The sequence below is a fragment of the Arvicanthis niloticus genome, chromosome 22 (assembly GCF_011762505.2).
Source record: "Arvicanthis niloticus isolate mArvNil1 chromosome 22, mArvNil1.pat.X, whole genome shotgun sequence".
Lineage (NCBI taxonomy): Eukaryota > Metazoa > Chordata > Mammalia > Rodentia > Muridae > Arvicanthis > Arvicanthis niloticus.
The window spans coordinates 4,889,620-4,942,933 of record NC_133429.1 but is presented as its reverse complement, the minus strand read 5'-3'; the positions used below and the strand labels follow the sequence as shown (position 1 = coordinate 4,942,933).

The following is a 53,314-nucleotide window of genomic DNA, read 5'->3' as shown; positions in this document are numbered from 1 at the left end:
TTGAAAAGATTCAGATGAAAGCCTATATTCACAAGTGCAAACATTCCCAAGACTCAGGATCACACCAGCTCCTGTCAGAGACCACCAGAGTGATCATTCACTATTGATGAGTCGGAGACACTGTTCCAACAGTTTAACTCTTGGAGGTCATTAGGACATCTCTCATTTCCTCTACGATGAAAATGTTTCTTTCAACATCTTAACATTCATAAGAGGAACAGTGTAATCCCCATTCATATTAATGTTTTACCTGAAAAAAAGCTACCACATACTTTCACGAATTTGTGGAAAGCACAATTTGGAAACAAAAAAAGACAAAACAAAAGCAGTAGATGGACCATTAAAGAAGAACATGAGGGTGTCAAAGACTACAAGAGTGAGAGGAAAGAATAAAAACAGTTGTTGGGAGGTCAGATATGAACAATTCATAATATGTCACAAGGAAAGCCATGAATAGGTTTAAAATATGGATTAATAATTTTGCTAATTAGATTTGGAGTGTTTTTAAATCTCTCTCTTTCTGTGTGTGTGTGTGTGTGTGTGTGTGTGTGTGTGTGTGTGTGTGAGAGAGAGAGAGAGAGAGAGAGAGAGAGAGAGAGAGAGAGAGAGAGAGATCCTACTGTGTGTGTACCCTGCCTGGACTGAAACTTTGGATGATGACCAGACTGTCTTCCAACTTGTGAAGATGCACTTGTTTCAAATCCCAAGGGATTGGACTCCAGGCACCATATCTAGCCTGCAGTACACAGCTCACCAGAAACAGAGCAGAGAACTGGGTCCTGAACATTGTTCTGATATCCAAACACTCAAGGTGGCACACATGTAAACACACACACACACACACACACACACACACACACACACACACACACAAAAGTACAGCAATCTTAAAATACACTGCTTATAGTCTACACCAAGAAAAATATAGACTATCAAATCCTGAAAGAAAGCTTGATAAATGACTACATCCAGAAAACCAAAGAAAAGAAGAAACTACAATGTGTAACACCTGTTGTGGATGCTTAAGGGAACAAATTTAGAAGTGTTTGGCACCTAAGTAGTTGCTGACACACTACTTACAGAAGGAATAAAAATGCTGAGTATCAAGGTCTGTAGTGTGCATGCATGAAAACCTCACAGTGTAATGCATTGTTCTAGAGGGTTTTGGAGATGATAATGAAAAGGAAAGCTAACATTTTAAAGGTTTATTAAGACTAACAATATAAGTTTGCTCACACATCTTATCAGAACAAATAATTAGTAGTACTAGGTCTGATTTTTCATGCCTGTGATAACAGTGATGAGAAATGAAGATCTTAAGCTCGATCATTCCAAATTGGAGGATGTCAGTGCTGTGATGTACTAATACTGTTAAAATGTGGCGAAACGTTGAGCTATGTAAGACCTTTTACAGTGATTCATTATGCAAAAACTTTCCCTCATGCAAAAGTTATTTAAAACATCTTTTTTTAAAAAAATATTTTCATATAATATATTCTGACCATCTTATCAAGTCATCTTTTGGCTTTTTATGTAAGTTGTATGCCAAGCAAATACTACTTTTCTATTTATATTGAAATCAATTCTCAACAAATTCCATTAAGGATATTCAACTATTTCAAATTCTACAAGGTCTGATGTTCAATTTTGTTCACTGTTGCACAGAAACTTGTCAAAATGTCTACAAATAGGAATGCTGTACAACCTTATGTGATTCTATGTTGTCCTTAAGACCTCCTGATGAATAGTCACTCCTTTTAGGTTTACAAATTTTTGAAGAACAAAGGTCAACACTATTTTTCTTTGGGACTGTGTCTTTCTAAGTAGTCAAGCTGGCTTTAAACATGACAGCCTCCTGGCTCTGCTTCTGAAATACTGTAACATTCATGAGTCATAACAGTGACCTGCAATTCTCTCAGCTAATCATAAAAATGCAGTAAATGCTCTTCTCATTTTTGGCAGAACTTAGGTGGTTGAGAGAGACTGTGAATATGTTGTTAGTATGGAGGATCTAGTAACATTCTAGAACCCATTGTTTTTGAAGACACATCTCCTACAATAGCAGTACATGAAAACAATTTGTACATAAGAATCACCATCGACCATTAAATGGTTGATACGTACTTCAAAGGTAAAAATTAACGGAAACCAAATGGGTATCAGGAAGATGTGGGAAAGGTTTTGGAATTTTTCTCTCATTCAGAGTCTGTCTTCTTCGAATCCTCTGCTAGTTCATGGTTGCTTTATCCTCAGTGACTCCGATATGAACTGTTTCTTGATAAACACTTGTGGCCAAATTTACCCAAGAGAAGTCTACCCATGGGACCTCACTTTATTGAATGAAATCACTGTGACTGGAGAAGAAAATATGCAAATATATTCTGTAGGATTTATTTTGTAGATCCCATAAACGTTACAGCTCTGAGGGGAAAGGTTTCCCCAGTTGGGAGTATTGAAGCTCTGAAGGGAAAGTTATCCTGGCAGTCAAGAGTCAAGGGATCGTACAAAGTCACACTGCACAACAAACCTCACACAAGAGACTTACTGGGGCTGCCTCTGTTCAGGAGTGAGAAGCAGCAGGGAACTGAGCAGGAGACAGGGTTTCTTAGAGGAGTTTTTCAGGGTGGAAATTTCCAGGGTGAAGACTGGTGGGGCTTAAGTCTTGAACTTGGAACCAGGCCAGAGACTGGTGGGTTGGGGGTGGGGAGCTCAGGGATTGGTGGGTTTTCAAGCTCACCAACTGGTGAGTTTTGGAGTTCAAGTATTGGTGGTATTTTGGGCTCAGGGAATGCTTGGTTTTCAAACGCAGGATTGGTGGAGACTGGTGGGTCTGTCCAGGAAACTGTCCAGGCCAGCTGGACAATCAAGTGGGACCCTTGGACCCTGTGGAGAGGACTGAGATGCATAAGAAAATAAAATGGCACAGCACGTCAAGAAGTCTGATCAAGCTGGCAAAATTTTTATTGTTCACACCGGTTATATACTCTAAAAACAGGATATGGGGAGGGCTAGGAAAGGAAAGAGGACTTTGCAGGTGGAGGAAGCTAGCTGCAGCTGTGGGGTCTAACTAAGTTATTCTCACAAAGCCTTTCCATTACCAGGGGTTCTAAAAAACATCTATCTAGCAGGGTGTTGTCTAAATCTAGAGATCAGGAGGAAGGGTTACTAAGGTGGGTTGCTATGAGGCCTTGTTTGAAGTTCTGAGAACTGACAAGTGAATCATGGAAGGTAAGCAGAAAGAAGAATAGTAGATAGGAGAGCCAAGGGTGAGTGTTTGCCAAGAGTAAGGCCTTGCCATGGCTTCCCACAGGAAACAAGCTTGGACCTTTTACTCTACAAAGGCTAAAGGAAGAAAATTCTCCAGGGAAGTGTAGGGCCTCATTAGAAAGATCTCCTCACCTCCAGAGACTTGAGGCCCCAGGGAGTGGAGAGCCTGGGGTGGGGGATGGGGAGTAGGATGCAGACATCTTTTTGGAGACATGGGGGAGGAGGAATGGGTTGAGCAACTGTGGGAGGGCAGACCTGGAGGTGGGTAACAGCTGGACTGTAAAAAATAAAAGTAGTAATAATTTTTTTTTTAAAAAAGAATAACTTCAACCATTAACAACATTATAAACAGACATGCACAGAAATACATGAGTTGTTTATATATACCAGCAGGCATGTAACACTGTGAGTTCCACCTTCCTAAAGCTTATTGCATGGCAGATGCTTGTTAATATGCTGTCCTCTGGGATTTTCATATCCTGGTTTCTGCATAGTCCAACTCTTGTCTGCCCCTCTGACAGTTGTTTCTGCTTAGCTGGAAAGAGTACCATTCACACTGTAATGACAATGCAGGGATTTCTCTCTGTTCAAGTAAAACAGTGGATTTGAGAATGCCACCCTGCAATATAAAACCTCAGCTCAAGTAAGAGACTTTTTATATTTATGTCTTTTCAGAATTCAGGAGTTGTATATTCTAGGGTAAGCACAGATTCAACCATATTTGTCCCCTTCGTTTTCTACTAGGAATTCCCTTTCTTCCTCTCCCAGATTTCTTCTTTAATTCTGTCTTCTGGTTGATCTGGTTGACTCCTTTTTACTTCTCAAATAGAAACAAAAAATTTTGGTTTTAGTCTTTTTAATTTCCGTATTCGATATTCACAGTTCATCTCCCTTTCTCTGCTGAGTCTGTTACTCCTCAACATGAATACATTCCATGTTAGCTCTAGAAGGCTGGCATAGCATTTCATGGAATTCTCCAAGCCCAGTGACTGGCTTTTCCTGCTTCCAGTGCATCCAGATGTGGAACTCTCAGGTTACTTCTCCAGCACCACATCTGCCTGCATGCCACCATGGCCCCATACCATGATGAAAGTGAAATAAAGCTTGGAAACTATAAGTGAGCCCCAATTAAATATTTTGTTTTATAGGTGTCAAAGCCAGCTCCGGCAATGTGTTCAGCGATCTAAGGAGGGGATGTGGGGTCAGCAATGATATAAAGCAGGCACACAATTACACACTGTTGGTGGATGAAACAAGCTCCAATGAGCAGGTTCCAACAACTTTACATACATACATACATACTTGATAGATGGAGCTAAGCTCCAACAACTTCACACATAGACAGATGGATGGATGGATGGACAGATGGGTGGACAGATAGGTGGACAGACATATACACAAAGCTCCAACCACTTGATACACATTTGGTGGATAGAGGAAAATTCCAACAAGTGCACTCTAATGAGATGGCTTCAACCACTTTATTTTTTCCCCCACAGTTTAGTTATCCTAGCAAAATCTTTCAAGCAGTGTAGAATAATATAGAATCATCATAAAACATGTTATAATCATAAAAGAAAGCAAATAAATGTCAATAGTATTGTCTAATTGTATTTTCTTTTCAATCCTCACTCCCTTTCTGGAGACCCTGTTGACTGACTGAGCTAGCTTAGTCAATTATGTTTTTAAAATAAAGAAACAAAAGAAACACATCCAAATACCCTCTATAAAGATAGAACTAGTCTAATATTAAAACACAATAAAGACAAAAAGGAAAAATAAAATTTCAGGCCAGTATCCCCATTGAACACACAGTGAAATATCTTCAATAAGTTATTTGCAAACTCAATGTGTGTATATGTGGAGAAGACTGTCCATCATGATGAAGTTGGCTTTATGGCCAAGATGCAGGGGTGATTCAATACATACAAGTTAATAAATGAAATCAACTATACAAATGAACTTAAGGTAAAAAAAATCTCATGATCACCTCAATAGGTGGAGATACCTTCATGATAAAAGATATAACTGGAAAAAGACAAGAAAAAACATCTCAACACAATGAAATCTTCCTACAAGAATCCTACAGCCAACACCATTCAAAACAGGGAAAACTCAGAAGCAGTCCCATTAGAGTCAGGAACATGACAGGGTTGCTCACTGTACCCACTCTTTTCCAGTACAGTGCTTCCTGGAGGAATAAGGCAAGAAATGGAAATTAAAGGGACACCAGAAGGAGAAGAATCGAACTATTCCTACATTCAGATGGTGATATTACTCATAAGAAAAACCCTAAAAAGTTCATGAGAAAGCTTCTAGAACTGATAAACAAACTCACGTGCCAGGATATTAAAACAACTTACAAAAAACCCTTTATATACAGTAAACAAGCTGAGAAAGAGATCACAGATACACTCTTATTCATAATCGCCTCAAAAATAGCTAAGACTAAACCTAATGAGGGAAGTGAAAGACCTCTACAATGAAAATTTTAGTATCTCAAGAAAAAAATTAAGAAAGATCGTAGGAAGTGGAAAGACCCATTCTCGTGGATTATTACTACTAATATTGTGAAAATGATCATTCTTCCAAATACCATTCACAGATTCAATGCAATTCCAATCAAAATACACGTAATATTTTTTTACAGAAATAGGAAAAAAATCTTAAAATTTATATGGAACTAGTCACAAATGTCTCCATATAGACAAAACTGTCCTGAGGGGGAAATGAAGCTGGGGATTGGCTGGAGATTACCATTCCAGATTTCAAGGGAAATCACAGAACCATAGTAATAAAAACATGTTAATGACTGGCACAAAAAGAGACATGTAGACCAATAAAGGAAAACAGAAGACACACACCATCATGTATTTGACAATGAGACACCAAAATAAAAGCCATATACAGGTGAAAGCATAGCATGTTCAAGAAATGGTAATGGGAAAATTGGATATTTACATGTAAAAGAATGAAATTAGACCAGTGTCTATCACTCTGCAAGAAAATTATCTCCAAATGGATAAATGACCTCAATCTGCAACCTGAAATGTTAAAAGTGTTAGAAGAAGATATAGGCAGTACTCTACTGGATATAGGTGTAGGAAAGTATTTTCTAAACAGGACTCCATTTCACCGGGGATTAAAACCAACAATTGACAAGTGGACACTCATAAAACTAAGTACACAGAAGGAAGCAATCAGGTGATGAGAAATTGTAGGAAGCCGTGGTTAGCGGTGATACATTCCGCCATTGCAAGATGGCGCTGACATCCCGTGTCTCCACAAGTAAACAACTGACTGCGCAGGTGCAAAAGGCAAAAAGCGCGCCAAAGTCACTGCCCATCCCGGGGCGTATTATGGGTAATGAGTGAACAGCCAATCAGAAGTGAACACGTCACTCTAGGGTGTATATAAGCAGTGCCTTTTCCAGTCTTTCTGTCTTCCCACTTCTGCTTATACAAGAAGTAAAGCCTCGTTGTAGTAACCACCTGAACACTGCCTCACGTGTCTTTTTTCGAGGGCGAAGGGGACACGGAGGGGCTCAGAACAAGAAATGCCACATAGTGGTAGAGAATCTTTGCTAGCCATATTTGACAGAGGATTAATATCCACAATATATGAGTCATTAGGAAATGAGTCACAGAACTAAGGACCCACTTAAAAATAGTCTTTGGAGATTTGAACAGGACATTCTTAAAATAAGAAATAAAAATTAAACATCTAAATATACCCATCATCTTTCATGATTAAGGCATTGTAATTTTTTTAAGTTGAGATTTTATCTTACTCCAGTCAGAGAGGCTAAGGTCAACAAAACAACTGACAACAAACGCTGGAGAGGACTGGGGAAAGGAAAACTTGCATTAACTGTAGGTGGGATTGCAAACTGGTGCAGACACCACAGATACAAGTATGGAGAATTCTCGAAAAGTTAAAAATGAATCTACCACCAGAGCCAGCCATACTACTACTTGGCATATGCCCAAAAGAGTTGACATGCTACTCCACAGATACTTGCTCAGATGTGTTTACTGATGCTGTACTCACAACACCTAGAAAATTACAACAACCTAAATGACTTTCAGCTAATGAATAGGTAATAAAAATGTGGTGCTTAAAACAAAACAAAACATGGGCTATTATTCAGTTGAAAAGAAAAATAAAATAATGAACTTTGCAGTTAAATGGATAGAACTAAAAAATATTGTATTGCAGAGATGAAGCAGACCCAGAAAGACAAATGTAGAGTTTTCTCTTTCATCTGTGGTTCCTATGTCGAATCTTCTCATATGAGTATATAAACTTTAGTAACCACAGAAACCAAGAATATAAAAACTGACCAAGAGGATGGAAATTAGTGCTTCAAACTTGAATAGCAGGATACAAGTGAAATGAAGTGTGAAATGAGAAAATGGGGGACTCTTGCTAAGGAGAGGGAGTGAGGTCAATGCAAAGGAGAGAAGAAGGAAAGATAAATAATTCTGGGGATGATTGAAAAGGCTATAGGAAATCATTGTCTGTTTACTTAGAATTATAAAACACATATAAGTTAAATACCCTATATAAAGCTCAAGGAGAGCCTCTGAGGAAGGGTGGAAAGAATGTAACAGAAGTTCAGGAAGTTTGCTGTAAGATTGTATCTACTAGAAAAGACAAAGAAGCTACACCTATGATACCTCAACAATATGGCTACCTAAACAAGACCTGAACAATGGCAATGTCAACAGACAAGCTAACAGGGAAAGGGTGAAATCTCAAGGGATCCCACGCCTATGCAAAGAATTACAGGCAACTTAATTCTGAGAGAGGGAGAATACCAAGTGGTCATTCTTGAGGTCACATACATACAAGCGACACTAAAAGGACTCAGAAGGTTTTATTTATATATTTATGCAACAATAATTACAGGCCATAAATTTGAGAGGGACCAAGATGGGGATATGATAGTGTTTGAATGGGGGAATGAGGGAATGATGTAATTATATTTTAATTTTTAAAATGCAAAAAAAAATTCACAATAAACAAGTTAAAATCATTAAATAAGAAGATGAGTGATATGATATATTGAGACTAAGATCATGTTCACAAGGCTGTTACTATAATACTATCTTGGTAAACTGCTGTGGTTTTAAAAAATTAAGTATTGTAACTCTTACTGTGCTAACTTTATAAATTAAAATTTGTCAGAATATAGTATACATGAATTACTTCAAACATCCGCTCAGGATTGTGGAAGATATTCAACCAATGTGGCAACTCTTCCACTTATTTTAGTTTTTTCACTATATCATAGAGGCTCATCACTTGTGTTAGACTGACTTTCATCACTAGGAAAATGGAGTTGAAAGTGAGAGAGGTTGGGCTGTGACCAAAAACGGCTGAGGGCATACAATGTCCAAGAAAAGCATGCTTCTACATAATGCTTCAAACTGCCTTGATATTTGGAAACCTTTAAACTGCCTTTACCACAGAATACAGCCCTGGTTTTCCACTCTGGTCTCCACCAGCTCCTGTCTTCCCTGTGACACTATCCTGACCTGAAAGAACAGAAGTCAGCTGTCTCAAAAGATTCTCTCTAAAGGTTGGACTTGCTTCATTCTTTGCAGATGCTGAAGACTCTGAGGAGAGAGAGGTGGCAGAAAAGTCTTTGTTAGTGTTGGAAGGAGTCAAGACCTCTGGTCCCTGAAGGCCCATTGAGGTCCTTTTATATTCCCAGATGCTGGGTGAAACTTTTCTGGGCTGGGTTTCTGAAGAGTCCTGTGGGAATAGCTTGTAGGAAGGCATAACATAGATAAAGGACAGAAAATTACTTCAAAATACTGCATGTTCTTGGAACTAAATCTTCCTGTGGGGTTCACATTCAAGTTCCTGGCAAGAGAAACTCCTTTGCTGTCAAACTCTAGGCACCTCACAGAGGCACTGGCCCAGGTAACTAGGAACCAGATGGCAGAGGATAAAAAGGCTCAACAGGACTAATTTCTGTAGACTTCTTAGGCTGATGTTAGAGTGTAGAACTAGAAACAAGGAAGTCATCCTGCTCCAAGGCTGCCTAGAGTGTTTGCCCAGAATGCCTTATCACCCAGCCTCTCAGGTGCTCACTTCAAGTCCTGTGCTAAAGGCCTTCAATAAGTGGTGATATTGCTCCAGAGGGAAAATGTGAATGTGTCTGGAAAGAGAGACAGACAGAAAGGGAGACAGAGACAGAGGGACAGACCGAGATTTACTGGCATATTGTGGGTAGAAGTCAAGAATGCTGTCATACCTCATACAATGCACAAGACGTCAGCCACAGAAGAAAGTACTCCCAATGCTAAGGTTGCGAAACCCTGCAGTATGTATCTGGCTGCCATAGCTGTGTCCTGATTAAACACTGGACCACACAGAATAGTTCCAGACACATATGATCCCAGCATTCCCAAATACTGTGACGTTCCAGAGTTCACCATGGTTTTTGCTTTGTTTCTTCATTGCACTGTTGTGTGTATTTCTAAGTCCTAGCGGTGACTCCACTGTTTACTTCTCTCCCATCTCCACTGCCTTCTCTACAGTTAGGAACAAGCAGACACTAAAGCAAGCCCCTCACTAAAATGAATACCACAGAAAATACCCTGCTGCATGCTCACTCACAAACAGGTTTGAAAACTCTTATAGACACCTGGGAGATGTGTGAAAAAATTTAAATTTTATTTAGCTTTTCACTGATTGCTGTTTTGTGTGTGTGTGTGCGCACACACACACACAGGTAGGACCACAGGGCATGCCACAGAGATGTATCTGGAGGTCAAAGGACTCTCACTCTACCGGTGGTTCCCAGAGATCAAGCTCCAGTTATTAGGCCTGGCTGTAAGCGCCTTTGCCTTTGAGCCATCCTATGGGCCTGAGCCTATAATGTCCACTTTCTCCACTCCTGAGCACTTCTGAGGATGTCCTGTATCTCCAAACCCAGCCAGCATAGGACACTTTCTGCTTTAGGGGATTGTACTCTAGACAGTTAATTCAATGCCTGGCTTCATGTCCTCTCATTCTTGATTTCTACCTTTATTTATTTCTTCTGGTTATTCCTCTGGTGCTGTGGAAGTCCTTTCTGTTTCTATTCCTGCTTAATTTTGCATCAAAATTACTACTTACTGCTTTCATTGTTTTTTAAAACTTTTTTCTAGATATGTTTATCTTGTTGGTTTTAGACAATGTAATTGCCTTCCACAACTTTTCAGTCTGTTTGATGATAATGTGATGGTTGCCTGAGGTTGGAGTTTCCCACATTTTAGTCTTTCACAGTCTAAGACAGCAAACTCATTCTCGTAAACTTTGTACTTTATAGCTTGATGGTTATTTTTCATACCTTCAGTCTCTTTGGATTCCAATTTATCATGGAATTAGATCATTAAAGGCATTTTCCTAAAACAAATAGGTAAACACTCCACATCTTTCTCTTGATTTATGTATTGCCAAGTTTTGTTTTTAAGTCTTATGTTTAGTTTTGAATAATTCAGTATTTTTAAATCTTCTAATAAGTTGAATCTGTCTCCATGCTGTTTCAACATTGCACTTTTAAAATTGACGATGGCACAGTGTGGGGAAGGACTCAGGAACCCCCACCCCTAGCTGACGAGCAGGTGAGAGCTGGTGGCTGCTGGGAAGACTCTGTTTTATTTAAGGGTGTGAGGTCCCTGGTTGATGAACAACATAGTGATCAGTATGTGGGGAGCACAACCTGGAATCGGGAGATTAGTTTTAAAGCACGAGGACATGAAGTTGGGAGAAAAGGAGGTGAGGAGTGGATCTAGGATGAGTTAGGGGAGGAGACGGGAGTGGAATATTATCAAAATATACTATGAATGTATGTGTGTATGTATGCATGAAATTATCAACGTATACAAATATTATATTTTAAAATTACTATGCAAAATATATTGTATAAGAAAATAATATATTTTCAATACAATTGAAAAAAAAAAATTACTTTGACTGTATAATTGTCCCTGAAACTGGGAGAGGACAGCTCTGTTCATGTTCTTTTTTTAGAAAATTAGTTTAGTACCACATTTTTTTTTCCTGGAGCAATTTGGTGAGATTTTTTAAAAAATCGTATTTACATCTAAATCACTGGGGTTTCGAATAAAATTCCACTGTGGAGGTGATTTGCAGAGCTGATATCAAATAAGATCATTCACTCCTGACTGTAAACTTTGGATATTTAAATTACCTTTTATAGCCTTATTAACACAAAATTTTCTTCTTGGTAAATATTACAGTACTTTGGTAAGCCAATGTACATTGTATAGAAGATGTTTTAAAATATCGTGAATATCTACTGGATATTTTAAAACCATATCATTATCTTCATGAGTTCTTTCTAATGACACAATAGGAGGTTAGTTTTCAATTAATCAATATATTTCTACAGACAGAATAAAAAGACAGAAGTGTGTGTGTATGTGTGTGTGTGTGTGTGTGTGTGTGTGTGTGTGATGTGTATGAGTGCAGGTACCCACCACCTCTAGAGAGGGTATCAGACCCCTGGAGTTGTATGCAGTTGTGAGCTGCCCAATGTAGGTGCTGAGAATTAAACTCTGGTCCTCTGAGAAAGCAGTATGTGATCTTAACCACTAGTGCATCTCTGCAGCTCCAACCCATGGATATTCTTTTTTGTTGGTTGGTTGATTGGTTGGTTCGTTGTTTTTTTTTTTTTTTTTTTTTTTTTTGTTGTTGTTGTTGTTTTTGAGACAGGGTTCTCCTGTGTAGCCCTGGCTGTTCTTGAACTCACTTTATAGACTGAGGTGTCCTCTAATTCAGAGGTCCACTTGCCTCTGTCTCCCAAGTGCTGGGATTCAAGGAATGTGCCAGCACAAGTGGCAGCCCATGAGCATTCTCACGTGGATTTCAAAGGCTGAATTAACATGATGAAGTGTTCTTATCTTTTCTATACTTTTGAATAAAACCAAGTGACTGACTTTTCAAATATTACTAGGACTCACTTGTAGGCTCCCTGGAGTCACAATCTTAGGGAGAATGAGAAATGTCCACTAAATTTTTCAAACACAAAGCTTTTAAAATTGCTGTTGCTCTGTTCCAGAGCTATGTCTTCATCCGTGTATTTCTGATCTCATCAGCCTCCAAAGCCATGCCTGGCCAGAACTACAGCACTGTGTCAGAATTTATCCTCTTTGGCTTCTCAGCCTTCCCACACCAGATGCTCCCGGCTCTCTTCCTGCTGTACTTGCTGATGTATTTGTTCACACTCCTGGGGAACCTGTTCATCATGGCTGCTATCTGGACAGAACACAGACTCCACACGCCCATGTACCTCTTCCTCTGTGCCCTCTCCGTCTCTGAGATTCTGTTCACTGTCGTCATCACACCCCGCATGCTGTCTGACCTGCTGTCCACCCGTCCATCCATCACATTTGTAGCTTGTGCTAACCAATTGTTTTTCTCCTTCACATTCGGCTACACTCACTCCTTCCTGCTTGTTGTCATGGGTTATGACCGCTATGTGGCCATCTGCCGCCCCCTGCATTACCATGTACTTATGAGCCTCCAAGCCTGTGCTCGTCTGGTGGCCTGGTCTTGGGCTGGTGGCTCACTTATTGGGATGACATTGACAATAATAATTTTCCACCTTAACTTCTGTGAATCTAATGTGATCCATCACTTTCTCTGTCATGTGTTTTCCCTCTTAAAGTTAGCCTGTGGGGAAAGGACAGCCTCTATCACTATTGCTGTGATCTTGGTGTGTGTCACACCCCTCATAGGATGCCTGGTCTTCATTGTCCTCTCCTATGTCTTTATTGTGGCTGCCATCTTGAGAATCCCGTCTACTGAGGGCCGGCACAAGACATTCTCCACGTGTGCATCCCATCTCACTGTGGTGATTGTACACTATGGCTTTGCCTCCATAATTTACCTCAAGTCCAGGGGACTCTACTCACTATACACTGATACCCTCATGTCTACCACCTATACAGTCTTCACCCCCTTTCTTAGTCCAATTATTTTCAGCCTCAGGAATAAGGAGCTGAAGAATGCTATAAGTAAAAGCTTCCACAGGAATTTCTGTCAACAGAGTATCTAAGTGTCAATTCTCTTGTTCTGGATTGAGATAGAAATGTTGAAGTGATCCACTCATGTCTGTGTTTGATCCATGCTAGTGATTTTTTCCACACTTCTTCCTTAGTGTCGGGAAGCTGTGCTCTTGTATTTGTGATCTCGTGTTATCATATCCCTCCAACTATCATCATCTGTAATCGTGTCATGCACGCATGGTATTTGTTATATTTTATGACCACTTAAAGTTAGTTCCCTAATTTTTAGCAGATACTCTCAAAGTGTAATATATCTACCCCTCTGCATCAGTTGCCCCTGTTCACAGGCCCTAAGTTCTTAACTCTTCAATTACAAGTAAAGATATATATTTTATATTATGCTTCAGATAAACAAATTGACAAAAACTGATAAAAAGCAGTTCTTGTGTGGAAACTTCTGTCTGATTCTTAAGCCAGTAATGTATAAATGTATGAAGACAAGGAACTATGACATACATACATTTGGTGATGTACATGATTCAGATTAAATGAATGAATGCAAATATAACCAATGGCTACCTCACTGCTAACGCAGAAACAGAAAAAAAAAATCAGAACAATCCAAAGCAGTGTTTAAAGCTCTTATCAGTTCTTCAGAGCTCTCATAATAGAAGTATAATTAAGTAGGTGGCTTATAAGCAGCCTTTCATCTTTACAGTTCAGGTTAGGAAAGGCCGGGCTGTGGAGATGATGTGCAGAGAAAGGTACCTTCTTGGTTTATACGTAGTGCCTTTAGTTGTGTCTTCACTTGAAACGATGGGTAAGCAGTCAGACTTTAGTTTCTTTTATTTATTAGAATTTATTTGTGTATGTGCATGATGTTTGGCGGAATCTATATGCCAGAGCATCCTTGTGAAGGTAATAACTGTATACAGCCAGCTTTTCCTTCCGCCTTCGCATGGGACCCAGGCAACTGATTAAAATCATCAGGCTTGTTCAGCAGGCACTTTTACCTGCTACTCTTAATCACCAGGCCAGTTGTCTTAATTAATTAATTAATAGTTAATTAATTGTATTAGTTTAATTTGTTCTTTAACCTTTTCATAAATGTGTTTTAATTACTCTTAACTCAAACCTATGTAAATTCCACCTCCTCTCTAGAAATCCTTTTCCCACATTTATGTCTTTGTTTTATGACCCACTGGGTTTAATCAAAGTCATCTATCTGTGTTATCACAGGTTTGGAAATATTAACCCGAGCTTGGTGGGTTACTAGTGATTACACAACTGAAAATAAAAAGTGATTCCTCTTCTCCAAGAATCATTCAGTTCCTGATAACTCATCAGGAAAGACGAGGGTCCTATGAGCTCCTCCCCAGTTCCTAATGGACTGTTCACCAAGCCGACCTCGGGCAGGCCCAGTGTCGCTGCAGTGCTGTGTTATGCCATTGACATTTTCCAGGAAATATTCACAAAATATGAGCCTTAGAAAGGTTATATGTTTGACAAAATCAACTATTGTAATTTTTTTTTTTCAGATTTATCAGTCAAATTCACATTCAGGAGGCTGAGGCAGAAGACTGCATTTAAACCCATTGTCTGGATTACTGTAGCGGTGAATTAGTTAACCACTTTGGTTCCCGGTAGGTCTGCACCTGCCCAAGAGCTCTCTGGATTCTCAAATAAAATACACACGCACACGCACGGTAATTTTGATATGCCTTGACAGCGCACCTTTAAGACTTCCCGCGGTTAGCCTACATTTCCCTCCGGTACTACTGGCTTAACACCTTCTAAAGTCTATATTTTACCTTTGCTGCCCTGTTGCCTTCCGGGCAGCTTCCCCCATAGGGCCGCTTTCCTCATCCACCTACATTTTGGATGATTTTTCTTCTGTAACTCTAAATGGCGATTCTTCCGCTCCTTTCTCCCCTTCCACCCCAACCTAGAAGTCCCGCCTACATCTACCTGCCCAGCCACCAGCTGTAGGGCAATTCTTTATCAACAATCAAAGCCAGCTAGGGGCAGGAACCCTCAGCGTTTGGACAGCAGATTCCCAACTTGGGAAGCCGAATTAAGACAAAGCATTAGAACCAATTCCTAACAGATTACATAATGAGACACTTTCTTAAGAAAAAGAAATACCTTGATTTTTAACACTACCCAAAGACTGTATGTTTTAAAATACCACATTAGGGCTGGTAAGCTACCTCAGGAGATGAAAGTGATTGCCACCAAACCAAATATCCTGAGTTCTGTCCCTGATAGCACACGAGGTGGAAACAAAGGATCCCTAATCCTTAAAGGTTCTATAGACACATGCTCACACAAACACACATACATATACACAAAAAAAATGTAAGAAAAAATCTAAACATTATAAAACATCACACTGTGCTCCATAAAAATGGACAGTTACAATGTAGCAAATAAGATTCATGAGAAAAATTGTATAGAAGAGAAATCACAAAACATCCAATGGGCAGTTTCTTCCCCAACTACCCATGAAACTTGTGTGTTGTCAAGAACTTGCTAAGCCGCTAGAGAGATTGCTCAATGGTTAAGAACATTTGCTGTTCTTGCAGAGGAACCAGGTTAGATTCCAGCGCTCACACTGGTCTTAAAACTACATGTAACTCTCGCTCCAGATTATCTGATACCATCTGCTAACTTCCTTGTACACCCTCACACATGTGATATATACTCACAGAGACTCACTAGCAAACACACACACACATACACATACAAATAAGAAATGAAAATAAATCTTAAAGAAATTCCATAATGTTGTCAGCAGAATATAAATATATAACTCAATTTTCTAAAACTGTTTACAGGGGGAGAAGCCTAGCCCAAGCTGGATAGCCAGTATGGATGGAATGGGGAAGGAAGTGCTGATAGGAGCTTTCATCTTCTTTCTTTCTATGTATGTGCCTGAGTGAGTGAATGTGTATATACATGTATGCATGTGTGTGTGTGTGTGTGCACGCACTGTAGATGTGTTTGTGTAAATGAACTAGAGGAGGGCTTTCAGTATACTATCTAATTCTTTATTTAACGAACCATGTTTAGTTAAACACCCTGACTCAAATGTATAACTGAGCCTGGTGTTATGCCTGTGGCGATTATGCCCCCCTCCCCCAGTCTTCATGTCTCTGCTCCCTATGATTCTGGGGCTACAGATATGTACAACTATGTCTGCATTTTATGTGAGTGCAGGGTATTTGAACTCAGGCCCTCATAATTACACAGCCATGCTTTTATCCACAGGGTCATCTCTCTATGTCTTTGATGAGATTTTCTTCAAAAATGAAAATCTAAGTTGGGATCTAAAAGAAGAACAGACAAAGAATGATTAGAAGAAACATGGGAGGAGGAGGTATTCCAAACAAGAGGAGAAAGGGGATAAAGGAAGGAAAAAGAGGAGGCAGATACACAGAAAGGGAAAAAGAAGCATAATAGTTATTAACAGGTATATATATATATATATATATATATATATATATATATATATATATATATATATATATATGATAGATAGATACATAGACAGACAGACAGACAGACAGACAGACAGATAGACAGATAGATAATCTGTTGATGGGAATGAGGGTGGTGTGTTTCTAGGTCTCCAATCATCCTGGACTTACAGGACCATGAGCTCCTCATCCCCAGGCAGGTTCAGTGCAGAGGCATCTGGGAACCTTCCTCTTGGGAAGGCACCTGCAGAGATAAAACTCCTATGCCTCTCATTACAGATCTAGTGTTCTACACACAGGGCTCCACAGACTGCACTATAGACCATCCCCAAATTTCTCTGCTAAGGTAAGTGGAGCCCTTTTGTTTCAGGAAAAATAGGCCAAGTGCTGTGGAGACCGAACTGTAGAAGACAGAGATAAATAAAACACATATAGGCCTTGAATTCTGGAACCAAAGAGGAAGGTAGGAGAATGAATCATGGGTTGTCTACTGACAGGAACCTCTTTCTAGCTGTGAGTGCCTGTCCTGGTTCTCAGTGGCCCATTCAATCTAGTTACTTCTCATCACTTCCCTGTTCTATGCTAGTCATGACTTCCAGTCATGGGTAAGGAGTATTTTCATGCTGGATGGAAGGAGGACATTTCTGAAACAAGGCAATAAAAAGTGTCTGTCCTGTGAGTTTGTGTCACCTGTACCATGTTAATATGCATGTGTGTGTGCGTGTGCATGTGTGCATGTGTGTGTGCACGTGTGTGCACGTGTGCATGTGCGTGTGTGTGTGTGTTGCTCCTCTATTAGAATATCATCACTGCCACAGCAAATTGTTATAAATATGGTGGCTTAAAACAATGGAAATTAACTATTATAGCCCTGAAAACTAACAACCCAATATCAAAATACCACAGGGCCACACACCCTCTGAAGACACTAAGGGAGACTCCTTGTGTTTTCTATATTCTAGTAGCATAGACATTCAGATCCTTGGCTTTATCTTTATAGTCTCTTTTTATTTGACTTTTACTGTTTTTTCTTTTTTAAAAGCCATTAATTTACTTATTGTGAATATATGAATGCAGGCGTGCATGTGCCACAAAGCACAGAAACCAGAGGACAACTTATCAGAGTCACTTCTCATCTTTCATCTACTATGTGAGGAGTCCTAGAGGTCAAACTTGAGTCATTGAGTTTAGCAGCCAGCACGTTTACCTACTAAACCATCTTACTAGCCCCTACTTTTCTTATAAGAACGCCAGTCTCGGTATATAAATCACATTATAATCTAGGATGGACTTATCTCAAGATCCCTACCCTGGTTAAAATCTGCAACTATCCTATTTCCAAATAAGGTCACAGTATGAGGTTACAGGTGGACATGTACCTCTGGAAGACATGGTTCAGTCAAAACAACCCCTCAGGTGTGTGGCTGCTGTGTGTCCTTCATTTACTGACCTCTCAGCTAAGCACCGAGTGTCCTCTGCGTTCTCAGTAGGTGTGTACAGAGTGAAGCATCGTCTCCATTTCTGACTGTTTATGGGGTATAACCCACTCTGTGTGCAGCAGAAGCAGGATGTGGCCCTCTGCTTGACTTTTTCTGCTTTTGTACTTTGTGTCAGAGCTTTAGGTCTATGACACAGATCCATAGTCAGACAGAGGTACATAGTCAGACAGAGGTACATAGTCAGACAGAGGTACATGGGTTTTTGTGACGTTCCCCTTGGAAAGGGAGAGCATTGGAGGAGCGGACTGGGGTGGGGAGGTAATGCTCTGCCTGGGTTTTGTGTCTGCGAAAACAGCTTTTTCCCCCTCCTGTTTCCTGTAGGTGACTGTATAGCCCTCTTGGAGAATCTTGTGAAGAAGTTGTTCTGAAAAATTGTAGTTTTTTTTGTTTTGTTTTGGTTTTTATTTATTTATTTATTTATTTATTTATTTATTTTTTAGATTATGGAGCATTTACCAGAAAGAAAAGAGGCTTTCTGCAATTTTCAGTAAAATGTGCACATTTAGGAGCAGGACTTCTGGAGCCTGTGAATGCCAAGTGTTGGGAAGCAGGCAGCACAGAGGAAGCAGCCTGGAGTGAGGGTGAGCTCCTGGAATGTCATGGGCCCTTATGGATCACCTAGCATGTGAATGACAGATACTCAGCTTAGAGACATCAGTCAGCAATAGGAAGAGAAAATGGTGATTCTAACAATGACACTTGGTAGGCTTCACGCTAACCACCTGCCATGGCACACCCCCCCCCGCCCCCAGAGATCCAGTGAGGACACATATTTGGTTATCAGAATACTCAAGTAAAATCTGTGACTGGAGCCATAGATCTGTATGATTCCACAACCTATAGTCAACTCTGAGAATTATCTCTACTGTGAGAAAAGACAGGGGGAAATAGGGACAATGAGAAGATGTAGTGGTTCAAGAGATGTGACACAGTAACAGACCTGCAGGGAGTGAGGTTCAGAAATGGCAGCGAACAGGTGGAAACGGTAGTGAAGGGAGGGGGCAGTGGAAAGACTCGGGGAGGGAGGGCTGGGAGAGGGAACATTTGGGATGTAAATAAATAAAATAGAATTTTAAAACAAAAACTTGTCTCTAGTGCTAGGTCTGAACTCAGGCGGAAGGGTCTCCATAGCCCCTAAGTGCCTCTTTCATTCGTGCATGGCCTTTCCTTGAGTAAAGCTAAACTGTTCATTTTCCAGGGCTCCGATCTTGGCTCAGAAGTCACACCTTGCAAAAATCCTCTTTGCCTGGTAGAGTTGAGTTTGTACTTTTGGAGTGAATCTTGTTGCATAATGAGCATTTGAAAATCTGTTATGAAAACAGGAGCTTTTTTTAGTCAGTGACAGAGATACAGACATGCATGCATGGAAAATATCTACATAGAAATCCCAGTGAAACTTAAAATGCAGGCTTTTGAGTTCATTGCATTGTACCATGTGACATTTAAAAACTTTTCTACGTTTCTGTGTGTCTATGTGTGTCTCTGTGCATACGTGCCCCCTCTCTCTGTGCTCGTGTGTGTGTGTGTGTGTGTGTGTGTGTGTGTGTATGTGTGTGTGTACAATCAGGTGTGCATATGCATGTACCTGAGCATGTGTGCAGGAGAGTGTGCAGGTCAGGAACTTGCAAGCATCAGTTCCCTCCTACTAGGACCAAAGACAGGTTGGAAGCTTAGAGGCGCCATGCTCAGACTGGGCTTTTGTTTTCTAGTGTTTAGTTTTAAGTCCTTTCTAGACTATGAAGACATATCTTTGAGTAATTATGCCTTTATCTTTAATACTAATATTTAAAGTTTTAGTAGGTTTTTTTTTGTTTATAGCCTCTGTGTGTGTGTGTGTGTGTGTTCTTCAAATGTGCAAGGGTCATTTGGAGGTCAGAGGACAACTTGTGGGAGTTGACCCTCCTGAGGGAAGGTCTTCAGGGGTCCTGAGGATTGCACTCAGATCTTCAGGCTTGGCAGCCAATGCCTTTAGCCAGCAAGCCATCTTGACAGCTCTATCAGTGTTTCCTGTTCTCTCTATGATCTCACAGGGAGGCCAGTTTTACTATCACCTCTATAGAAAGAAACTCCCCCACAGCATCCCCTAAACAATTCCTTCTTTAGCTATGAATTTGGGCTATAAGCAAGGCATCTTTGTACTTCTCAGTAGCTGACACCTCCATTTTGAAGGGTGGGTCCGTTTGCTCTAATCACTAGTACAGTATTTGAAAGGTTTACTCATCTGACTCAGGGTCCTGGAGGGGAATTTCCTTCCTGCTCCTTCTCTTCATAGTTTTTAAGGTTTATGTAATTATTCATGGGTCTCTTCTCTGTTATGAAAGGTTTTGTGGGTTTTTTGGTTTTGGGGGGTTTTGTTTTGTTTTTGGTGTTTCGAGACAGGGTTTCTCTGTGTAGCCCTGGCTGTCCTGGAACTCACTCTGTAGACCAGGCTGGCCTCGAACTCAGAAATCCGCCTGCCTCTGCCTCCCAAGTGCTGGGATTAAAGGCGTGAGCCACCACTGCCTGGTGATAGTCTTATTTTATTAATTTTTCACATTGTCAAAAAAATCCAGCTGCAGTTTTGAGAGTACATTTTTAGTTCTCCGCAGGATATATTCCATTTTTCTACTATAGTCCCTCAATATCATCCACTTATTTAAAATACCTGTTTTCTGATCCTGGGAGGTATAATTGATCTCCATGAAAGACTTTTATGATCCATATTAAACTAATTCCTACATATTTGATCAATTTTGTTGCTATTTTGAATAGAAACTGATTTTGCTTTTACTTTTTACTGTTTCGATTTTACATTTTAGCTAACTTTACTCTTGTCATCCCCTAAAAATCACAAGCAGAATTTTTTAAAGATATTTTTAAAATTTTCTTTTATTTTTAATTATAGTATGGGTGGGTGTGTGTACATGACTTTAGGTACCTGCAGACTCCAGAGGAATTAGATGTCCTGGAGCTCGTTGTGAGCAGCCCAATGTGTGTGCTGTGATTCAAACGTGGGGCCTCTGAACCTCACCTATCTTCTCTTCAGAGCATGACACATAATCTTCATATACTACATGGCTATTATCATAGAAAATACTTTTAAACAAATTGTGGGTCTTAAATTTTGTTGCTTTTCTGTTAAGGTCCTTTCAATGTTCTTGTATTTCATTTTTATTTAGTTCTTGATAGTTTCCTCTCAATTTCTTCCCCTCTCTCTTCTCTTATTTTGCATGTACATGTGTTATGAGTATGGTGTATGTGACTAGTGCATGTGTATATGTGTGTGCAGGTGCTGAGGTGACAGAGGAGGACATCAGGTGTCCTCTATAATTTTCAACTTATTGCTTTGAGACAGTCTCATTAAATCAGTTTTAGTACCTAACATGCATGTTGAGGGCCCACAACTGTTTGTGACTCCATTTCCAAGGGTCAAGCACAGTCTTTTCACTTCCTTAGGCATTTGCATGCGTGTGTATGTGTATGTGCATGTGTGTGTGCGTGTGTGTGTGTGTGTGTGTGTGTGTGTGTGCGCGCGCGTATGTGCATTTCTGCTTCTGTACTTATATGTAGTAGCCAGAGACCAACCTGGGAAATCATTCTTCAGATACCATTCACTTTTCATTTCTGAGACAAGGTCTCTGCTTGGACCTGAAGCTTACTGACAAGGTAATTCTGGAGATTAGTGATACCCAGGAATCTTCCTTTCCTCCACCTTCCCAGTGTTTAGCCCAGAGATTGTAAATGTAACCTATCACACACAGCTTTCTAAATGTGGGTTATAGAAATGAACCCAGATTCATGTGCTTGCATGGCAAACAATCTAACAACTGATTTATATCCCCAGCCTCTTACTATTATCCTTTAAGTAATTCAGTAAAACAACTTCTTATAGGATGTGTATATTGTATTAGATATTTTAAATTATCTAGACATAATTCAAAGTCTGGAGAGGATCTGCAGAGACTATGCAAATACCACCTAATTTTACATAATGAACTTGAGTAGCCAAAGATTTTGGTGCAGTCCAAATTTGGATTTTTGGGGAGGAAATAATTACCTGTGAACACAACTGTAAAACTGCATTTTTCCAGATAGATAGACTAATCATGGTTTAGACAGTTAAATAAGACTCTCAGATATCCTTCTATGAATAGCATATACACACACATACACACACACACGCACATGCACATGCACTGGCACATTGTGATCCTAATTAGTGATATTCCTTCATCCCTTTCAGGTATGGCTGTCATGTTGGGGCTGAATTACACCTTTGTGTCAGAGTTCATCCTCATTGGCTTCTCTACCTTCCCTCATCTTCAGCTGATGTTCTTCCTGCTGTTCCTGCTCATGTACCTCTTCACACTGCTAGGCAACCTGCTCATCATGGCCACCATCTGGAGTGAGCACAGCCTCCACACACCCATGTACCTCTTCCTGTGCGCCCTCTCCATCTCTGAGATTTTCTACACCTTTGCCATCATCCCACGCATGTTGGCCGACCTGCTCTCCGCGCTTCACTCCATCGCCTTTCTGGCCTGTGCTAGCCAAATGTTCTTCTCCTTCACATTTGGCTTCACCCACTCCTTTCTACTCACTGTCATGGGCTATGACCGCTATGTGGCCATCTGTCACCCACTGCGATACAATGTGTTCATGAGCCCCCGTGGCTGTGCCTGCCTGGTTGCCTGGTCCTGGGTTGGTGGTTCATTCATGGGGACAGTGGTGACAACAGCCATTTTCAACCTCACATTCTGTGGACCCAACGAGATCCACCATTTCTTCTGCCATGTTCCACCTCTGTTGAAGTTGGCATGTGGAGAGAATGTACTGGAGGTGGCAAAGGGCGTGGGAATGGTGTGCATCACAGCCCTCCTGGGCTGCTTTCTCCTCATCCTCCTCTCATATGCCTTCATTGTGGCTACCATCTTGAAGATACCATCAGCTGAGGGTCGGCACAAGGCTTTCTCCACATGTGCATCCCACCTCACAGTGGTGGTTGTACATTATGGCTTTGCCTCTGTCATCTACCTCAAGCCTAAGGGCCCCAAGTCTCTGGAAGGAGATACTCTGATGGGTATCACCTATACAGTCCTCACCCCTTTCCTTAGTCCCATCATCTTCAGTCTCAGGAACAAGGAGCTGAAAGTAAGTATGAAGAAAGCTTTCCTCAACAAATTATTTCTGCAGAACTCCTGAAGAGAATGGCTTACCAGTGGGAATGTAGTAGGAAACAATTCTCCTGTTGTTCTCCCTTTGTGCTTCCATTCTGTTTCTCTTTTTCTATACATTGTCTTCTTTTCTCTTCTCCTCTCCTTTTTTCTTTGTTCCTTTCCCCTCCCATCCTCCTCTTTCCCCTTGTGTCACACTCCCAAACCTAACATACCATGTAATTTACCATTTTATCATCCATACAATCAGTATCTGCACTTTAGAATGTTATTTTTAAATCTCATCTAACTCCCTCCTCTGAATCATAGCTGAGTGTTGTACAAATCTCAGTACTTGGTAGACTGAAGGAGGATAACAAGTCTTGTGAACAAGACCAGCCTCGATTACACTGTGAGGTAAAGGCATACCAGGTCTACATAATGAGGCTCTGTCTCAAAGAGCAGGGAAAGGGAGAGAGATCTTTTGTGTATTTGTGTATGTGCGTGTTTGCGTATGTATGTATGAACCCAGAGGAGTGTATCTCATCAGGAACACTACCTACCTTTCTCTTTCCTTTCCTTTTCTTTTTTTCTTTCCTTTTTTCTTTTTTCCTTTTCTTTCATTTCCTTTTCCCCTCCTCTTCCCCTTCCCCTCCCCCTTCTCTTCCGCCTCCTCTTGTTTCTTTTCTTTTTGGTTTTTCAAGACAAGGTATCTCTGTAGTATTGGCTTTTCTGTAACTCACTCTCTAGACAGGCTGGCTTTGACTTCAGAGATCTGCCTGCCCTTGCCTCCTAAGTGCTGGGATTAAAGGCATGTGCCACCACTACTTGGTATATAACTGTCTACCTTTTATTTATGAGACAGGGTCTCTCACAGAATCTGGGATTCACCAAGTAGGGTAGGTTTGCTGGCCTACAAGCCCCAGAGATCACCCTGTTTCTGCCTCACCAGGGTTTGAGTTACAAGTACATACCACCACTTATGGTGAATATTGGGGATGGAACTCAGGTCTTCAACCTTGTGAGACAATCACTTTTCTGATTGAACCACCTCTCCAACCTGTTAGAAACTTTTAACTTTCAACCATTGCTCTTTTTTGCTTATTCTCTCATGACCACTTATATACTGTATCTATGGATTTGTTTTTTCGAGGTATTTTAAATTGATAAACTCATACAATATATATTCTTTTATGGTGGCTCTTTCTACACAGCATCGTGTCTTCAGATTCTTTCACACTGTAGTGTGGACTAGTGCTTTATTGCTTTCATAGATACATGCTGTTACTCCATTTTGGTGGTCTACATTCACCCAACAACCAATGGGCATTTGCATTGTCTTCATCTTTTGGGATTTTATGAATTATGCTGCTATAAATGTTCATGCACAGGTTTTTATGTGAATGTATGTCTTCATAGCTTCATGTGTGTGTGTGTGTGTGTGTGTGCATGCATATGTATTGAAATGGAATTTATGGGTAATAAAGTAAATTTATCTTTAATATTTTTGAGGAACTGCCATAGTATTTTGCCAAGTAACTACCTCATTTTATATTTTTGCCATCTGATTATGAGGGTTCCTATTTCTTTACATCCCTGACAATTCTTCATTATTTTCTGACTTTCTGATTATAGTTACTCTGGTATATTTTCATGAATTTTATTTTATTTAAAAAAATTTAAATTTATGTTATTTATTGTATATATGTATGTGGGTGAACCATGAAGTGGAGGTCAGAGGACAACTTGTAGAGTTAGTTCTCTCTTCCATTTTACTGGGTTCAAACTCAGGACTCTACATATCTTTCATAGCTAACACTTTCATATATTGACACATTGTGCTGGCACCTTAATTTTAATTACAATTTGCAGTGCTGGTACTCAAATCAAGGGGACAGTATTTGCTAGGCAAGCATTCTACTCCTGGGCTATAATCCCAGCCTTATTGGGGTTTTGATTTACATTTTCCTGAAGAGCAATTAGAGGTCTTAAGCAAAGCAAGTAAAAGCATATGAGTTGTTTTACTTTACAGAGGAAGTGGGCTAATTAGTTCAACTTTGAAGATGAGCAAACTGAGCTATAAAGAGTCAGTTAGCGAAAGTTTTACCCAATAAGCTACAAAGTTAGAATGGAACTTATTCTTTGAGTCAGTGTTGAGTCTTAGAAGCATCTTTCCCACGGGTGGTGAGTCAGGGAAGCCAGGCTTTTTTAGATTGGCAAGGGAAGGTTCATGAGGAACAAGAGACAAATCTGGAATGCATCAACCAAATGAGTCAAAAATGAAGGGACGTACTCCCGACATGGATTGAGAAGAATCGTTCAGTGTGTAAGACGTGGAAGGGGCATTGTAAATGTAAACAAGCTGGCTATCATGTTTTAAGGGGAAGCTGGTAGATGTATTCATATAGAAAAGAACATTATGAGTAAATATAGGGAAAGTTTTCATTATCTAAATGTCTAGAACCAGCAGTGTTTCAGACATTTTCTTTAGATCTTAGAATATGCCAATGTACAAAATATATTGGGCACAGGACTCAAATGTAAATATAAAATGTATTTATATTTTATAAGCATCCTATGTACAATTTTAATACAACTTCATGCAATAGTTTTGTTGTAACTCCAACTGGTCTGTGTGACCCATCACACACAAATGTGGAATTTTCCACTTGTAGAACCATTTCAGATTTTGAACTTGCATATTAGGAATGCTTAAGCTATACCATATTATTTATCCTAAAATAGTCATGCCCTCTTCTAAAGGCAAATTTTTGGGCCAGAGAGATGGATTAGAAGAAAAAGGACTCGACTCAGCCTGTTTAATCCACGAGACTCCCATGGTAGGAGAAGAGAATCTCCTCCCACAAATTGTTCCTCTGACCTCTCCGTATGTGGCATGGCGTGTGTGCACATATGCCCCTCTCCTCCACCACCTACCCCTAAAATAGTAGATAAATGCTTTTAAAAATTAAATGCAAGTTCTTTGGTTATATTGGAAATTGCAGGGTGGTTAGTCACAGTACTTGAGAGGAGCCCTTTTTGTTTCCCCTATTTCTAATGCTAAGCTCTCCCACTCATCAGTGCATGGAATTGTCACAGATGAGGAAAGTCCTGAAGTACAGTTAATGTTCCTCTGGAAAAAAAATGCTAATAGCAAAGACGACTTACTAGTTTTACCTTAGAAATGGTTTTTGTTTAGTTGGTTTGGTTTGTTTGTTTGTTTGGTTGTTATTGAGACAAGGTTTCTTAGTGTAGCCCTGGATGTCCTGGAACCCACTCTATAAATCAAGCTAGCTTCAAACTCAGAAATCCTCCTGCTTCTGCCTCACTAGTGCTGGGATTAAAGTTGTGCACCATCACGTATCACTGGTACTTAGAAACTTCACTATGATTTCCCATGGTCATTAGAGAAAAAGCCAACTAGTTATTAATTGGCTAAATATCAATTAAATATGAAGGTAAAACAAATCTTGGGTCAGCAAGATGGCTCAGCTAGTAAAGGCACTTGATGCCAAGCCTGATGAACTGAGTTTTAGCCCTGGACTCAGGATGTGGAAGAAAAACCAACTTCCGCAAGTTGCTTTGTGACATGCACACAGGTACCTTTGCATACACACACAGACACAGACACATAGAGTCAAAATATTTTTAATTAAAACAAACTATAGTCTTTGCTTTAGTTAACAGTAGTTGCTATGTAAATTTACAACAACCAAAAAGTTTACTGGATAAATGTCATATTTCTAGACTTAGGGCAAGGTGAGGGAGATAAGAAAGGGAAGCATGCTATTCCTTCTTCATTTAAAATGTTGATATATTTGTTCATATGGATTTTAAATTATTTTTGAAATGGATATAGTATGAAATGGATGATATTTTGAAAAGCTGAAGTGTGGTACACTAACTACCTGGACTGCCTGCCATCTCCCTCTACCCCGCCCTGCGCTAGAAGTGGCCAGAGGTCAAGTGCAGCACAGCTAGAAGTGGCCAGAGGCCAAGAGCACCCCACAAGATGTTACTTGGTGGCAGGTTCCTCTGACCAGCTCCACAGAGACCATGCCCCAAAGCACTGCTCTTGGGCCAACCCCGTTACCCTCATGGTTCTCTGCTAAGCCCCAGACAATACCTGTCATGCTCACGGTTCCGGTAGAATGAAACTTTTAATGCTTAAAGATTATCCAGTACATTTTTATATTTGGAACTGCTCAATAAACAAGATGCCCACACAATTAGAGTTGTTACCCAATATCTAACCTTTTGATATGAATTTACCGGAGACTGCTATCGACCCAAACATCTTCTTCCATTTTCTTTCCTCTCTCCTCCTCTTGCCCTCCTCTTCCTTCTCCTTTTCCTCCCAACTCCTCACTCTGCCTATCTCTTCTATTGCCCAATCACAGAGCTTCACTGCAAATACAGTGTAGCAGGAAAATATTCTGTTACAATAGTGGCACATGCTTGTAATTTCAGCATTTGGGAAGTGACAAAGGAAGATCATGGGTTCAAGGACATCCTCAATTAAATTAAATAATTAAATTAAATCTGAGGATCATCTAGAACATATGACTGTCATCAAAAAATTAATTTTGATCTTACAGGCATCATATTATCAAGCTGTATTATATGTACATATATACAAATAAAATATTGAGCAAAAAGTATTATATTAAAGATTATTTATGTTGGTTATTGAAATTATTGATGTCTCTTTAGGTTGAGTGCATATGATGACTGCCTCTCCTGCTAACCTTCCCCCCAAAATGACAAATGCTTACATTTCTTTTTTTCCCACAGACTAAAACTAAAAGCCATCATTAATTATCTAGTGAAGAATATGAGTAAATAAAAAAGGGGGGACTGTAAACACCAAAAAGTTTTAGGGTGACAACCCACATACTCTAGAAGAGGAGGTAGCCTCCAGTTCTGACTACTAACATCAGTCATTCCCACAAGTATCCAAGAGCACTGCCCTCATCTCTGGTAATCGGCTTCTCATTTTTGGAGTCCCACACACCCTGTGTTCTTTATTGTTTGCTCTTCCTTCTTAATGGTTCCCTCTGTGGATTCTTTGGTCTCCCCAAGGATGAGCCCAGAGAGGTAATTAAAGGGTAGGTGCACAGAGACAGGCCTGTTGACATGGCGGTCCCCAGGCTTTCAGACACCCCTTAGCAAACTAATTGGAGCTAAGCATGCTGACACTAATTACCAGAGAACAAGGCCAGCTTGGAAAATGAGACCCAAAGCCTTCAACCCATGCTTCTGCTTTCCTTCCACACTGATCCAATGCCTTTGCTTGTGGATGAAATTCCAAGCTCCAATTCATGGATATGTTTTTTCTTATCTTCCCACAAACTCACAAGGATGTCTCTACCCAGTGGCCAGAAGGAACTTCCTAAGGGGAAACTCTGAAAATGCTTCTCAGTTAAACCTTCACCTTCTTCCTCCTCCTCCTTCTCTTCCTCCTCCTCCTCATCCTCCTCTTCCTCCTCCTCATTTTCCTCCTCATCCTCCTCCTCTTCTTCCTCCTCCTTTTTCTTCTACATATATGGTGAGAACTCTGAGAACCCAGAGCCAGTTTATACACCATTCAATCTCTGGATCTTTTTAGCTCTCCAGCCACAGCATCATCGTCTTGTGGAAAACCAAGTGAATTCATACCTCAGGACCCTTACATTGGCTCCAGAGTCTAGGATTCCATTTCTTCTATTTCTATATGCATTAATGCCTGACCTGAATGCCACCTTCTTAGGAATGTCTTCACTGACTTCCTCCCAATGGCTTACCTCCTCTATTAAAATCAATCTCTGTAGCTCATTTATTCACCTCAATATCTTGTCAAAATTTATTATATATATTAATTAGTATAATTTCTTGTGACTATCCATGAGATTGGCTCTAGGATACCCCTGCCTGATACCAAATTCTGAAGATATTCAAATTCTTTACATAGAATGCTGTAAAATGCCATAGAAACTCAAAACAATCCATGTACTTTATATCACCTATAGATTATTTGAAAAAGGTAATACAATGCAAACACTCTACAAATAGTTATCATCCTATATTGTTTAGGCGATAACCAGAAAACAGTACAAATGCCATTTTTGAAGATTTTCAGAGCCAGTGAGATGATTTGGTGGGTAAAAGTGATTGTCACCAAACCTAATGGCCTGTGCTAATTCCCTGGGTCAACATGATGGAAGGAGAGAGCTGATTCCTGCAAGTTGCCCCTCTACATGGTCAGTCACAGATATACAGCACATACACATATAAATAAGTACATGTAGCTACTTAATATGTTCAATCTGGATTTGGTTAAATTTAAGGATATAGAGCCAATGTAAGTAGAGGTCTGACTACATAGTTGTTATAGATATAAGTTATACTAACATTTGTATGGCATATATAACACGTATAACCCTAATCTATACTTGATATCTCTTGATAGATGTCATATATAGGTAATATATGTATGTATCACACACACACGTGCACACACACACACACACACACACTCACTCACACATTCCCTGCCAAGTGTAAGCACTGAGATTGCTGTTTTTATCTAATTGGGTCACAGTGTCACAGTTTTATTTATTTTTAAGAGTTCACGTTCATTTTTAAGTGTGTGTGTGCATGTGTGTTAGAAAGAGAGAGAGAGAGACAGACAGAGAGAGACAGAGAGAGAGAGAGAGAGAGAGAGAGAGAGAGAGAGAGAGAGAGCAGGTTTGTGCACGTGTAAGTTAGGGCCTACAGACTCCAGCAGAGGGTGGGTTCCAGGGAGCTAGGGTTAAAGGCTGTGAGCTGCCTAACGTAGATGCTGGAAATTGAACTTGGATCCTCTGCATGTGCTCTTAAGCACTGATCTCTTTCTCCACCCCTGATTTAATGTTTTAACCTTAGCAGTGGGAAATTGATACACACAGCAAAAGCTCAATGTATTTTGTTGAGTACATATAGCCAGGCTTGCCACCTGCTATGTTTTCCCTGTTTGTGTACAGGGCCAGTGGAGAGAGAGGGTTGTTCTGTGTACTGTAAGACACCAAGCAACTTTCCTGTTCTATCAGTTGTTGTTTTACAGATCCTTTGCCTTCCACTGTAGCAATCAAAATAACTACCAACAATGAATGCCCTATAGACTTGGAAGAACCACAGTGGAATGAGAAACTGGTATACAGGAATGAGTGACTCTCAAACCATAGCATCCTTGCCTTTATCTATAGCCTCAGAACCTTGTCTACATGGTGGTCAGTTTTAAGTGCCTACTTGCCTAGGTCATGAATGAAGGGGGAGGTTCTGATGCTAAGGTTGTGTTCCCCCATTGGTTTGTGATTTGTCAGTAAAATAATGTTGGGGGATAACTGCTGGGAGGAAGGTACAGGTGTGACTTCCGGGTCCCAGGAGAAAAAGGCAAATGCAAGGAAGGAGAGAGGAGTTTCTGCCATGCTTTAGAAGGAGAACACAGCAATCATTGGGGTCTTAGGAGGAGTTGACACCTGTGGCCACTACTACAGATGTGTGGCTAGGGATGCTTGATAATGGCTAGGTGGGACTAGCCACTGAAGTTTACGGCAGGCAGACGGATGGAGATAATAAATTGATAAGGGTACGCTTTTCCAGGCAGGAGGTATCAGAGCCCAGCAGTAGTGCCAAGAAGGCAAGTTCTAAAGGAACAAACTGTGTGCGTGTCTTTTGTCCGAGGATTCAAGGAATTCCAGGTGGGGGCTGGTAGCGCTGTCACCTCCTGAAGCCAAAGGAAGGAGCATAAAACTACGTGCAACACATGAACTGTTTATATCCCTGATTAGGAATTGTTTCTAGCTATATCTAAGATGGTATTTCTGGAAGACAGCATTTAGTTGCGTTGTGGTTGGAATGTAAAATGGTTCTCCAGAGGCACATATATTTGAACACTTGGTCAACGCCTCATGGTGCTATTTGGTAAAGTTGTAATGTTTGTAGTAGGTGGAGCCCTATTGGAGGAAGTAGGTCACTTGGAGGTGGACCTTGAGATTTATAGCCTAGTTCCACTTCCTGTTTACTCCTTGCTTCCTGATTGTCAATACAGTGTGACTGGCCAGACTCCTGTCACCATGCCTTCCCCACCATAGCTTCTTCACCAAGGTACAATCTATCCCTTTGAAATCTAAGCCTTCCTTCATCAAATTGTTGTTTTGTTTTTTTGTCAGTTATTTTGTTGCAAAGATGATAAAGTAACTAACACAAATTGAAGTTAATGAGAATTATAAAACAGATGACCCTCTCCAGTGTCTCTGTGAAGAGGCTGATGAGAATTTAAAATAGTAGTTCTATTCATTCTTTATCTGTTTACCCTCATGAGCCAGAGCGTTGTTCTTCTCCCTTAACACTGATTGATCCAGTTTGGAGTTTCTTCCATTAGGCCACTGGTTCTTGAACATTTGAGTTATAACAATGATTACTTGGGATTCAGTTTGCATATGATATTTTATGTTATTTTACAGCTTCCATGATTGCATGAAGCAATATCAAATAATAAAATTTGTTCGCCTATGTATCTATGAACCATCTACTTATCATCTGGTTATATATCCTTAATTCCTGGTTCTTATCTTATCTGGAGCCCCAATACTTCTCTGTGTGTCTATTAAACTTCAGGGGAATATCTGAAATACAATAGTCCCTCTTTTGTACTCCTTAATTTGAAATTTTACAAATTATTGTTATAGCTGGTACGTCTTGGCTTTTTATTTAAAAAAACAATTTCTATTCATTGTTTATTTTTTATATGTATCCAAATGCACATGTACCATGGACACATATGTAAGTCATGACAACTTTTGGGCATGTGGATCCCAGAGAGCACACTCAAGTCATCAGTCTTGGTGACAAGTGTCTTTACCCACTGACTCATCTTGTTGGCCCCTTCATGAGTGCTTTCTGTGTGCCAGAAACGATTGATTGTGTCTTACATGAGATATGCTACTGCTTAATTCTGGGAGCTGTCATGAAAGTTATAAACACTGTTATCACACCCATTTCAGTGCTAGGAGACCAAGCCTAATAAAGGACAATTTACCCAAGGAAATTTTATTTTTATCATTTAACCAGTGTGCAGCCATTCTTATAGGTCATCATTTTTTTTTTAATTAGGTGCCGCATTTGTTACTTTCCATGAAATGCCGCCATATCTCGGGTCAGAGAGATGATTCTTGGAGGCTAGGCACCATAGAGAGTAGGCAGTTCCTGGCAAAAAAGATTCTGGGAGGAAGAGACTGTGACTCTCAATTGAAGTAGTATCAACACTTATTCCTATGTCTCTTCCTTATAGATCAGAGGCTTTTGTCTAGGGTCCTGTAGAATCTCCCACATTAAATGCCAAGTCATATGCATTAAAGTTTCTGTTCTTCAATTGGACAGTGCCTTGTCTCACATTGGTCTGATTTAAGTACAACTTGCAGTATGACAGAGTCATAAGTACTATTTTTGGGTGTGTGCGTGGTAAGCACTGTGCAATGGCAGTCACAGACATTGCCTTACTGTGTTCGTGTAACTGTTTTAGAAGACAGGTACTTCTTATAGAGTAGGCTCATGCACAGGATGAGAAAACTCGTTTCTATACACTTGCCACACAGTTATAATAATCCTGGAGAATGTTTTCAATTGAATGGACAAAAAAAATTGTTCCTCATGGTTAGAGTTACTTTTTTAGTGCTCCAAACCAATTTACTCAGCAGATATTTGGGAGCCCATCATATGCTACCATAAAGCAATGGACCAAATGAACAAGTTCCTGTACACCTCAAAAGTCCACTGATAAGAAATATGCAATATCTAGCAAGCATAGAGAAGCCACATGACAATATGAACATAAAGTAAACACCAAGAAAAAAGTGCATAACAGGAACTGCTGCTGAGTGGATTGTGGCTAGGAAAGGGCTCTCATAGACTCTCAGAAAGCTTTAAGTAGTGAAGCCTGGTGGGCAGCACACTTGGAAATGAAATGCAGTCTAGATTTGCAGATGGGTGGCATGTAAGGTAAAGAAAAGGAGTCAGAATGTTCAAAACTAGAGCTAGATTTATGTTTCCTCAGATGTAATGAAGGACGGAGACACTAATATTCAGGAATCTGAGGAGACAGCTGAGCAGTTAAAACAGCAGCCATAAGAGCATGAGGATGGCTGTCTTACCTCCAGAAATCCACGTACATTTTTTATGAGTGTGGTAGCCTACATTAATTCTAGCACTGGAAGATTAAGACAAGGACTCCCCAGAGCAAGATGACAAGTGAGACTAGCCCTATCAGAGAGCTCTAGGTATACGTGGGCACCTCTTTACTCAGTAAACAAGTTGGAAGAGTGATTGAGAATGTTTCCCAACATCAACATGGCAACTACAGATGTACTCACACACACACACATGCACACAAAAATGCAAAAACCAAAAATGTGTAGATGTACAAGCATTCCTCATACATTTAAAAAACACTTTAACAAACAAAACAAAATATCTCCTAGTAATGGAGGATATGAAGCCTCAACCAGCCATCTCCTATAACCAACCAGGACTTTTAGTAGGATTGGGGCATAAGACCTTTGACCTACATACAGTTTGTGCTAAATTTGACCTAAAAGATGTGCTGGGATAAAGGGGGCAAAGAAATTATGGGAGTAGCGAACGAACAACTGGTCCAACTTGAGACCCATGCCGTGAGAGGGAGCCTACTGACACTGTCTGGAGGGCCAGGAACGAGATGTTGGATAGTCCAGAGACTTAGGATAGAACCAAACATGATCGACAACAGAAGGAGGAGGAAGAGAAAGCAGGAGGACAAGAAGAAGAAGGAGAAGAAGAAGGAGAAGGAGAAGGAGAAGGAGAAGGAGAAGGAGAAGGAGAAGGAGAAAGAAGGAGGAGGAGGAGGAGGAGGAGGAGGAGGAGAAGGAGAAGGAGAAGGAGGAGAAGGAGGAGAAGGAGAAGGAGAAGGAGAAGGAGAAGGAGAACAACAAGAACAAGAAGAACAAGAAGAACAAGATGAAGATAGTCAACGAAATGATGCCTAATGTTATTCTGCTAGACTTGTAACCTTGGACACCTAACTCAATTGTCATTTCATCCAGCAACTGATGAAAACAGATACAGAAAACCACAGCTAAACATTAGAATGAACTTAGGGAATCCTGTGGAAGAGGGGGAGGAAGGAGTGTAGGAGCCAGAGAGATCAAGGACACAACAAGAAAACCTACAGAATCAACTAACCTGGGCATATAAGGGCTCACGGAGACTGAAACGTCATCCAGAGAGCCTACCTAGGCCCTCTTTACCCATGTTACAGTTGTGTAGCTTGGTCTTCTTATGGGACTCTTAACAGAGCAAGCAGTGGCTGGCTCTGACTCTGTTGCCTGACTTTGGGACCCTTTCCATCTACTGGGATGTCTTGTCTAGCCTCAATAGGAGAAGAGGTCCTTAGACTTACTACAACTTGATATGCCATGTTTGATTAATATTCATGGGAGGCCTGCCCTTTTCTGAAAGGATATAGAAGAGTAAATGCCAAGAGACAGAGATGGAAAAGGGATTGGGAGAAGATGAGGGAGGAGATATTAGTCAGGATGTAAACGAAAGAAAGAGATGGGGGGAGAAGGAGAGGGAGAGGGAAAATAAGAGGGAGAGGGAGAGCACTTAAAACTTAAAAAGGAAATTTATGTAAGATATATGTCAGCGATAAACAATTATTATCAAGCTCAACATCGTTATAGATTAGAGAACTGTATAATTAACACACAAACACAGACACAAAAATAGACACACAAAGTTAAATGGTAAAGAAGCGAAACAGAACAAAATCTTTAAAACAACAAAAGCAGACTATGCAAAAAAAAAAAAAAAAAAAAAAAAGAAGCCCAGAAGGGTAAGAATCCCTATGTAGATGATATAAAGCTATATATGATGAGACAACCAGGAAGGGAGGAATTCCACCGCAGTAAAAGATGGAATTGTTTTCATGGTTACATTTGCTCTACTGTATAACCTGAACCAATATTTGTACAACAGTCCTTTATTTATGTTTTTTAAAAAAGATTTCTTTATTTTATTTATATGAGTACACTGTAGCTGCCTTCAGACACACACCAGAAGAGTGCACTGGATTCCATTACAGATGGTTGTGAGCCACCATGTGGTTGCTGGGAATTGAACTCAGGACCTCTAAAAAGAGCAGTCAGTTCTCTTAACCACTGAGCCATCTCTCCAGCCCCAACAGTACCGAGATACAGATCAATGCAAAAGCAAGAGGTTTATTTTCCAGCCCATTGGGGTTAACCCTCAATCAGTCCCTCGAGGCAAGTGACAAGAAGGCTACCCCAGATGGCTATTACAAGCAGTTTTTATACTTTTTAGGGGCACAGGTTACATCAGCAAGGTTACAATTCAAACTTATTGGCTAAGCATATTGAACTTTAAATCTACTGACGAGCAAGCATGACACACATTTGAACTCGAGCTGGCACTTTCCAGAGGGTCAGTTGACCATCAGTCAGCACATTCTGAGAATTTCTGACTCAAGAATGTTCCTGTGAGTGGAGAACAGAACCTGGCTTAGCTCTGATGCAAGATGGGAAGCTGCAACTTGGCCTAATCTTGACCGGAGGCAGGTGGCTATAAGGCTGGCAAAAGCCCCCAGGGCCCTTCAATAGTGTGAACAATCTTTTTTTTACACAGATGGGGGAATCTCATTCATAGGCAATATTTGAAGCCAAATCAGCCTGACTCAAGCATGGATTTGCCATGTTTTTGAAGGGCAATGACTATTCTCACAGTAAATACACAAGCCAGCATTCTGGATTGTTCAGTATTATGCAACAATTGGTCATATACTACAAATAACACTCTGGTACTCTTTGAAGGAGGAGCAAAGCAAGCAAACATTTGGATCTTACAAAACTGGTGCCCGAAGCAATCACAAATTAGCCTGAGGCATCCATGCCCAAGTCGGAGTGGACAGTCATCTATTACCCATGATGCTTGTTCATACAGATAACAGGACAGTCAAGAACCAAGTGAGTCTTTGGTTTAGAAAATGGAGAGCTCAGAAGATTATTGCAGGAAGGAACTTGTTACTGTTGTTCTGATAAAGAGACATATTGCCAAACTGCTTCTTTGTGTTTTATACATAGATTCATGCTGCTCTCAACCTTGGCTAGAGAACTAGTTTTTCCAACAGTTTCTGTAGCAATTCATAACTGGCCAGACTACTACTGATAATCAGTGACTGCTCAGTGCTCAGCCCCACACAGGACGTTTATATCACCTGCCCCTCTCCTCAAACGCTCAGGGGGCAAATGAAATATGAGTGGGAGGATGGAGAGAAGTTCTGGGAAATGCTGCCTTCTGGACATGATATACACATGCTGTACACATGAGCCCACTGAAACTAGAGCTGTTGGCACAAGATCGAGCCAACAAGATTAGTCAACACTCTGACAGGCAATAGTAATGACTCAATGACTTTCTGAAAAGAGGAGCAAAAGGAGAAGGAAGAGGGAGAGGGGACATGCTGGGCTGAGTCAAAGAGGAATGAGAGTGGGAAATTAGGAGTAGATAATATTGGCATGCTTTATACACATGTATGAAATAGTCAAATAATAAAATCAAAACTAAAAAGGAGAGGAGAAGAAATTGAAGAATCTGACTTACATTCTTGTCCATATTGCCTTTGTTCTTGAGGAAGTGAAACATCTTAGCTCAAGTCATAGAAGATAATGACAAATTCCTCAGAAATAAAAATCTTACTTAATATTATGAAGGACTCTGCTTTAAGATCTTTCATTAGTGTTCCAACGATATATGTACCCATGTATGGTGCAAATGCCCATCTGTGCTGTTAAACACTGAGACATTGGACTACAGAATGTGGATAATGAAGTTTCTCTGGAATTAGTCCCCATAAAAACTTTAAGAACATTGTATGAAATATACTAAATTTAAAAAAATGTGTAGTCAGAACAGAGCCATGCAAACCAATGTTTTGTAGTCTTTAACAGATTGTGCATCTTTGGAGCCACAGTTTGACCTGTTGCTTCATGCTTCTGAAGGCAGAGTTTATTTGTCCTGCTCTTGTCTTAAGAGTAAATAATGATGAGGTCCTGATCAGTAGAAAGAATGAAAAAAATCAGAAAAAAATGATGTACAGCACATAATCTGCAAAGGGATTGGTTTGGGGTTCCAGGTTTTAGGGGACACTGTTCCACTTGCCTCCAGCTTCACTCCATGGCCAAATATTTTCATTCCTCCAATAGTAGAGAAAGAGTAGCTTCATACTTAAGAAGTGATGTGTAAGTTTTTTTTATTTGATCCATATATGAAAGTGTCTATTTTTAACAAATTAAAATATCATCTTGAAGTCTCTCTTTGTGAAGAAACTAGTAAGCATTTACTCTGTAGAACTGTAATGTAAACTTCCACCTTGGGCCCCACAATCAGTTTTGGTTCAATAGAGCTACCTTATGATCCCTATACTCTTAACAGGCAATATCCCACAATAGGAACTTTACTTGAATCAACAATAAAGTAACCTGTCTGTCTATAGGTGTTCAAGATTTACACAAGGTTTTCTCAATTTATTCTGAGACTCTGCTTATTGCTCTTTTCCTGTCTCTGTCTCTACCTCTACCTACCTGGCCCTCTCTCTCCCTACCTTTCCCTCCATTTTACCCCTTCCATCTGTGTATTTCTCTGCCTAGGTAGAGTATCTCACTGAACCTACAACTCCCTGCTTTAGCTAAACCTACCTAGACAGAAAGCTTTGTTAATGTGTCCTCCTGTCTATTCCTTCCCAGTGATGAGATTAGAAGTACATACTGCTATGCTCCCTGACCCAGGGGCAGGAACCGCATTATTCTGTCTCCACCAAAGCCATGCTGGACCCAACATTTAGTAAACTTAAAGATTATGACTACTTAGTATCAGCAAACAAAAATATATCATGAAGTCTGCCATTTCTTGTTAGGTTGTGGGTTTTGTTGTTGGGGATAGCAGATGACTGGATTTTTGGAGGCAGAGGGTGAAAAGTGTTCTCATAATAAATACCTAAACCACCATTATGGTTCATTCAATGTTGTGAGGCTTGAGTCCACCTGAGAAATATTTAAGACAAGTTGAGTACTAATAATATTTCCTGAAGCATGTTGAAATGGTCAAAAATGATTTTCTCTGTATTGTCTCACATTTATTTTTATCTGTGAATAAATCCCAGATATTATGCTTTCATGTACACTTACATATGACTACAAAAGTTTCACCAGCATGAAAGTATCATAAGTAAGCAGATAGTGATGAAGTATTGTCTGAAACAGTAAAATTCAGTAAACCAATTTAGTTATTCTTAAGAATTTTCTTAAAGGTTAGTAAATTTTCTCTGGATAGAGTTTGCTTAGGAAGGCCTTCTTCATGGCATTCTTTAGCTCCTTGTTCCTGAGACTGAAGATGATGGGACTAAGGAAAGGGGTGAGGACTGTATAGGTGATACCCATCAGAGTATCTCCTTCCAGAGACTTGGGGCCTTTAGGCTTGAGGTAGATGACAGAGGCAAAGCCATAATGTACAACCACCACTGTGAGGTGGGATGCACATGTGGAGAAAGCCTTGTGCCGACCCTCAGCTGATGGTATCTTCAAGATGGTAGCCACGATGAAGGCATATGAGAGGAGGATGAGGAGAAAGCAGCCCAGGAGGGCTGTGATGCACACCATTCCCACGCCCTTTGCCACCTCCAGTACATTCTCTCCACATGCCAACTTCAACAGAGGTGGAACATGACAAGCAAAATGGTGGATCTCATTGGGTCCACAGAATGTGAGGTTGAAAATGGCTGTTGTCACCACTGTCCCCATGAATGAACCACCAACCCAGGACCAGGCAACCAGGCAGGCACAGCCACGGGGGTTCATGAACACATTGTATCGCAGTGGGTGACAGATGGCCACATAGCGGTCATAGCCCATGACAGTGAGTAGAAAGGAGTGGGTGAAGCCAAATGTGAAGGAGAAGAACATTTGGCTAGCACAGGCCAGGAAGGCGATGGAGTGAAGAGCGGAGAGCAGGTCGGCCAACATGCGTGGGATGATGGCAAAGGTGTAGAAAATCTCAGAGATGGAGAGGGCGCACAGGAAGAGGTACATGGGTGTGTGGAGGCTGTGCTCACTCCAGATGGTGGCCATGATGAGCAGGTTGCCTAGCAGTGTGAAGAGGTACATGAGCAGGAAGAGCAGGAAGAACATCAGCTGAAGATGAGGGAAGGTAGAGAAGCCAATGAGGATGAACTCTGACACAAAGGTGTAATTCAGCCCCAACATGACAGCCATACCTGAAAGGGATGAAGGAATATCACTGACTAATTAGGATCATGGTTCACTAGTGTGTGCGTGCGTGGGCATGTGTGGTGTATCTGCAAGTGTTGGGGGTGAACTCCATTGCTTTGCTCATGCAGGGTAACCAGAAGAGGGCACACAGTATATTGCATTAACTCCTTTGAGGTAGGACCTTTCCCTGAACCTGGAGCTCAAGCTTTATTGGCTAGACTGGGAGCCAGGAAGTTTTAAGATTCTCCTGCCTCTGTTCTTCTCTCTGCTACAAGCTACAGAAGTGCACATGATGCCTGACATGTTATGTAGGGCTGCAATCTAAACACTGGTTCCTGTGCTTACAAAGTAAATATTCTTAACTACTGAGCTGTCTTTCCAGCCATGTAGCTTCATTTGTTATAGCCTCACAATACTTTCACATGTGGATATACTTCCTCAGTTACTGGACATTTGAGTTGTTTTGTCTGTCTTGCTTCTATAAATAAATAGTTTATCAGTGTACATATTCATCAAAATCTAAAGCAGATGAAAAGTTGCCAAGGTCTAGGGCAAAAGCCATGACTGATAATGGGTACAGAATTTACTTTGGAGGTATAAAAAATATCTGTCACTAAACAGAAGCATCGAGTTCTATGACACCACAACTATGTTTGCTACCATTGAATTTTACACAGTGCTTATATTTCTGATGGCTTTTTAAAAATAAATAATTAATATTATTTTTCTACTTGAAAATTTTTTTGTACAAAGTAATCAATTTCCTTCTGACACTTTGAAGCACACTTGGTTTGGGGTGACCCTCCACCATTTCCTGTCTCAGATCACCACTGAACCCTTCCAACTCTCGTATCCCACTTTCACTTCGGTATCACATGACTTCTATTATCTTCCCTGCCCCGTTCTCTGAAAGCCTCCTTTCCTCGTTCCATGAGCTCCTTTCTAGTTTTCTGGAATCCATCAACACGCACACCCACATAAAGATATACTTTTGTACATTTTCCTGAAGCTTTCAGAATTTTATTTTTCTTTATGACTGAATCAAAATCCATTGTCTGCATTTCTATATTCATATTATCCATTTTTCTGTAGATTTGCATCTGAGCTAATTCCATTTTCTTGTTATTGTCAATACAGCAGCAATAGTCAGAATTATTAATATATTCTTGGTTGCATAATCAAAATTGCATAACTTATGGTGCACATGATGTATACGTTCATGTGTGTGTGTGTGTGTGTGTGTAATGCAATATGATTAAATTAGTTCTTGGCCATACATTTACCTCTATAATTTATTATTTATGTAAGTATATGTTGGTATGGTGTTGTTGGGGGGTACTTTATAGGGTGTATGCATGTGTGCATAAGTGTGTGTAGGTGTATGTGTCCATGCACGTGTGTGGAGTCCAGAGAAATATGTCAGTTGTCTTCCTCTATCATTAACTGTTCAATTCCCCTAAAATAGGGTTTCATGAAACCTGAAGGATTTTAATAAGATTTAGCAATGCAAGCTACCTTCCTGTCTCATCTCCCACCCCCAGAAGTGAGCCATACCTATGCACAGCCTGGCTTTTTAGATTGGTACTGAGGATTCAAGCTCAGGTCCACCTCTCAGCCAACTCCTCAATTCTTTAACTTGTTTTAAGTTTTTTTTTCAGTGTCAGAAATAAACCCAGAACCTTCTACACGCTGAGTAGGCACTGTATTACTAGGCAATGCCCCGCCTGCTCTTTAGTTCATGAAGAGACTTTAAAATTTTGCCTTTTAGTGATTTTGAACTATATAGCACATTATTTTTTTTATATAGTCACCCTGTTCTGCAATAGGTCTTAATACCTATTCCTTAACTATAACCAAAACTTTTTTACCCATTGACTAATAAATCTCTATTTCCTCATAACTTCCTCACCTAAATGGCAAAATTTTATTATGTTTAATTTTATCACAATAAAAAAATGCACTCTAAGATTGACAAATAGATTCTCATAAAACTGAGAAGCTTTTATAAGGCAAAAGACACTGTCAATAGGAAAAAACAACAGCTTAGAGATTGGAAAACGATCTTCATCAACCCTACATCTGACAGAGGGTTAATATCCAAAATATATAAAGAACTCAAGAAGTTAGACACAACAACCCAAATAGCACAGTTAGAAAATGGGATATGGAGCTAAACAGAGAACTCTCAACAGAGGAATCTCAAGTGGCCGAGAGGCAATTAAAGAAATGTTCAACATTTTTAGTCAGCAGGGAAATTCAAATCAAAACGAAACTGAGATTTCATCTTACACCTAGAATGGCTAAGTTTAAAAACTCAAGTGACACCACATGCTGGGGAGGATGTGGAATGAAGGGAACACTTCTACACTGCCTACATTGCTGTTGAGAGTACAAACTTGTATGACAACTTTGAGATTCAAATTGTTGGGTTCTCAGAAAACTGAGAATAGTTTACCTCAAGACTCAGCTATACCAATCCTGAGCATATATCCAAAATATACCCTACTATACTACAGGGACATTTGCTCAACTATGTTCATAGCAGCTTTTTGTAGTAGCCCAAAACTAGATACAGAAAATGCAGTTCTTCTACACAATGGAGCACTGTTCAGCTACTAAAAACAAAGACATCATAAATTTTGTAGGTAAATGAATAGAACTTGAGAATATCATCCTGAATGAGGTAACTCAGAGCCAGAAAGATAGGTATGGTCATCACTTCTAAGTGGACATTAGTCATAAAGTACAGGATAACCATGCTATAATTGACTGTCCCAAAGAAACTGGGCAATAAGGAAATCCCAAGGGAGGATGTGCAAATCTCACTCAGAATGGGAAACTAGTAAATAGAGAGGGAGAATTGGGTAGGAGATGGGGTGAGGAGGTGAATGAAGATGATGATCAGGTGTGGGGGGAGGGAAGCAAGAGAGGACTGGAGGAATAGAAATCAGTGGGAGGTATCTCTGGAACTAGCTGGAGACCTAGAATCAGAATAACAGGAGTAGGGGGGTGAATCTAGTGAGATTCCTACCAGAGGGGAATATAGAGACTGAAGTAGCCACCTCTTGTAGCCAGGCAGGACTTGCATAGGTAGTAGGGGGACATCAATCCACCCACAAAACTTCAACCCAAAATTTGCCCTGCCTACAAGATGTGCAGGGATAAAGATGGAGCATAGAATGAGGAAGCAGTCAACCAATGACCGGCCCAACTTGAGACCGATCCCATGTAAGGGAGCCAACCACTGACACTACAGATGATGCTCTGCTATGATTGCAGACAGGAACCTAGCATAACTCTCTCCTGAGGGCCTTAATCCAGCAGCAGATGGAAGCAGATGCAGAAACCCACAGACCAACATCATGCAGTGCTCAGGGAATCTTGTGGAAGAGTGGAGGATAGAATTGAGCAAGCCAGAGGGGTTAAGGACATCACGAGAAGACCTACAGAGTCAACTAACCTGGGCCCATGGGGGCTCACAGAGCTTGGGCCACCAAGCAGGGAGCATACAGAAGCTGGACCTAGCTCCCCTACACATTTGAAACAAAATGTGCAGCTTAGTCTTCATTTGGGACCCCTAACAAGCAGTGCTTCTCTGTCTCATTTCCTTGCCATTGGATCCCCTTTCCCCTGTATCAGTGGGAGAGCCCCCCCTTAGTCCTGCTGGTACTAGATATCCTAGGATGAGGTGGTACCTAAGGGTGGGACTGGGAAGAGAGGAGATTTGGTTCCCAGCACCTATATGGTAGCTCACAACTTTCTATAGTACCAGTTACAGGGGATATGCAAGCACACATGTGATACACATACACACATGCAAGCAAAACACTCATATAAATAAAACAAAAAATAGATCTCCTTTTAAAATATGGCTTAAAATGCCTTAAAGAGGAGAGTTTTGTTTGTTTGTTTGCTTGTTGGTTTTATGGGTTTCAGTTAGTTGTGCCACAGCTTTGGCATATCATGGCAGAAAGGGAAAGAGGAAGTTCAGGGGCAGCCTGCATGTGTCTAAAAGAGAGTGGCAAGCAGAGACAAAGGTCCCACAATTCCCTGCAAAGATGCTCTTCCTCAATGTTCTAAAACTTTCTTCTTGGGCTCAAATCCTAAAGGCCATCTGCAAATAGTACCATGCATTGGTAACTATATCTTCACTAAGTGGGTTTTTGAAGACTATTCCAAAGTTCAACTATATCACAAGTGAATATCCTTTTCTATTGCTGGTGTTGCTATTATTATTTACTGTATGTATGTATGTATGTATGTATGTATGTATGTATGTGTGTGTGTGTGTGTATATATATAAATGATGTGTTCAGGTGCAGGAAAAGGTCAGAAGAAGGTGTCAGTTTCCCTACAGCTTGTTGTGAGGCATTCAATGTGGGTTTTGGGAAACAAACTAGAACCTCCTGGAAGAGTAAGAAACACTCTTAACCACCAAGCCATCTCTCCAGTCCCTGGTGAATGACTTCTTCAATCAGTTAAGGCCTTTGGTCAAATGTACAAGTTTATCATCAAAAATCAATGAAGAACTTTGAGTACTTTGGGGAATGATGGCTGTGTTCCCCAAAATAGCAGCACTTTTTAGTTTATTGGCTTCGATTCCAGGCATTACTAAAATATTTTCCCAATTTCAGAATGAGCACCTTCCTATCACTCTAAAGATGGTAGTTCTAACAGCCTCACACATTCTCACCATTCTAAGATCATGCAAGTAAATGGTTTTGGGGAATAATAACCTCTAAGGAGAAATCGAATGGATAACACCAGGACACATGGCCTCTACCCTCATACAGTGCATAAAACAAGGTTTCTTAACACAACACTGTTGAATTTAGAACTGCATAATATTTTCTGTGGTGGGCCCTTCTGTGCCTGGTGTGGTGTTTACCAACATCCCTGGTCTCTACCACACAGAAGTCAAAAGTTGCTGACCAACTCTGACATGAAAACATCTCCAGACAGAAACATTTTTTCCTCGTTAAAATGCCTAATCTATAAAGAATACAGTTGCCTCACTGGTGCCCTTCCTCTGCACAAGTTGCCCATGGTCCTCTTCTCCATTCATCAAATACATGCTTCTCTTCAATGTCTGTGGAGTTTCTGTGGACATTATCTTCCCAAGACAGATTTAGTTACTCTCTTTCCTAAGTGACTATAATACTCAAAGCTTATGACTTGGTCAGGTGTCCATCAATCTGTATCATGCTGGGATCATATCTGTTCCTGGAAATGGATTATGAGTTTTTGTATCAGTGACTGTTGTAACAATAGTACTAATACTGTATACTAAACAAAACAAATTCCCATAAGGATATCTGTCTGTTTCTGGATTTGTCCTATGTACCTCTGTGCACCTAGTACTGTGTTCAGCATCGCTCATGTGGTTCTTGAAGTTTTCTCCTGGCATTGGGAAGTATCTCCTGTGTTCCCAGTGATCTGGATGACAAGGGGGATTCCCACAGGGAGGTTATCATGTCGCTAGGGCTAGACAACTGTGGAGCACAGGGAATGCATGTGACTCAGGTCATACTGCTCACAGAGCTTCTCTTTTTCTTGACCTCTTGGTATACTTCTCATCACTTACTAATGACTGTTTTAAAACGTCAAATGCTGCACTCAAAACAAAGAGATTCTTTACCAATGACCCAAGCAATCCACGAAAAGGGAGAGCTCTGTGATGAGAGTCGATCACACCTGGGAGGATGAGACTGGGGTCACATATGCCACCCACTAGCACGATAGGAACTGGGTACATACACAGTCAGAACACTGCAAAATCTGGGAGAGAAGAAAAGATCTGTGGCTTCCTGGGAATCTGGGAATTGTCGGGACAAGGAAGGAGGAAGAGACACAGTACAGAGGATTTTTAAAGGTAGTGAGAGTATGCTGTAGACCATGATAGTGAACACATAGTATTGCAAAATTGTCTAATGCTGGGAACGTACAACACCAAGAGTGACACCTAATATAAACATAGAGTTCAAGAAGAGCCTCTCTCTCTCTCTCTCTCTCTCTCTCTCTCTCTCTCTCTCTCTCTCTCTCTCTCTCTCTCTCTGTGTGTGTGTGTGTGTGTGTGTGTGTGTGTGTGTGTGTGATTGCAATGATGTGGAATATAACAAAGTTGAACTCAAGGAAAGAATGAGTGAGATGACATGGCTGGGCCATGTTTTTATGGTGAGACTTGTGCCCCTAATTCTGACCCACTGATTTTCACATATTGTCAAATATTCCCGGCGGAACAGTCTCTGTTTGAGAACCAATAGTTGGCTCTGCCGTCTCTCTAAAACCCCATCTTTCCCCTTGTATTCCCACATCACAAACATCTGTTAGTTAAACTACTTTCCTTTTTCTTGAGTCTCAGATATCCCTTCCTTCTTTTCATCTAGCATGTTACTTTTCCTCCCATAAAGTCCTTATTCTTTATGCCCCATACAATTAGCCTATCAATTCTCAGAGTATTCTGTCTTCTGTGTGCCTGCTCCCGGTTTGCTACTGGACTCTGGCTGCCTGGACCAAAATATGTTGAAATGCAAAGACATCCTGGTTAAGAAATCTGCTCTTCTCTTTCCGCAAGTCAGTTTCCTTACCTGTCCAAACAACCTACCTGATGAAGTAGGAGATCTCCTAAAGATTCACACGGTCTTGATGAGCCCTGCCTCATATACTTGAATTTCTTGAGTTGCATATAGGCAGGTGGATTCTCTGGGTTACTAGCTGATGCTGGCTTCTTCTCAGGTCTCTCCTGGCAAGGTGGATGAGAGGAAATGGTGACTGAACGAGAGTCCACACCCTGCACCTGGTCCCTCTAATAGAAATTTCTGTTGGAAAATGTGTGTGCATGTGGAGACTGCACTGGTATGGTTAGGGCCAGTTTGGCAGAGGGCTTGAAGGAGCCTAGTCACCATTATTTATTTCCTGGTATCTGCCCATTGCCGGTTCTGGCTGGCTGTGATCCTGCTGCCTCTGCTTCTGCTACAGGAAGCCCAAGGCCCGTAGGGCTCTTCCAGAGATAAGGCAACCTCAGGGAATCTGTGTCCTCCTTCCCCCGACCCCCCTGCTTTCCAGGAGTGAGTCAATTACCTGAGCTTCTCTGTGGCTTGAGAAGAGACTTAATTCTCAACAGTCTGGGGATTTGAATTACTATCTACTGGAGTTAATAGGAGAACAGCCCTGCAACTGCCTATAGGGTCAAGAAGCTACCTAGTACACTTTCCACACTGTTCTCCTCCCTCACCTTGAATCTCTTGTTCAGGCAAGAAGTATTTTTAAAGTTTTATTTTAATTCAAAGAACTCACATACTTGTTTATTTCCATCGAACAACTCAAATACTACAAACAATGCTGAGGGCCGCATAGCCAGCAGCCATCAAACCATTATATGACATTTTGTGGAAATCCTTTAAAATCTCTCTTTAACCATTATTTTACATATTTATTTGTTTATTTGTTTACTTAGTGTGTGTGTGTGTGTGCATGTGCATGCATGCGTGCACACACCATAAATAACACATAAATAACCACATAACACACCATAAATAACACACTTGTGGAGGTCACCTGGCTAGCCACATTCAGAGTTTACATATACATGACGTGTGAACCAATGCAAATCTTTAAAATGAGATTTCTCTAGATATCATAATTTTATTTTTGAGACCTTACATAATAGATTTCAGTATATAAGTCAATGGGGGTTGGCATACTTCTAGTGTTCAACTAACACTGCTATCTAGATCAAAACATATTCATTAGGGATGAAGATCCCGGTCAGTGGTTGAGAGCGATGATCCTCTTGCAGAGGGTCCAGACTGAACTCCCAGCATCCATGTCAGCAGCTTACAACTGCCTCTAACGTCAGCTCAGGGTATCAGGGCCCTCTTTCTAGCCCAATGGGGACAATCACACATGTAATATACACTTGGACACATAAATAGAAATAAAAAGAGTACTTATTTTCAGCATCCCAAAAGGAAACTTCATTTTCACAAGCACCCACTCTTCTCCTCAGCCACTGGAAACCTCCAGGTTTGTTTCTACCTATGAAATTGCCTATTTGAGACCATTTCACATAAATGGAAGTGTAAGAGTTGTATAAGTGCCCGCTCCCTCCCCCTTTAACAGCACGTTTAAAGTTCCTTCATGGTGTATAATGTATTAGTAATTCATTCCATTCTGTAGCTGAATAATACCTGCTGCATGGGTCTTGCACTTCTGTATACCACTGTAAGTGCTTTCTACCTTTTGATTTGTAAATAATGCTTTTTATAAACACTGGTATATAATCATATATGTGTGCATGTATGTGTATCTGTGTACTCTTTGTGTGTGTGTGTGTGTGTGTGTGTGTGTGTGTGTGCCAAAGGATATGCATGGGAGTCAGAGGACAACTCCTTTCACTATGTGGGTCCCAGAAATCAAAATTAGATCATCAGGATTGGCAGCAAGAGACTTTATCTGCTGATCCCCAAAGACTTGTTTAAGTTCTTTTAGGTATATAGACAGGAGTGAAAAATACTATTTTTCCATACAAAATATTTATACAAGGATCTGACAACCTTGCTGGAATCTTCCAATAATTCATCTTTCCTCTGAACATTTTGAAGTAAAATTTGTATTGACCAAGAATTCTCAACCTTTCTCCCTGGCCTTCTGGACATGTCATGTTATTTTGTAGTGACCGCAGGTGAATAGCTGGAAGTTCAGCAGCATTCTTGCTATCAAATATCACCAGAGAAGCTTCTGCCTGTAGTCGTGAGGAATTAATCAGAGATCCCCAATTGGACAATGTGCAGAGAGTAAGAGACTTCATAGCACTCAGTCATGAATGAGATGTCTTATCACACCCCTTCCCTCTAGGCTCCAGGGTCTATATGGAAGAGGAGGCAGAAAGACTGTAAGATCCAAAGGTGACGTATGACTCCAACAGACACAACAGGACCCATGCACATATGAACTCAGAGGCTATAGCATCACACAAAGGACCTGAACAGATTTAATCCAGATGGAGTTCCAGCACTGAGAGGGGACGTTGAAACAAGTCCTACTCCTAACTAAAAAACTATTTGCAATTAATACCTACTGGCAATGGGAAAATCAGTTTTCTCTGGTGGACTGTAACTGTGTGCATTAACCATAGTCCATAGCAAGCACCATGTCAGGAGTAGTGGCCAACACAAAACAAACTCCATGGAGATTTTTGTTTCGTCTTGTCATGTTTTGTTTCATTGTTTGTTTACTTTTATTTTTGTTGTAGTTATTTTTTTGAGAGATAGACAGAAAGTATGACATTGTGTGGGTAGGTAGACTCAGGGGATCTGAGAAGAGTTGGGGAAGGAAAAAGCATGACCAAAATATTTTGTATAAAAAAAGTTTTAATTTTAAAAAATGCTCTGTAGACATCCTAAGGCCAATCTCATGATAATAATTCTTCAGTTGAAACTCGCTCTTCCCAGGCATACGTGTGTTTGTATGAAGCTGACAAAAACTAAGGATGGCAGAAGCTGAAGGTTATATGCAAAGGGGGGCAAGCTGCCTAGGAAGCGTGGAGAACTCGCTGTACTAGTCAGTTATTGAGCCACTGTGACAATATGCCTAGAAAACAACTTAAAGGAGGAACTTTTATATGATTGTATTACTTAGATTGGCTGGCTGCACTGTTTCTGGACCTGTGCTGAGACAGTAAATTTAATCCATGTACTAAATTTTGTGAATATGTCTGTTAAAAAAAATCATCCAATAAATCCACTTTATATTGGGGTGACTCAGCAGTCTAATGCATGGTTCCATTTTGTTGTTTCCTCCAAGATAATTCAATCTTAGTGTAAGAATTTTGTCAGAGTATAGAAGGGTTACCAGTAAGGACAGAGAGTGTGTAGTTGGCAGATCATGAAGTGAATATCATGAGAACATGGTTAACTTCTTCTTAACTGATATTAGGTCACCGGGCTGATCTTCTGTAAATATGTTTCAGGAACATGCGACATATTTCAACTGTGAAATATGTTAGGATGTAGCTGCAAACCTCAGCCTGAGAGAGTGGCCACTGCTAAATCCTCCCCAAAAGAATCTCCACAATGATGTGGTACGGAAGGAAGTCAGTAACGTGGCTGCTATGGGTAAGAATGAGACTGTCACGTATGTAACCAATGATCAAACACGTATTTATTTTCCTTCAGTGTACTTTTATGATGTTTAAAATACAAAAATACTTGTTTGTGTTATGAGACTACCAAGAGTTTTATAATTTTGTGTAATGGTATAGAGTCATCATCCTCAGGGTCAGTGTTATTGTTAAGTCCCATTGATTTTTCTTAGTCTTCATTTTAGGAACAAAATTGAAAGACCAAAATTTTGAAGATGAAGACAAAAACTGCTGGAGAAATCCTTGACAGAAGAAAACAATGCTTTTCAGAATTTTAGAAGAAGGAAATGTTATTATGATTATTGTTGTTGTTTATTTAGACAAAGTTTCTCTGTGTATCCCTGGCTGTTCTATAGATCATTCTGGCCTTGAAATCACAGAAATCTGTCTGCTTCTGCTTTCTGAGTACTGGGATTAAAGGTGTGGGCCACCACTGTCCAGTTAAGAAAAAATTTTTTAAAACAAGCCAATGATATGAAATTTCAGCTCCAACTGATGTAGTCTCAGAAAACTGTCTACAAATATGTACACAGGTTGACTCTTCACATTTAGAAAATCCAAACCTCAACATATACTTAAATATCTAGAACATCAAAACGTTGCTGCAAATGATACTTCTTTGTTATTACTGATATACTTTTGAGATGAAGTTTCATGTGGTCTAAGTTGTCCCAAACTGGCTATGAACCTAATATTGAATTGAAACCTCCTGGTCTTCCTGATCCTCTCCCTCCACCTCCTAAGTACTAGGCTTCCCGACTTGCACTACCAAAGTCAGCCAAGTGATTCTGTTTTGTGGTTCAGTATGCACAAACTTTGATCTATGCATAAATGTATTAAAATATTGCATGAAGCCAGGTGGTGGTGGTACACACCTTTAATCACAGCACTCAGGAGGCAGAAGCAGATGGATCTCTGAGTTTGAGACAAGCCTGGTTTACAGAATGAGTTCCGGGATAGACAGGGCTACAAAAAAGAAACCCTGTTTCAAAAAACAAACACATAACAACAAAAAGCATGTGCTTTTTTGTTTGTTTGGGGGTTTTGTTTATTAATTGTATATTAATTTTAATGTTAATCAACTTTTATCTTGAATTATAAAAGATATAATTCACGAGGGACTACATTTTCCATGAGACTTCTATAATTTTGGAGAATAAACTGAACAAAGATTTCAATTATTCCTCACAAAAATAATTTGTTTTTTTTATTGGTTGTTTTATTTATTTACATTTCAAATGTTATCCCCCTTCCCATTTTCCCCTCAGCAAACCTGCTATCCCATTTCCCTGCTTCTATGAGGGTGCTATCCCACCCACCCACCCACTCTCTAGCCTTCCCCTACACTGACTGGGGCATGGAACCTTCACAGGACCAAGGGCCTCCCTTCCCATTGATGGCAAGATAAGGCAGTCCTCTGCTACATATGCAGCTGGAGCCAGGTGTCTCTCCATGTGTATTCTTTGGTTGGTTGTTTAGTCCCTGGGAGCTCTGGTGGGGGAGGGTGTGTGTGTGATTGGTTGATATTGTTGTTCTTCCTATGGGGTTGCAAACCCCTTCAACTCCTTCAGTCCTTGCACTAACTCCCCCGTTGGTGTCCCCATGCTCAATCCAATGGTTGGCTGCAAGCATCCACATCTGTATTTATCAGGCTCTGGCAGAGCCTCTCAGAGGACAGCTATACCAGGCTCCTGTCAGCAGGCACTCCTGGGCATCAGCAATAGTGTTGGGGTTTGGTGTCTGCAGATGGGATGGATCGATAGGTGAGGCAGACTCTGGATGGCCTTTTCTTCAGTCTCTACTCTAGTTCCGAATTTCCTTTAGACAAGAGCAATTCTGGGTTAGTGTTATTGAGATAGGTGGGTGGCTCCATCCTTCAAAAAGGGCCCTTGTCTAACCTCTGGATATGGTCTCTACAGGTTCTCTCACCCCTTTGTTGGGTATTTCAGCTAATGTCATCCCCATTGGGTCCTGGGAGACTCTTGCTTCTTGGCATCTGGGACTTTCTAGTGTCTAGCCCCAGTTCCCCATCCCCCACTGCTACACTCCTCCATTCAATTTCCTGACCTTCTGTATTTCTCCCCATTTCCTCCCACACCTGATCCTGCCCCCTTTTCCCTCCTCTTCCTCTCTCCCTCCCTCTACATCCTGTGATTATTTTGAACCCCCTTCTAAGTAGGACTTAGAAGACCACACTTTGGTCTTCCTTCTTCATGAATTTCATATGGTCTGTGAGTTATATCATGCATATTCCAAACTTTTTTCCTAATATCCACTTATCAGTGAGTGCTTATCTTGTGTGTTCTTTTGTGACTGGGTTACCTCACTCAAGATGATATTTTCTAGTTCCATTCATTTGCCTAAGAATTTCTCCAATTCATTGTTTTTAGTAGCTGAGTAATGCTCCATTGTGTAAATGTACCACATTTTCTGTATCCATTCCTCTGTCGAAGGACATCTGGGTTCTTTCCAGTTTCTGGCTATTATAAATAAGGCTGCTATGAACATAGTGTAACATGTGTCCTTGTTATATGTTGGAGCATTTTCTGGGTATATGCCCAGGAGTGGTATAGCTGGGTCCTCAGGTAGTGCTATGTCCAATTTTCTGAGGAACTGCCAGACTGATTTCCAGAGTGGTTGTACCAACTTGCAATCCCACCAACAGTGGAGGAGTGTTCCTCTTTCTCCACATCCTCGCCAGCATCTACTATCACCTGAGTTTTTTATCTTAGCCATTCTGACTGGTGTGAGGTGGTATCTCAGGGTTGTTTGATTTGCATTTCCCTGATGACTAAGGATGTTGAACATTTCTTTACGTGCTTCTCCGCCATTCGAGTTTCCTCAGTTGAGAATTCTTTGTTTAGCTCTGTATCCCATTTTTAATAGGGTTATTTGGTTGTCTGAAGTCCAACTTCTTGAGTTCTTTGTATAACTTGGATATTGGCCCTCTATTGGATGTAGGATTGGTAAAGATCTTTTCCCAATCTGTGGGTTGCCGTTTTGTACTATTGACAGTGTCCTTTCCCTTACAGAAGCTTTTCGATTTTATGAGATCCCATTTGTCTATAGGTGATCTTAGAGCCTGAGCAATTGGTGTTCTGTTCAGGAAATTTTCCTTTGTGCTCATGTGTTCAAGGCTCTTTCCCACTTTCTCTTCTATTAGATTCAGTGTATCTGGTTTTATGTGGAGGTCCTTGATCCACTTAGACTTGAGCTTTGTACAAGGAGATAAGAATGGGTCAATTTGCATTCTTCTATATGCTGACCGACACTTGAGCCAGCACAACTTGTTGAAAATGCTGTCTTTTTGTCTCCACTGGATGGTTTTGGCTTCTTTGTCAAAGATCAGGTTGCCATAGGTGTGTGGGTTCATTTCTGGGTCTTCAGTTCTTTCTATTGATCTACCTGACTGTCTCTGTACCAATACCATGTTT

At 40.5% G+C, this 53,314-nt stretch overlaps 3 protein-coding genes across 10 annotated transcripts; 2 read left to right on the top strand and 1 right to left on the bottom strand.

The window, feature by feature from the left end:
* Positions 1–9,047: 9,047 nt before the first annotated feature.
* On the top strand, positions 9,048–14,595 carry LOC143435954 (olfactory receptor 10H28). Of its 4 annotated transcripts, none has more exons than XM_076919723.1 (3): positions 9,102–9,198; positions 10,843–10,886; positions 12,347–14,595. In XM_076919723.1, exon 3 carries the CDS (start codon positions 12,395–12,397, stop codon positions 13,343–13,345), a length of 951 nt encoding a protein of 316 aa, XP_076775838.1. In that variant the 5' UTR covers positions 9,102–9,198; positions 10,843–10,886; positions 12,347–12,394; the 3' UTR covers positions 13,346–14,595. The 4 variants fall into 4 exon arrangements, with proteins under 4 accessions (XP_076775837.1, XP_076775839.1, XP_076775838.1 ...); XM_076919725.1 differs by having other exon boundaries at positions 9,105–9,198; positions 12,384–14,595; XM_076919722.1 differs by lacking the exon at positions 10,843–10,886 and having other exon boundaries at positions 9,048–9,198; positions 12,347–14,594.
* Positions 14,596–17,068: 2,473 nt separating this feature from the next.
* LOC143435953 (olfactory receptor 10H5-like) lies at positions 17,069–28,051 on the top strand. 3 transcript variants are annotated; one of them, XM_076919721.1, is made up of 3 exons: positions 17,069–17,120; positions 22,496–23,403; positions 26,169–28,051. In XM_076919721.1, exons 2-3 carry the CDS (start codon positions 22,498–22,500, stop codon positions 26,196–26,198), a joined length of 936 nt encoding a protein of 311 aa, XP_076775836.1. In that variant the 5' UTR covers positions 17,069–17,120; positions 22,496–22,497; the 3' UTR covers positions 26,199–28,051. The 3 variants fall into 3 exon arrangements, with proteins under 3 accessions (XP_076775836.1, XP_076775835.1, XP_076775834.1); XM_076919720.1 differs by lacking the exon at positions 26,169–28,051 and adding an exon at positions 18,714–18,854 and having other exon boundaries at positions 22,496–24,907; XM_076919719.1 differs by lacking the exon at positions 26,169–28,051 and having other exon boundaries at positions 22,496–24,907.
* A 7,606-nt stretch (positions 28,052–35,657) lies between these two features.
* LOC143435952 (olfactory receptor 10H1) lies at positions 35,658–46,799 on the bottom strand. 3 transcript variants are annotated; one of them, XM_076919717.1, is made up of 2 exons: positions 46,344–46,799; positions 35,658–39,661 (listed from the first exon to the last, which is right to left on the bottom strand). In XM_076919717.1, the coding sequence occupies exons 1-2, from the start codon at positions 46,422–46,424 to the stop codon at positions 38,783–38,785; spliced, it is 960 nt and encodes a 319-aa protein (XP_076775832.1). In that variant the 5' UTR covers positions 46,425–46,799; the 3' UTR covers positions 35,658–38,782. The 3 variants fall into 3 exon arrangements, with proteins under 3 accessions (XP_076775832.1, XP_076775831.1, XP_076775830.1); XM_076919716.1 differs by having other exon boundaries at positions 35,658–39,744; positions 46,327–46,798; XM_076919715.1 differs by having other exon boundaries at positions 35,658–39,744; positions 46,344–46,796.
* Positions 46,800–53,314: the final 6,515 nt, after the last annotated feature.

Bases quoted from the DNA above. Each gene is read 5' to 3' on its own strand.
- LOC143435954 (XM_076919722.1), top strand. From the start codon at position 9,094: ATGTTCTTGGAACTAAATCTTCCTGTGGGGTTCACATTCAAGTTCCTG. The intron at 9,199-12,346 runs GTAACTAGGAAC...GCTCTGTTCCAG, and splicing joins TCACAGAGGCACTGGCCCAG to AGCTATGTCTTCATCCGTGT.
- LOC143435953 (XM_076919719.1), top strand. From the start codon at position 22,498: ATGGCTGTCATGTTGGGGCTGAATTACACCTTTGTGTCAGAGTTCATC.
- LOC143435952 (XM_076919717.1), bottom strand. From the start codon at position 46,424: ATGCAACTCAAGAAATTCAAGTATATGAGGCAGGGCTCATCAAGACCG. The intron at 39,662-46,343 runs GTAGGTTGTTTG...CCTCATCTTCAG, and splicing joins GAGATCTCCTACTTCATCAG to CTGATGTTCTTCCTGCTCTT.